Raw genomic sequence first — 60,588 nt, 5'->3', positions numbered from 1 at the left:
ACCCATGAAATCAAAGCATAATCCAGGCTTCAGTAAATTGCATGTTTGGCTGAATAAAAAGTATAATCCCTCATCCTTGTGTTTAGAAACTTCTAGCTGTCAGGGCAATGTCTGCACACTTAACAGGGTCTCCACATCCTTTCAAACTGCAGGGAGAACTTGAAAATATCACTGCTTCAAAGTCTCCACTAATTGGCCTCCATCCACCACCAGTTTTGTAATTTTTCAAATGCTGAGGGTGTAGATGCCCTTTGGTGAGTACTGGGAGGTTAAACTTGAGCCCCAGATTAATGGTTTATCCAATTGCCTTTTTAACACAGCCCATGAGAACATTCCTAACCCTTGGAAGTCAAACAGGAACTCATTTTAGCAATTACCGTGGCATCATCTATTGCTTTGGAGGCCACCTGTAACAATGCTGATATTTAAAATATTTTGATTCAGCAGTGATTCATGCAACAGCTTTCTGCGAGTTTTCCTGCAAGGCCACCCACCTGATTTTCCACTTACCAGTGCTCCAGCTCAGTACGACTCAGAGTGTGGTCCACAAACCAGCAGCTTCAGCTGATGACTGTGAGAAATGCAGGCTCCCAGGCCCTGCCCAGACCTCCAGAACCAGACTGTGTTTTAAGGAGATCCTCGGGTAGTCATCCAGTCAAGTTTGTGAAGTACTGCCCTCATTTTTCTATTCCTGTTTCTAAATAGCAGGGCAACTACAGTTCCAGCTGAACCTTTTTAAGTCCTCAATCAGTTTTCTCGTAAAACTAATTGAATAGTTTTTTTTTTTTTTTTTTTTTGGCCGTGCAGCTTGTGGGATCTTAGTTCCCTGACCAGGGATCAAACCCGTGCCCCCTGTAATGGAAGCACGGAGTCCTAACCACAGGACCTCCAGGGATTTCCCTGAATAGCTTTTTTTTTTTTAATAAATTTATTTATTTATTTATTTATTTTGGGCTGCGTTGGGTCTTTGTTGCTGCGCACAGGCTTTCTCTAGTTGCGTTGAGTGGGGGCCATTCTTCGCTGCGGTGTGTGGGCTACTCAACACGGTGGCTTCTCTTGTTGTGGAGCATGGGCTCTAGGCGTGCAGGCTTCAGTAGTTGTGGCACACAGCCTCAGTAGTTGTGGCACATGGGCTCAGTAGTTGTGGCTCACGGGCTCTAGAGCTCAGTAGTTGTGGCACACGGGCTCAGTAGTTGTGGCTCACGGGCTCTAGAGTGCAGGCTCTGTAGTTGTGGCGCACGGGCTTAGTTGCTCCACGGCACATGGGATCTTCCCAGACCAGGGCTCAAACCCGTGTCCCCTGTGTTGGCAGGCGGATTCTTAACCACTGGGCCACCAGGGAAGTCCCTGAATAGCTTTTTAATGTGACCCTATTTTCAAATTTAAAATTTTAAAAAACCGGTTTTGCCTTAAGTAAAAAGAAGACTTCAGTCCCACTCTCGCTCTCCATTCCTCTCTTCTGCCACATACGTGGGGAAAGAAAAAAAAAAATCAAACCCCTCATGCCCTGCAGTGTATTAGCAGAAGCTCAGGAAGAAACATCTAACAGCAAAGAAACAGTGGGGTCTTTGAAGCAAGATCTTTGCCGGGGGCCTTCTGTCTCTAAGCCAGTGGGAGCCCCAAGAACCCGAGTGCAGACCCAGAGCCCAGTGGTGCGCCCTCCTCTGAGTCTTGCTGGCATCTGCATTTAGCTCCACCGCAGCAGACATCCCGGGCAGAGAACCGCTCCCCTCGGTCTTCGTGATCTCCTGAGGGAGCCCTCACAGGTACGTTTTCTTCTTTGTGTAGCAGTCAGAAAGGCTGAAAGACGTAATTTAGCCACTAGAACTTCTGCTGCCTCACGAACATCACATTTCACCGTCTCCTGTGCTAGATCTTAAAAGCAGCACATGCTTATTTGGGTGCTAGACAGGCCCCTTAAGCCTGGTTCCTCTGAGGTTTCTGATTCTGCATCCAAAAATTTTGCTGTCACATCCCTCAGGCAGACAGGAGACCAACTGTGTCAACAGAATTCCTTTTTTTTTCTTAATGTTTAATGTTTTACTTGGAAATATTTTCAAACTTAGAGGAAAGTTACAATTAGAACTCATCAAGTTAATACAGATACAATACTTTATCAAAACTACCATTCGTATACCAATTTGTCAATTGATGCAATTTTACAGGATTTTTCCTCCAATACGGGATCCAGTGTCGGGTCAAATAACGCATTTATTTGCCTTGTCTCTTTAGCCTCCTTTAATTTGGAAAGCTTTTCACAGTCTTTTCTCTTTTTTGACATTGATACTTTTAAAGAATACAGGCCTTTTGAAAATAGAACATTTCTCATTTGGGATGTAATGTTTCCTAGAGGTTAGATCCAGGCACCTGTTGCCAGACCGGAGACCGCTACTTGCGCTGAGAAGCCTCCTGTGGACTCTCCTTGGGTTGGTTCTTTACCCTCTTTTCCCTACTTTGACTAACCTGTGTTGTGTGCTAATTGTGTACAATAAACCAAGTGATTCGTGAATTGAAAAAAAAAAAAAAAGATCAGCTTCAGGTAATGCATTCTTAGCCTAATGCTGCATAGGTGATGACGGACCCTTCTCACAACACTGGAAGCATAGGATGTCCACCTGCCCCTTGTTGATTTTGATCACCCAGCCAAAGTGTTGTTCAGTTTCTCCACTAAAAAGTTATTTTCTCTAGCAACGTGTGGTAAGCTGAATAATCACCCCCTATGGATGTCAACATCCTAATCCAAGAAACTTATGTTACCTTATATCGCAAAAGGGACTTTGCAGCTGTGGTTGAGCTTCAACTGGGGAAGAGTATCGTGGACCATCCAGATGGGCCCAATGTAATCCCAGTAGGGCCTTACGACAGGGATGAAGCAGGAGTCAGAAAGAGAAGGTAATGTGACTACGGAAGCAGAGAGATTTGAAGGTGCTGTGCTGCTGACTTTGAGACTGAAGGGCCCAGAAGCCAGAGAACGCAGGTGGCCTCTAGAAACTAGAAAAGGCAGGAAACGGATTCTCCCCCTAGAGCCTCCAGAGGGAACCAGCCCTGCCAGTGCCCAGATCCGAGCCCTGTAAGACTCATTTCAGACTTCTGACCTGAAACATTTGTGTTATTTCAAGGAACTAAGTTCTCAGTAGTTTGTTCAAGTGGTAATAGGAAACTGATACACAACTCATAAGCAATCTGTGGGAGACACTTTAAAGCCACATAAATATGCTCCTTGTCAAAATTTTCCCGCAGATTTGACATCAGGGGATGATTCTTGCCTAATTCAGTCTTCATTATGATGATTACACAATGCTGTTTTCAACTCCAGCACTCCCTCCCCCTTAACTAGCTGACACCCAGCTTTCTATAGTAAGTGTCTCATCTATATTTGTGTCCTCCACTTACTTGTATATTTTCCATATACCCTCATGACTTCCAATTTTTTCTGATGGTTTATAATTTATCATTCTGCTTAATTATTTTAAGGCATAAACACTTCTGGATTTATCCAGTGGGAGCCAAGGGTCAGGCTCAAACTAAGCGCAAGTGGCCAGGATCAGGGTCTCGTGCGTGGCCTTGCTGCCTGGTCTCCACCGAAACCCGAGCGACAGTCCCCTGTAGGCTGACCCAGACCGAAGTGGAGGCCTGGAGTAAGAATTTCATCCAATGGGTAGGGAGTCACCAAGGGCAGAGACGTTCAAGGGTGATAAACGGTGGAGCGCAAACAAACAGGAAAGGAAGACTCACAGCAATGGCTGACACCCAAACGGCCGCAGATCCTACACGTCGTTCCGGTTTTCTGGTCTGAGTGCTTGCTCTACACCTTTCTGAGTTTCTGCTCCTCTTCAGTCTTTGGGGGCACCAAGAAGGAAACCAAAAGACGCAAGCCCTGGTGAAAGGACCCTTCACCAACACAGCGCTTTCACCCGCACTGAGACTGCACCCTGCTAGGGCAGGCTGGACGTTCTTCCTCCTTCAGCACGTGAAGGTGGGGGGACTTCTCCCTTTACCATCACGGGCTGCTTTTCTTCTTGAACATGCCCAACCCTCTGTCAACTTCTTCACGCCAGCCTTTTCTTGTACGTTCCACTTGGAAAATGCAATTCTAAGAGTTCCCTTTTACTCTGCACTTTAACTTCATGCACAAAACATTAGACAAGCTGAGCAAGAGGTACCCGGTGACGGCCTTGGAGCTTATATTCTAGCCGTCTGTCAACTGCCCCCACCATGCTTCAGTTAAATGCCTCCAACCCTTACCTGGCAGGGTCAGAAACCACACTCAGGTGTGTTCTTTCCACCAGGACTCACCGTCTCTTCAGACATTAAACATTTAAATGTATGCGGACAATAGATAAGGGATGACGACTGTTGAATAAGACTGAGGAGAAAAAACGGAATCACTGAGTGTGAAGGGACCATGCAATGAATGCACAGGATATGTTGACAGAAGCTCCCCCTTAGCCCTGGGAGGAAGGACAGAGGGGTAATTTCATGTATCAAATTTAACTCAGACAACTGAAAGCAGGCAAAGGCAGAGTTGTCTAGAACGTAGAGGACACGGAATGTCATCCAAGGAGCATTTCTATCTCTCTGAAACAAACTTAGAGCTGTCAGAATCACTTACTGAGAACCTAAGTCACCAACATAATCATCAACCGATATGTAAGACTATTTTAGCCCTAAAACAAGAAAAAAGGATTGCCTAATAGGCAGAACCAGGAATGATCTCTAACAAGTCAACTCCAGTGTCAAAGCCCATATCTACAGAGAACTGCCCCTTGCCCATCTTTACAATCTTGGGCCTTCATCTCTAGGCCCCATGGGGTAGGGCAAACCCCTCCCCCCCAGTCCTCTCTCTGGATACTGGAGGGCTATCAAAACAGATCTGGCTTGTTAAGCTTACTTTACCCGGGAGAACCCCTGACTCATTTATTCTGTTACATTCCCTGCAAAGTTGCCCAAAGAGGGACCCATTCATCTGAATCACTCATTGAAATGACCACCACGTGACTGGTCATTGCCCCGGGATGTGGTCTGCATTAATGAACCGTGGCTGGGACCCCTAGATACAGGAGATAAGCACACCTGTCCAGTCACATTTATCATCTGATTTCCCAGGGAAATCACATCCAAGAGTATTCAAATAGCCTTCCAAAAGCACTGGGCTGTTTCTTCCCATGTTCTACTTCTCATTTTTGAAATAACGAGTAAAGCAGAAATCAGTGGAATGACTGCACTAGGTAATTGAGATTTTAAATGGTTCTGGCCGAGGAGAACTGATCTGCCAGTACTGATTTGACGTTGTGACAGCAGGGTGAAGGGACCCAGCTACCCTTCCCCACCACCTAAATACAATGAAACAATGGAAGCAAAAACTGTGGGTCAGGGGTTCTTAACCTGGCATCTATGGACAGAATTCTTTGTGGCTCTGAACCTGGATGGGAAAACCTTTCTATCTTTATTTTCACTAACCTCTAACTGAAATCTAGCATGTCCTTTAAGCATGAGCATAGGTCACAATCCATGTTAGCACAGACAGTACCTATGACTTTGTCAACAAGAGAAGTCAGATGCGTTCTTAGCACATTTCAGTTGCTGCAGATCTTCTATTTATGCTCATTATGCTTCAAAATTACAATATTTGACCCACAACTAGATCCAGCTATGTAACAAGTTATTAAAGCACAAATATTAAATCAGACGTCTTTGAAAAACATTGTAACCTGTCTCCTTGTAATCATATCTACTTTATGTATTAGAAAACATGCTTCTGAGGAGGGGCTCACAGGTTTCGCCAGGTTGCCAGACTTCATGGTGCCAAAAAGGTTGAGAAAGAACCCCTAATGTGAGCTTTCCGACAGCAAATTCAGAAGGCTGGAACCTAAATTCAGACTGCTACTAGCCACAGGACCCTTGGGCATATTTCAAATTTTGACTGTTGGCCTACTCAGTGATAATCATAATTCACAAAGCTATTTTAAAAGCAAGAGAATGTAAAGGAAAGTTGTGTATTAACCCAAAGCACAGCACCGTAAAAGATTATGTGGTACAAAGACACTCAGCAACAGGGTGATACAGAAGGTTAAGTGTTATTTCAAGGCCACGTAGCAGCTCAAATCAAATAATGCTGCCAGGCTGGCCTCGAGAACAGTGCTACTCACGGTGCTGTTCCAAGACTGGGTGAGGAGCGCGCCCTGCGGTGGAGACCGACGTAATGCTTCGCTCACTGACAAAGGCTTGCTGCGAACAAAACACTTCAGCTGAAGCAAACGAAACAATGTGCTTAGAACACAAAGAGCTGGTTGAAGCACCACACTTTGAATAATACTGCTCTAGAGTCTTGGGTACAGGCCAACGATACATCACACACACACACACAACCTTCACTCTCACCCTCGCCCTCACTCACACACACACAAACACACACACACACACACACCCTTCACCCTCCACCCTATCCCAGAAGTCATGGGAACAGAATAAAACTGATCAATCTACTGAGACAAATGTAAACTCTGATGTCAGCAGTAGTTAAGCAAGAAGGTGTCTAGTCAACGGCACAGGAAGGCGCAGCACAGTTTTCTGTCGCTTTAGTAGCAACACTGTCAGCCCAGCCTTCCTCCAGCCCAGGTGGACCAATCACCATTAATCACATTTTTAAAATATCCAATCACATTTTCAGGAGAGGGCAGCATTACTTTTTTTTTTTTTTTTTTTTTTTAAAAACTTTGGGTTTATTTATTTATTTATTTATTTTATTTATGGCTGTGTTGGGTCTTCGTTTCTGTGCGAGGGCTTTCTCTAGCCGCGGCAAGTGGGGGCCACTCTTCATCGCGGTGCGCGGGCCTCTCACTATCGCGGCCTCACTTGCCACTCTTCATCGCGGTGCGCGGGCCTCTCACTATCGCGGCCTCTCTTGTTGCGGAGCACAAGCTCCAGACGCGCAGGCTCAGTAGTTGTGACTCACGGGCCTAGTTGCTCCGCGGCACGTGGGATCCTCCCAGACCAGGGCTCAAACCCGTGTCCCCTGCATTGGCAGGCAGACTCTCAACCACTGCGCCACCAGGGAAGCCCCAGCATTACTTTTTTTAATAAACGAGTTCTTGACATCTGCTGATGTGTTGACTAGAATTTAAACTACAGCCACATTTGTCTTGTCTTTAATTAAAAAGCAGCTATATATTACAGTATATTCTATTTTAGAATATAAAGGAGACTACAACAGTAAATAACACTACACCCATTAAAGTAACGTAACAGTGCTTGGATCTTATAACATTTCCTTAAAATGCAGCAAAAGTAGAGGTTGTTTTTAGTTATCGAGTTCAGTTTGCATGCTTTTAACAGTTACAAAGATGTTCAAAAAAACCAGGCATCCTTTCTCTACTAGAAAGTAATGATTGTGCTCAGAATTCACCATTATCACCCAGAATAAAAAATTTCTTTCCATTCCCTTCTTCCTCCCATACCGCATCCCCTAGTGTCTCCTGAATGTGTCTTCCACGGCCTGGCCCAACCTGATCCATCTCATTCCTAACTCTCAGCTCTTGGCAGGACCTACCTGTGTGTCATGAAATTCATCAGCAGATTTAGCCTCAGCCTCAAGCTAGTCTTCAAGTATAAAGTTATGCCACATATTAACAATACCATAGCTAGACAGCAGATACACTTGCTTTCTTTTCTAAAGTGAAAAAAAAAGAAAACCCTGGGACTTCCCTGGTGGCGCAGTGGTAAAGAATCTGCCTGCCAATGCAGGCGACACGGGTTCAATCCCTGGTCCAGGAAGATCCCACATGCCTCGGAGCAACTAAGCCCGTGTGCTACAACTACTAAGCCTGTGCTCTAGAGACCGTGAGCCACAACTACTGAAGCCCACGGCACCTAGAGCCCGTGCTCTACAACAAGAGAAGCCACCGCAATGAGAAGCCCGCGCACCGCAACGAAGAGTAGCCCCTGCTCGCCACAACTAGAGAAAGCCCGTGCGCAGCAACAAAGACCCAACGCAGCCATAAACAAAAATTAATTAAAAAAAAGAAAACCCTCTAATTCTATTTACCCCAAACTGTGTTCTAACAGTAGTAGTATCAACATTTTTAATCTTACACAGTATACAGAGACTTTGAAAGCATTATATAAGAGTCAGAGAGCGGGGGTTGAGTAGGATTCTTAGTGTCTATCTACCAATGCTGTTTTTAACCTCTATCACAAGAAAAATATTTGCTGAAAGCCAATCTAGTTCCCCCGTGAGTCTAACTCCTTTATTATTTTTCCCCCATGCCAATCCAACAAAAAAGAAAAAATGGACATATATTCATTTTTAAAGAGTATCTGTTTCATACCATGAACCTATCTCAGGAGGAGGAATGTTCTCGGTTGACACTTACTGTCTCAAAACAGACACTGGATATTTCATTTTTAATGCTTTGCCTACTACAAATTCATCGTAAATGAACTCATTCCATTGATAAAGCATAAAACCTTTTAAAAAACAACAGGGGGACTTCCCTGGTGGCGCAGTGGTTAAGAATCTGCCTGCCAACGCAGGGGACACAGGTTCAATCCCTGGTCCGGGAAGATCCCACATGCCGCGGAGCAACTAAGCCCATGCGCCATAACTACTGAAGCCCACGTGCCCTAGAGCCCACGCACCGCAATTACTGAGCCCACACGCCACACTACTGAAGCCCGCGCGCTCTAGGGCCCGTGTGCCGCAACTACTGAAGCCCGCACGCCTAGAGCCTGTGCTCCGCAACAAGAGAAGCCACTGCAATGAGAAGCCCGCGTGCCGCAACGAAGAGTAGCCCCCACTCGCCACAACTAGAGAAAAGCCCGCAGGCAGCAACAGAGAGCCAACACAGCCAAAAATAAATTTTAAAAATAAAATTTAAAAATTAAAAAATTTGAAAAAAAAAGCAAAACAGGATAACCCAGGGCTTCCCTGGTGGCGCAGTGGTTGAGAGTCTGCTTGCTAGTGCAGGGGACACGGGTTCGAGCCCTGGTCTGGGAGGATCCCACATGGCGCGGAGCAACTGGGCCCGTGAGCCACAACTACTGAGCCTGCGCGTCTGGAGCCTGTGCTCCGCAACAAGAGAGGCCACGATAGTGAGAGGCCCACACACCACGATGAAGAGTGGCCCCCGCTTGCCGCAACTAGAGAAAGCCCTAGCACAGAAACGAAGACCCAACATAGCAATCAATCAATCAATCAATCAATCAATCTTTAAAAAAAAAAAAAAAAAAAACAGGATAACCCAGTGATGTTGAACAATCCAGGTCAATATAACCTCACCTTTGATGTGGATTGTGACCCACAAGTACACTACCACGCTGTTACACGTACTTCCTTAGGTGAGTTTAAGCTGCTCTTGTGGCTGTGGGCCTCTCCACAACTGTCATCTATCTATGCATCAAAAAACTCAGAAAACGTCACAGCAGCATTCCAAAGTGGACTTTATTTTCACATCTAATATACCAATAAGAGTTGGAATAGAAAGAAGCTTCTGACTTTCAACTTTACAGTAAGGCCAAATCTTTTCCTATCCTTAGGTCAATTTTATAATGAAGAACTGGTGAATGTAATAGGTTGTGTGTCATTTACCACGGTGGTAAATGAAGTCATTACTGCTGTTCAAAAAAGGCCCTAAGGCCATCCTATTAGAAAGAGATAAATGGCACCGAGTGATATAACAGAACTAAAAAAAGACCAAGGAGACATCTTTGTTCTGTGAGATCAGAAGTGAGAAAGAGAAGACCTGGCTGAAATAAAACAACAGACACATGAAATTTCTCATTTGTAATTTTAATCGAAGCATTGCTATTCATTTTTTAAAGTCTTTCCTTATAAGCACCAAATTGTAATACCTATGTCAATTTGGGGGGGAAAGAAACTCCCGTCAAGAGCTTCCCTCCAGAAGAAAACAATGATATTCATTCCTCCAAACAACCAAATTCGAAGTCTACCAAAACAGAAACAAAAAAAGCCCACACAGAAAAACAAAAACAAAAACAAAAATCACATTCTAGGGGTTCAGTGCATTTAGCAGCCTTCACTGTGCTGTCTAATCATCCTTCAGCTGACTTTCAAAAAAATAACACCCTAGCTCATCAAAATATACATTTTGCATTTGACTTTTAAATTAAAAAATAATTAAAAAAAGGAAACTTGAAGGAATTCACAATCAATTGCCTGACTCCTTTCGATGTCATGTACAGCATACGAAGGTCAGGAAGGCTATTTGCAGCACACATGATTAGGGGAGATTGATTTTCAAGGTTTAGCTTTCTTCCAAACAGTGTAAAATACCCACCTGGACAAGGAGTCAAGGAATAAGCACAGGTAATTCAAGGAAGAACAGGCATCACTTAAAATCTGTTTACTGGCCTACAAACTGGAAGATGGATGAAAGCTTCAGCGCTTACAGCACTGTGGTAATGAGAATGAAGGCCTCTTAAACAAGGGCACTTTGCAGCCAGGATGCCCACCACCTGTGACGTCGTGGGCGGGGGGGGGGGGGGGGGGGTTGGCGGGTGAGCAAAGAAAAGATTAAAGGGACACAGATATTCTCTCAGGTAACACTTCTGCTTCCAAGGACTCTAAAATGTTTTGGGGAATTAGTACGAGAATGAGGAGGAGAGGAGAGACAAAGACAAGAGGGGGGTGAGAAGTGGGGTGGGGGGATGGGAGGAAGAGAGAAAGGAGGGAGGTGGGAGAAGGAGAGGGAGCTAGGAAGGGGGAAAAAGGTGGAAGGATGGAGAGGAAGAGGAACCAGAGGGGAGCCAGAGGGCGAAAGCCTTTTTTTCTCCAGGTGTCATCAACTGCCTTCTAAATTCTTTCAACGTATAAAGAAGAGCTGGCTTTAACAAATGCTCGCCAGTTCGCCAGGGAGAGGTGTCAAAGCTCTCCACAGGCCAGGAGGAACCTGGCCGCCCCTCCTCCCTGGGGGGCTGTCATGGTCACAGAGCTCAGGCTAGCAGACAGCCATGAAACCTGCTCTCCCAGGAAGCTAGACCCCGCCACCTCCGGTAAGGTAGCTTTGGTCTGCAGACCACAGTCCAGTTTTTAGGAGGAAGAAATGCACTATAAATTTCCAATGATAATGCTTTCATTTGGCTTTTCTCTGGGTTCTTTTCTTATTTCCCTGGACTAACTTTACTAAGTGGAACTAATGGAGAACATCAACATTAACTTTGTGATGCCCACCATTATTTTTAGCTCTATCTCTACTGCAAATCAGAATCAAGTGAAGTGTAGAAACTAATATTAAAGTAGGGTAATTTTAACATAAAAGGACAATGAGCTTCTTCAGTCAGCCTGCTCCAGCTGGGACCGTGTCTAGACTGGGGCTTCTGAAGCTTTAAAGTGCACATCAATCTCCTGGCAGGCTGGTCAAGACAGGTCAGTGGGCTCCACCCTCCAGTGTTTCTGATTGGGCAGCAGGCTGGGGCAGGGCTCGAGAAACTAGTTCCCAGGGGATGCCACAGGTCTGGGGACTGCCTGTGAGAACCAGTGGTGCCAGACCATTAAAACCACCTGAGAAGCTGTGTCAGGCCACACCCCAGCATCTAGGGGGGGTGGAAATCAGGGCCTTACATGTACTATACAACTAATTCTGTTTCTTTAAAATGTTAAACAGGCATGGTATTTACATAGAGGTTCTGATTTGGCAACACAGTGATGTGGTCAAAGGATACAATTCCAAGTATGAAGGGACACAGACGATCTCCTTCGAGAATTCCACAGGACAATACAGGCGCCCCAGTTGTTCTTCATAGAGTGACAGGGCTTCCGTCAAATTGACACAGTTCCCCTAAATCAAAGAGAGAAAAGCAAACAATAGGATTCTTAAGTCCTACTGAGGGTCCCACTCATTTGAAGGTCTCTAATAAATGAGCAATTCTAGCTTTAGATAAAAGTTCATTTCTGAAAATGAGATAAGGCTTCTGTACTTTCACAAATTGCACTGAGTTCTATTTATAGATCCATTAGCTCATTATCCTTCTACCTCATTTACCAAGCCATTTCAAATTATTCGACTATGAAGCAACAGAAAGCAGGAGACCAATTTCTCATTAGTGACACAGTCATTGTATCAACACCATGCAATTAGCAAAGATTCATACACATAACCCATTCAAAATAAGTTTTCCCAATAGTCACCACTGTGTTGAGAATGAAGTATCAAAAAGATAATGTTCTTGATTTCCAGAATAGCTTAAACTACAACCCTCTTAAGAGTCTAAGATGTTGACACAGAACTATATTCACACCTCTGTGCTTTTCCCCAAAATCTGTGATTTAAGGCATTAGAGAACAAAAGTCTATTCAGGATGTATACACTAAGGATATTCCCCAGTTCTACTCTTTATCAAACATTTTCTCTTGACTTCATTGTTCTAATTTTTCTCCCTTTTTTGCCACCCCTTTTCTGTCTCCCCAGCAGGTAGGAGTGCTCAATGAAATATAGTGGAAGTCTGCTGGGAAAGATTTATTTTTTGAAATGTGTTCTTTTTTTTAATTGTTGAAGTATAGTTGATTTACAGTATTATGTTAGTTTCAGCTGTACAGCAAAGGGATTCAGTTATATATACTATATATATTATATATAATATATATTTATCTTTTCAGATTACTTTCCATTATAGGTTATTACAAGATATTGAGTATAGCTCTCTGTGCTATACAGTAGGTCCTTGTTGTTTATCTATTTTATATATAGTAGTTTGTATCTATTAATCCCAAACTCCTAATTTATCCCTCCTCCTCCCCTTTCCCCTTTGGTAACTGTAAGTTTGTTTTCTATGTCTGTGAGTCTGTTTCTGTTTTGTATATAGATTCATTTGTATTATTTTTTAGATTCCACATATAAGTGATATTTGATTCTGGACAATCAAGGATAAATACAGGGATCCGGCTCCTTCAACTTTCTTCCAGCCTCCAACTTAGACGGGATATGTGGAGCTGCAGCAGCCACTCTATGACCATTAAAAAAAAAAAAAAAAGGTGAAGGGAATCAGAGATGCTGGCCAAGACATAGGAGAGCTGCTGAATGGATACAGTACCTGCCTAATTCTAGAGCAGTGATTCTCAATCTTTAATGTATGTATGAATCATAGGGGGACTTACTAAAATGCAGATTTTCATTCAGTAGATCTGGGGTAGGGTTTATCATTTGAGCACAATTTTCCCCCAAGAGCTTTTCATAATGGATTTAGAAAACAAGATGGGTATTTAATACCAACTACTTCCTCTTAACCTCTAAAATTCTTATATTTATTTATTTATTTATTTAATTTGGTTGCGCAGGCCTTGGTTGTGGCCGGCGTGCTCCTTAGTTGCGGTACATGTACTCCTTAGTTGTGGCCAGCAGGCTCCTTAGTTGCGGCTCACCAGCACCTTAGTTGCAGCACATGTACTCTTTAGTTGTGGCTGGTGGGCTCCTTAGTTGTGGCTCGAGGGCTCCTTAGTTGCGGTTTGCTGGCTCCTTAGTTGCAGCTCACAGGCTCCTTAGTTGCAGCATGCGAACTCTTAGTTGTGGCATGCATGTGGGATCTAGTTCCCCGACCAAGGATCAAACCCGGGCCCCCTGCATTGGGAGCGTGTAGTTTTAACCACTGTGCCGCCAGGGAAGTCCCAACCTCTGAAGTTCTTAACATTTGGAAGACAACTGAATATATGCGCTGATCACATTCCTTCATAAGAACTTTGCTATCAATCTGCCTCAAAATAGCCAAGTATAATGTAAGATGAAAATTATTCACAAATAAAGCAGCCTGTGATATAAGCATTCCTGAGGATGGCTTTCAAAACCAAAGAACCAGTCAGTCACGGGCAAGTGGGTAGACAGAACTATTCCAAGGGCTGGCCCGGGCGGTTTTAACCTAGCACATTCGCTCAGCACATCGTCATCTGTCAGTGCCAGCCTGTTTAGTAACCCATCATCTAGGGTCCTGCAGTGGGAACTGGCCAAAGTGCCCTTGGCCAGCATATAATTTGGTTTCAACATCAAGTTCACCATGAGAGTATATAAACACCACAAGTGTAATTTAAGATTCACAAATAGAAAACACTGCCCGGTTGTTTTTAGAACACCTCACTACCGGGGAAGCTATAGAATGGAAATGCCACCAAGGTTCACAGTTCAAGGTTTTCCTTGCCATCTTAAAAATGACACCACGCTCTCTCTTTACAGAGGGTATATGGGAAGTCCTCCTTACAAAGAATGTGGTAAAGAAATAGGATAGTTTCAATTTATGCTTCCCCAAAATTGTCAAAAAGCAGTTTAAAAAAGAAAAAAAAAACCCCACAGATACCTACCCAAAAAAAGTAATGTGATACATTTCACTTTTCTATATATTTAAATGGAACTACACTGTTCTTTTCTTAAGACACATGGGGGATGCATAATAACAATCTAATAGCAAAGAACTAAGAACTTTCTCCTTGCCTCATATTAGCTGTAGGTAACACTTGCTTTATTACTTTATAGATTTTAGTTCTGTTTGTATCTTTTAAACAGCTTGTGTGATTTCTGTAATATAAAAAGGTCTGGACTTCCCTGGTGGTCCAGTGGTTAAGTCTCCGCACTCCCAAAGCAGGGGGCCCGGGTTCGAGCCCTGGTCAGAGAACTTGATCCCACATGCATGCCGCAACTAAGAGTTCGCATGCCGCAACTGAAAAGATCCCACATGCCGCAACTAAAAAAGAAGTCTGGAAGAATACCTCCTTAATGACACCATTTTTATCTAGTTCAAAAGCAAGCAAAAACAATATGATGATTTAGGAGATCACACGTGTGTAAAACATCTATAAAGAAAGCACAAGAGTAACTGAAACAAAAAAATCACACTAAAAATGGGTTACACTTCCAGAAGGCGGGAGGGGATTAGGGAGGAATGCAGACGAGTCAAGCGTACTGGTAACATCCACGACTATGGGGGGACGGGGGAGTTAATATCTTTGTATCATAACCAATATGAATGTCACACACATATTTCTGTACTTTGAAATAACCTACAGTTTTTTTTTTTAATGGGGGAGGGGCGGGGAACCTGCCTCCTAGTCCCACAAAAGCAATTCTCCCCTGGATTCAAATTCCCCTGGCCTGCCAGAGGTGGATCGATGGATCCCCACACATTCCAGGACGCCTTCCCCAGCTTTGTGGCCCACAGACAAGGCTGTCTTCAACCAGCCACAGTGACACTAGTGACATCATGAACTTGCCATTGTGATGCAAGCAGTTTTAGGCAGGAACATTTAGCTTTTGTCAGTCACCAAGTTAACAAGCCAAACGACATTTTTGTCCCATCTTTAACCTTACTCCATTTCTAAGCTACAGGCTCAGGGAAGGGGGGTGGGTGTGAATTAAAGGTATCTCCTGAGCATACCACGTGGTAGTTGAAAAAAGTATTACACTGTGGGAATGACATCAGTACCTACTGAGTCAAACCACACTGCAGCTCTTGACTACTGCTTCTTCAAAGGCCTACGCCCCCTTGGTCCATATGACACATTCAACCACCCAACATACTGTGGGATTCCCGGGTATCATAAAGAGAGATTGCCTTGAGTTTCCAACTATAATGAATGTGGGGGTGGGAAGCATGTCCTAATACATCTTTTGGACAATTGTTAGAAACCAGCACAGCCTTGAGTATTTAAGGTGATTTTTAGTAAAAGTTGGTTGGCAAAGGCCAGGTTATCAAAGCCTGAATCATTAGTATTTAGGAATGGGCGGGGATGATCTGTCAAGTAAGCCTTTCTATTAGTTGTCCATACTGAGAAAGCAGTTCCCCAAGAAAGCAGTCTACCAGGTAAATACAACAAAAGAAAACAGTCGTGCTTTCTTCCTAACTGTACCTATTCTCTACTCAAACTGACTGGTCTGCAGTAGATCCAAATTGTTTTCAGCCACTTTTGATTAAAGATGCCAGAGCCTCACATTCTCCCCAACTTAAGCTCCATGAGACTTCTATTTGCAGAAACATAAAAAGAACCAAATTCTATCAATATATGCTCTGCTTGAGAAATATCCAACTCACTGAATTTGGGTTGCTTTTATAAGAATAAGACCACTTGGTTTGAGCAGGTTTCATTGTAGAGTTCCTGTAAAGCAGGGGTCAGAACCCTTTACAGGGTTCCTGTAAAGGGCCAGACAGAAAATATTTTAGGCTTTGCAGATCATATAGTTTTCACCAAAAGTACTCCAAAGCTGCCGCTGTAGCAAAAGCAGCCGTGGACGCTCTATAATGAATGGGCATGACTGTGTGCCAAGAAAACTGCAAAAACTAGCAGTAGATGAGATCTGGCCCGTGGTTTACGGACCCCTGGACCCCTGGCTTTTAAAAAGTCAATTCTAGAATGTGTTTTAAAAATCATTCTTAAGGATCGGGGTAAAAAAAAGTCCATTCGTAGACAGTTGTCTGTTCCCTTGAAGCTTGCCAACACTTTCACCAAGTGCAAGGTCCAGGATTAATTACCCGTGCAGGGGGAGGAGGAAGAAAACAGGACGGGACGGAAACCAATTCAAGGTGTCTCTTAAGTTGCCAAGCTGTTTTCGGCACTATGAATCTCAGATCCCGTAAACTGTCTGGGGTCTGCTTAAAAATGCCTCCTCGGGAGAATAAAGTTAGGACCTTTCTAGTAGTTCTTGACATTTAACTATAATAATGCTTTTAAAAAGTTGGGGGGGAGGTGGAATTCTCCTGAAAATGCTGAAGAATTAATTACAGGGACCAGAGTACAATACTGTTTATCTTCTGCTTATGAATCAAGGGATTTTTGTACCAAGTAAAAAGACGGATCATCAATTAGCTGCTTTTGCTGTCATTTTCGAAGTGTTAAGGACTTTAGTAGGTTATATATATATGTATTTTTTACATATCAAGAAATACTAACTTCAGACCTTTTAAAATTAAGAATCCTCTAGAAAATGAGGAAAATACAATTTGCTTCCACCTGGTGGCAGCAGCTCATACTACAGCCAGAGCAGTTTATGAAATTAGGTTGATGGCTTTTCCACTAAGAATCTCCTAGAGGATGAGGGGAAAAACCACGGTCTGTGTCTCCATCTAGTGGCAGCAACTCATACTACAGCCAAGCCAAAGCAGTTTATGAAATTATGCTGATGGCTTTTCCACGAAGAATTTCCTAGAGCAGCGGTCCCCAACCTTTTTGGCACCAGGGACCGGTCTTGTGGAAGACAATTTTTCCACGGAAGGGTGGGGGGATGGTTCAGGCTGTAATGCGAGCAACTGGGAGCGGCCGACGAAGCTTCGCTGGCTCACTCGCCACTCCCCTCCTGCTGTGCAGCCCGGTTCCTAACAGGCCACGGGCCGATACCGGCCCTTGGCCCAGGAGTTGGGGACCCCTGTCCTAGAGTCTGGGGATGGGGGGAGAAATCACAGTCTGTGTCTCCATCTGGTGGCAGCAGCTCATACTACAGCCAAAGTCCAAATTTAATAAATCGGAAGGTTGTGGTAACAGGACACAACAGAACTCATTAATTCTCTAAAAATGACAGGCCAGCTATTTACAAACTTACTGCTTGAGAACATAATCCAATTATACTGGTCTGTCCTTGAAATTTTTTTCAGTACAATACGGCTTTATTTATCCACTTCTCTATTACATCTTCAACTACTTCCTTCCATATTGACAATGTTGGGGGTGACAGAATTAAAATATTGCATAATTGCTCAATTGCTTTATGCCACATTACAAATATAACAACCTCAGAATAACAGTACTAATACCATCACCACCAACATGATTACTGAAAATACACAAAAGATTTTTGCATATACTTGTCCCAGTCTCCCCCACTCACCACTATTTTTAGTAGTTGTACTATCCCTACATCGTCAGAGCATACAGCCATTACATACTATACGCACTCCCTTTTAACCTTCATTTAGTCTTAATTTTACAAGTAACTAAATAGTTAGTGCTACCATTAGTCTTTATGTCAATGTCTCCTTAAGTATTCTGGCTGTGTGAAGCACAAAACATAAAATTTGAGAGTTCTGGGGAAAAAACACTTAAGTAAGTCTATACCTGTGTAAAATATTTCCCATCCTGTTTCAATACTTTCATTGAGAGGTCAAGAATCAGTCTGAGAAACTCCCATGTGGAATCTGGATGTAAAAAAAAAAATTAAGTTTTATAAATATGAGTTTACATACATCAGAAACAACATCTAAAGTCAAACATTCACATTAATATCAACAATACAAAAAATAAAAAAAAGAAATAGCCATGAGCTTCTTAAGACCCAATATTTGAGGGCTTATTCATGAATGACAGCATACTGTCACATATTTTGTGTCTTGGACACATGTGCACATTCACGCATACACAAGCAAGATCAAAAGCAAATGTGCATGTACGTAGCAGTGTCCTCACCATACCCATAGAGATTTGACACAAAGGCAGTGGTTGAAATCTGAAAGACAACAGCTTTAAGTAAGGGGGAAAGCAGCAACATCTCAAGAGAGAAACTGCAAGGGTGAGGGTCAGCGAGGGTCATCAGGTGGTGATCCGAGTCTGGAAACTCAGCAGGAAGACAAGGTAATAGAAGAAACATGAACACTGAAATCCTAAGCTAGCAGTGATTTCGAGTTGTGGTCTGAGAAGGGGAACTGTCTCTGTCTGGTGTTGCTTAGAAAGGTCACCATATTGTCCCAGTACAGGTTAAAAAAATCACAGTATGTAAAAATAAGTTATCCAACAAGCTAATGTCTCAATGGTATGATTATGAGTTATTTTATTTCATGCTTATTTCAAACAACTGAATTAATTTTGCTCATTTAATGGCAAAACAGGATTTGACCAAAGCCAAATCTAGCCATCTTTCCACCTCTGGCCTCCATTTAACTACCTTTAATAAATGAAGGAACTTCACTAGACAATCTCTTAAGATCCTTTCATTCTCACATGGTGCCAAGAAAAACATTTCCATGAACATTATCTTGGTTAAAAAGAAAAAACAGAATCTACCTTCTTCCGGAGATGTGGAGATTGGAACAGCTGTCAAATCATTAATCACATAATCAAACTCTCTCCCTTCTTTGGCGTACCTCTTCAGTACTGGAATACAGTCTTCTATTAGAACCTTCCAGAGAGAACAGAAATAGATGCGGGTGAGCCAACACATATGGAAGTAGTTAAACACTTGTAGAAGGAAAGGGGAGACGCATGCGGGGGCTGAGGGCCACAGCACCCTGCCGCACAAGCAAAAATGACTTCCACCCATACCTGCTAAGAGCTAAAATTCAGGACCTACTACTGCATGCTTTACAACTCCTCATAGGTACTATTACCATCCCCATTTTACAAATAGAGACACAAATGAGAGAGGTCACAAAGCCTGCTCAAAGGCACCCAATAAGAAACGGACCCAAGAAGCACACCTAGATCTGAAAACCAAGTTCACACTTTTAACTCTAATCTATACTGCCTCTCCTACTACATGTATTTTCTTCTACTTTTAGTTTTTCTTTTGTACTAAGCACTGAATGACTTTGTTGTCTACTGATTTATTTTTTGCATCTTACCTCTAATACCTCAAGTACTGATGGTAATAAAGCCATGTGATAAATGCCAGCTCTCACAATCACAGAGTTATTAACAAGCAGAGTATAGCAGGTAGGAGCTGGAATTCTCATACAGACCCTTTACAGTAAATACAGGAAATAAGTTTGGGGTTTGCCGTATCTTTGGAGTATTGAAACTATGTGCTTAGGGACCCACCTAGCTGTAGGCAAATTCCTGAACAAGAAAGGGGTTATTCTCCTTGTCTTTTCATTTTTCTACTTACAAAAAACATGTTCGTGTTAAAAAAAAAAAATGACATGTAACAAGTCAGAAATCGAGCTTGCCGCAATTCCCTAAGATAAACTATTCCAGATCTTTTCCTATAAATGTTCTTACACATATCCTCAAAACCACAATTCTTGAAGAAACTGGATCTTCCTGTCCAGTTGTTACATAACTTGTTTCCTTTAATGCATCAAGTGCAACCACGCAAAGATCTAGAAGGCACTAACACCTCAGCTGCCTCCAACTACATATCAGTCTTGTTTGATATGCTCAGTTTTCCCTTGTGCTCAGATGAAGTCTTGTGCACATTCACCCGCACATAAACACAAATGCTTGTTCTCGTTTGTATAACTAGGATTACACACATCGTTCTGAACTTGGCAACTTTTACCTAACACCATTCCAGGTAATGTTTTTTTAAAAATGTAACATACCACTAAAAATGCTATATATTCTTACCATCTTCAAGTCTTGGTCTCTACAAACACAGCCATAACAAACCTCCTGTATAGATGACTGTTGCCTGGATGCCCAAACACTGGGTTGCCAGAACAAAAGGCATGTGTACTTTAATTTTTAATTCTGAAGGCAATTCTTGCTCCAAAAAGCACCTGTGTCCTTGCAGCCTTCCCAGTACTGGATGTTGTCCCTGTTGTTTTATTTTGTTGAGTCCCTTGCTAACTTTTCACAAGAACTTCACGCCACCAATAGGGGTAAGCAGCCTGTCATAAGTTTGCAGGCTAGTTGACTTTCGTCTTCTGAAAAGTACCAATGAAAGCGAGTCTCCCTAAAGCCGAAATCCTCTGCCAATTTTATGATTAACCTCTCTATCCAAAACTTTATTCCCTTTCTTGTCCCACACCTGTTCCCCTCAAGTCTGAGGAGTATCAAAAAAGGTGGGGGTGGGGGGGGTGGGGGGTGTTGAAACTGAGCAGGGCCCTGCGGGCCCTCCCGAGTACAAAACCTTTCTGTATCCCTACACCTAACAATCTGATACTTAACTCTGGGATCTTCGAGACGAACTAAGGCCCCCACCCACGTGGAGGCTGGTAACTTCAGGCTGAGCACAAGCACATGGACCCCAGACTGGATGGAACCAGAAGACTGATGACTGAGAATCCAGTACCACCACCCACCGGGTTACCTCACCACCAACCAATCAGAAGAAAACTACACACCCTGCAGCCCTCCCCTCAAATTTGCCTTAAAAAACTCTTCCCTGAGGGGCTTCCCTGGTGGCGCAGTGGTTGAGAGTCTACCTGCCAATGCAGGGGACACGGGTTCAAGCCCTGGTCTGGGAAGATCCCACATGCCGCGGAGCAACTAGGCCCGTGAGCCACAACTACTGAGCCTGCGCGTCTGGAGCCTGTGCTCCGCAACAAGAGAGGCCGCGATAGTGAGAGGCCCGCGCACCGCGATGAAGAGTGGCCCCCGCTCGCCGCAACTAGAGAAAGCCCTCGCACAGAAACAAAGACCCAACACAGCCATAAATAAATAAATAAATAAATAAATAAATAAAAACTCTTCCCTGAAAACCCATTAGAGCTTGAGCTGCCTGTCCTTGCTTGGCCCTTGCAATAAACCTTTCTTTGCTCCAAACGCTGAAGTTTCAGTTTGTTCGGCCTCACTGTGTATCAGGCACATGAATTTGGTTTCACCAGTTTTGATGAGCCAGCCAAGACCCTGTGTCCCTGAGTCCCCAACAGCCACCAGAGCTCATTTCACTCAGAGGAACTTGGAGGGACTCTCCCTGGCGATGCCAGATGCCAGCCCTTTCGGCACAGGACTGTTTAGAACCAAGAAACATTCTGACCTACGGCCCACCTTAGGTATCAGTTTGGGGTGAGTCTCTCCAGCATGCGTGAGCTAGGAATTCTACCGGCTCCGTCTAGGTTCATTCCCTTTCAGGAAGTGAGCCACTCTGGGCTCATTGTGAGTCAATCTGATTCTCTTTTGGGAGTCAGACGAATCTGTTTGGAGGCCTCCATCAGGGAGTGGGAAAGCAATTTTGAACTATACCTCATCTGATCTCTTGTCTATGCGACCATATTTGTTTTTTATATCTGTGTATCAGTCAGTACTTGCATTGGCTGGTTGAGATATCTCTGGTAATGGAGCTCACACTGACACCAGGGTTATTCTTCCCTATTGCACTGGCTTTGCCTACAGCAAAGAAATCTTCCCTTCTAGTTACAAAAAACATGTTCATGTAAAAAAAAAAAAAATCATATGTAACAAGTCAGAAATCGAGCTTGACACAATTCCCTAAGATAAAGGGACTAGGCTTGGTCATTTGGCTTCACCTCTGATAGGGCATTGGTTGGCTATCTCCCTTTCTGGGGCTAGGGAACTGTGACCCTGAGAGATTGCTCTGCATTGCACTGGTTTGCTCTTTGCTTGGTATTTGACACCACCAGCCATGAATAACTGTGGATGACCACAGCTCTGCACCATCCTGTAGTCCCCTAGAGTACATTTTGCAGAACTGGGAGATCAGCTTTGCTCCCATGAATGAAAGAAAATGATATTTCATCCTAACACTGCCTGGCCTCAGTACGCCTTGGGATCTGGACAACAATGGCCCTCTAAATTATAACAGCATCTTTCAACTAGAACTGTTTTATAAAAGGGAAGTGAAATGAGGTGAAATTCCTTACGTATACGTATAGGCTTTTATGCTATGTTGTATCTAAGTGAGCCTTTTGGAACTGGTTTGGCTTTTATTTTGGGTGTGGGCATGAGTGTCTCGGTACACGAGTCCCAATCCTGTTCTCTCTTCCTGGTTTTAACCCTCATTAAGGGAGTCATGGTGACCTGAACGCTGATTCAAGTTCATCTGGGAAGGGAAGCATGTGAATGTGCGTGAGTGATATGTATTACTGTCTATTACTGTTATTGATTTAAACCGTAATGGCTACTTTAAAACTGAAGGAAATCGCACCCTGAAAATGGCTAAGATGGGGCTCTTTTGACATTCCAAAACTGGTTTCTGTGTGTGCAGTTAGTAGAGGTTAGCTACTACCTTCGAGATGAAAATGATCTACCTGGGCTCTCAGAAACTTTAATTGTCTGTGATCCGAGACTGGGGTGGAGGCGGGGGGGACGACAGGGACAGGGAAGGGGGCTTTTTAACGCAAACAGGAAAACTTTTACATCTGTGTCTATATAGGCATATGTATGTCTATGTGTACATTATAAATATGTGTCTATCTCCAAATGGCATTGCCAAGATTGGTTTGTGGATGAGTTCCATTTAACTGACCTAAAAGAAATTATGTGCTTATTTAAATTCTCAGAAATATAAAAAACTAGTTAGAGTAAATTTCAGGTTCATGTGATCTGGGAAATATTATTAAATTGATATTTGGTATTAAATCTAGCTTAAGCATGTTGGTTTAATATACACATCTTTAGAGTCATCAGTATTAAGTATAATACTTTTATGGCATCTAGGGTTACTGCAAGTCAGTAAGTTCATATTGTTATAAAATTTGTCAACAAGAAAAACAACTTGATGAGACATTTGAGTAAATTAAATGTAAATTAGGTAAGTTTTCTAGGTGAAACTTTCTTTTCAAATGTTTAAAAAATAAGGGAAATATTTCAACATACAAGGAAAGTAGGATGTGTTTACAGTAAAAGAAGGTATGAAGAATGGAAGTGTGTTTTGTTAAAGGGAAAAAGGTAATTTTGTCCGAGAGCTGGTTGTTTCTGAATAGAAAAGAAAATAAAGGACAAAATAACATGGGTACAGAAAGTATTAGAACGTTTGTGAAAAAGAAACACTTAGAAAAGTTTTGTACATGATCAGGATTGGCTAAGATTGGATTAAATTTAAGTAAATAAATTTTGTTATCAAGAATAGGCTGATGCAAGACTGGAGTTTGGTTTTTTGGTTTTCTCTCTCTGCTGGCAAAACAAAGTTTTCTTAGAATGCTAAGCTGCTTTCAATAACAGATTGTGAGTTTTTTTGCCTTTCTGAGGGATCTGACTGTAACTTTCTATATTTGCCTTTGAGATCTTTTATTGTCATTTTGGTTAGGTGAATGGGTATTGTTTCACAATGACCTATGATCTTATTTGACCAGGTGTTTTGAAACTTTTTAATATTTTTGACAAACGTCCCAAATACCAGACTCTAACCGAAGTTAGAGTTTCAAAGTTTTGACCTCCAGCTAACTTTAGGATGCTTCAGAAGAACCCTAAGGCATCTCAGAGATTAAATGAACTAGGATACTTCAGTATGTTAAATTACATGGGAAGCATTGTCAAATGAATGTTAAGCCTTATCAGGTTATACGGTATGGGCAAATGTTTTTATATTCTTAAAATTATATGAAACACAACATTATAAATCAACTATACTCCAATAAATTTTTTTTTAATCATATGGAATTTCTCAAAGTCTGGTGTGTCCTGATAAAATGTTACTCATAATTCTAGTTATTATAACCAAGTTTTTTGTCAATTACATTGGGATCAGGTGTTTAACCGTACCTTTTAAGTCTTGTCACTCAGACAGTTACTGTTTTACTGTTTTTGCAAAAGTGCTTCATCTTCATGAAGATTCATAGAAAGGACTTTTTGACATGTCCAAGTTTCATAAATTTCAGATCATATCGATGAACTGGATAAGCAATTACAGAATCCTAACAGAAAAACCTGGTGGCTTCATAAACACTGTTAACAAAAAGGATTACTGAGTGAACTGGTGAATATGGTTATAATTTTTATGGTTTTTGTCTAAAATACTACTGGTTTTGATCTGTGTTTTCCAGATATAAGGAAACACTTCCCCTCAAGCTAATTATGACTTACAGCAATGAAACAATGATTTTTTTTTCCTACCTGAACCCTCCAAAAATTGGCAACCCAGATTTCCCAGCAACCTTATCAAGGTGAACAAGAAAGGTCACTACCTGACAAGCGCAGGAGTCTCAAGATGTTTTGGAGACCTCTAGAAGAGAGGAATTCACCCAGATCTACAGACATGGCAGGCAGAATCTGTGGCAAGCCCGTGGCATAGCTTTCCTGGCCCTGAGGGGCCTTTTAAAAATTCAGTCTGGGATTCCTTATGAAAAGTTCCAGCACAGCCAATTTAAAGGATCAATTACACGTATGTAAATAATCAGACCAAGTTTGTGAAAGTCTGACTTTAATAATTTGGCTAAAATATTTGGTAAAAAATGAGGGTAATTTTGGAGAAAGATTGTTTCAATAGATATTAAATTCTAGTTCTGTTGGGGTCTGTATTTATTGCCTAAGACTTACTTCCCAGATAGCTCCTTGTTATATAGTTGTAAAGTTTAATCGAATTATTAAAGACACTGAGTTTGTTTCTGAAGCTTATAACAGCAATCTATCTTGAGATGAAGATCAGATGTCCCATGACCTGTGTGTGACAAGGCCCTATCAAAATTGAAAGCTACTGTGTTAACCATACTGTTGCCCCCAATGTTCAGGATAGAAAGAAAACTTTCTAGTGAAGTTGTCAGGGTATAACTAACTACTCATACATGACATATATCACTGCTAGCTTTAAGTCTACTGCTAAAAGCACATACACACTGCTTGTGTTACAATTCGGTATAATTTAACAAAATGTGTAGCCTATGAAATGTTTCCCCATTAGCATACCTCTGAGCCTGCTGACAGTATCTGATTAGTTTTCCCCCAAAGTAGATACCTAGGCAAATTTATATAAACAAAAAGGAGGCCTAGCACAGAGGAACATGAGGGACCCAGGGGGAGGCAGCAACCACCCTGACATCGAGGGACAAGTACTTTGGTCTACTGAAAGATTTGCAATCAAAAGGGGAAATGATAGAAAAATCTTCACATATGGAAGTATGGGGGAGTCATTCTGGCTTCTACAAGGTTTAACTTAAACTTTACTGACCAGAGTGGCCTGGTCATATGGTACACATGCTTTGGCCATTGAGGAGGGGAATGAATTTGTCAAGTCAAAATGGAAGAGCTGTGGTTCAGACATCCAAGGTAGAACTAGGTGGCCTTTGAGGACATGATTTTAGACACATCTGTCTTGTTGAGACCTTGAATTTTCTGAACTGTATCACTCTGGGATACCACCAGCCATTATCAAAGTAGCGCCCGCTGGCAGCTGCAACCTTATCTCAAGGTCTCCTCTTGTAACTATTAAATTTTTTAGACAACAAAATTGCTTTAGATCATACATTAGCAGAAAAAGGAGACATGTAATGGCCAATAGCTCCTTTCATGTATGTTAATATCACATCAAAAGTTATAACCTACTTAGGGGGAGACTTGTAACCAGTTAATCTAATTTTATCTAAGTGCCAGGTCCAGATTGGTTTTCAGGCTCATTCTCCTGAATTTCTCAGGGAATGATATCTATTTTCCAAAGTCTGTTTGGGTTGTCACTACTCCTCCTAACTAGATCTGGCACACCAAAACAGTGGACTAAAGAACTGAGATCTTTTTTTTTTCCAAAGATTTTTTTTGATGTGGACCATTTTTAAAGTTTTTATTGAATTTGTTACAATATTGCTTCTGTTTTATGTTTTATTTTTTTGGCCATGAGGCATGTGGGATCCTAGCTCCCAGACCAGGGATCGAACCTCTACCCCCCTGCATTGGAAGGCAAAGTCTTAACCACTGGACCACCAGGGAAGTCCCAGGAACTGAGATCTTAATCATACAAGACTCTGATTCAAGACTTGGAACTTGGGAGTATTTCCAACTCAGTGTCCATTCCCCACGGTGAGGCAGGACTATGCCCCATTTTAGCAGGAAGTAGCCAGACAGGGCATCACCCCATTCCCTCAAAGATTTGGAGAAGGTTGAAACAGGGGTGGGGGATTAAAACTGAGTCATCTCCCCAGCCCCCAAAAGTGGACTCCCTAGGCGGAGTTTATGATTAACCTCTTTATCCAAAAGTTTATTCCCTTTCTTATCCCACACCTGTTCCCATCAAGACTGAGGAGTATCAAAGAAAAGGGGGAATTTAAAGTGAGTGGGGCACCGCAGGCCCCTCCCAGGTACAAGTCTTTCTGTGTCCCTATAGATAACAATCTGATACATAACTTAGCTCTTAACCAGGAACTAAAGCCACCACCCAGGCAGAGGACAATAACTTCAGGCTGCGCACAAGCACATGGACCCAGCCTGGTTGAAACAAGATGGCTGATGATTGAGATTTCTGGACCACCACCCTGTTACCATCAACCAATCAGAGGAAGGTCACACACCCTGCAGCCCTTCCCCCAAATTTTGCCTGTAAAACCACTTCCCTAGACACCACCAGGGAGTTCGGGTCTTTATAACATGAGCTGCCTGTTCTTTGCTTGCCCTTTGCAATAAACTTTGCTCCCAATTCCATTTCAGTTGGTTTGGCCTCACTGTGCACTGGGCACTCGAACTTGGGGTCTACAACACCAGTTCATATCCTTTACACCTTTAGTTAATATTTTAAAATTTTAGTAGGGGCTCTTTGTATTATTAAAGGGATTAACTCCCTATCATGTTTGTTACCATTATTTTCAGACTTTTGGCTTTGTTTATATAGTATGATGTTATTAGTTACTGGTTTCTTGTCTTTCATTATGAGGTTTCCAAACTCCAAGGTTAGATACTCTAAATTTCTCTAAATGTATTAGTTTTAGTATCTAGAGCTTAAGTCATCTGAAATTATTTTTTCTATGGCTTCTAGGGTTAATTTTGTTCTCATGCAGACGGACAGCCCATTATGTCAACATTTACTAAATCAACTAAATCTTTTCCCAAACTGAAAACACCTTAGTCCATATATTAGCTTTGTGTCTACACATACACCAAGGTGTGGGCAACTCTGTGCCATACTTCTATATTTGTCATCATCATACTTCCTATTTGCTTACTGTACTTCACAGTAAATTAATAAGAGGGCAAATCTCCCTTCACTGTGATCATTTTTAAATTTTTTCTTGGCTAGTCTTAGATAATTATGGTTTCAAGAGAACTTCAAAATCATTTGGTCTAATTCTAAAAACCCCCTTGGGGATTATGGTACTTTTTCATCTAAGAAATAACTTGTCTCTCCACATATTCACACTTCAGTTGCTTGTCTTTCAATAAGATCTTAACATAATTCTATCAGTCTCAAAATCATTCTTGTTAAACTTATTCCTAGTATTAACTGGTCATTATTTTGAAAAGGATTTCTGGCCCACACTCAATTTCCATTCAAACTTTTGCATTTAGAATAAGGAAAAAAGTTTTAGTCTGCCTTTCTCCCATCACTACACCAAATTCTCATGAATTCAACTTGTTTTCTAGATGAGTTTTCTGTATTTTGTGAGCACTCATATACTCTGCAAGTAATGTGATTCTGTCTATGTTTATAATGTTCTCATTTTCCTACCTTACTGCATTAAGGACTCAAAAACAAGCTTAAACAGAGCATCCTCTTCTAGTTCCTAGTTTTAGTGGAAACCGCTTATGTATTTTGCCATTTAATACAGTATCTTTACATTTCTGATCGTTTCTACTATGTTTAGGTAGTTTCCCTTCTCTTGCAATTTTCTTACCAAGTTTTTATTAAGACTGCTAAATATTCTCAAATGGTTTGTCACCTGTTAATACCAAATTATTTTATTATTTTTATAATGGATTGTGTTGATAATATAGATTTATGGATTGTGTTGATAACAGATTTAAGATTCATATCTTTATACTTAACTAAATTTTTTTTGAACATAATTGAAAATTCTTTAAACTGCTAGATTTACTGCTTGTAAATCTATTTTCTCAAAAAGGATAACATTAATTATGTTTTATAAATGATAAACAGTTGCAAGGACCTGGTATTTTTTTAATGGTAGTATCTTAATGGCTAAGGGGCTTGCGTACTGCTGTCCCATAGACCAGGAACCCCCACCCCTTTAGAGCTCCAGGAAAACTCTCAGCCTCAGAAGAATTTTTCAGACTCCCCCTGGTGGCTGTTCTGTTCCCGAAAGGGAACTCCACAGTACTGAAGGTTTAGGTTTGCGGTTCTTGTTATATTTTTTTCTTAATCCATAAGTCAACCTAAGGAGCCACCAGGGAGACATGAATTTGAAACATTCCTCTAAAGTTACCCTATAAATTGCCCTTTAAACTCTCTAAACTTACTGTCTTCATCTACAAAATAGAAACAGTAGCCGCTTGATACAGATGTGAGGATTAACACTTTAGGCAGAGGGTCTGGCTAACAATGCAAACATTTGCAAACAATGGTAATTTTTAGCTCATTGTGAAAAGTCTGTCATGCTCTGAAGAACCTAAATTCCCCCTCTTCTTTTTCATGTGTACAGCATTATATTTTGACTTCCGTGTACACTACAGTATGCTCACTGCCAAAAGCATAGTTTCCATCCATTACCATACAGTTTGATCCCCTTTATCCATTTTACTCTCCCTTACCCCTTCCCCTCTGGGAAGCACTACTCTGTTCTCTGTATCTATGTATTTTTATTTGGTTTGGTTTGTTCCTTTATTCAAAATTTTTTTATATTCCACATGAGTGAAATCAGTATTTTTACAGTATTTTTCTTTCTCCATCTGACTTTATGCTAAGTGGAAATAATACCCTCAAGGTTCATCCATGTTGTCACAAATGTCAAGATTTCATTCTTTTTTTATGGCTGAGTAGGATTCTATTGTGTATATATACACCACATCTTCTTTATCCGTTCATCTGTTGATGGACAGTTAGGGTGCTTCCATATCTTGGCTATTGTAAATAATGCTGCAATAAACATGGAGGTGCACGTATCTTTTCGAATTAGTGTTACCCTTTTCTTCAAATAAAACACCCAGGATTGGAACTGCTGCATCCTCCCTCCCTTTTTAAACTTTCCAACAGTGTAAGTAAAATATGTACTTTCTTTCCCTTTTGCCCATAAAACTATCACAACTGCATTTTAGCATTGATATAATTTCTCTCTGTTGAAAAAATTAACACATATACCATGAAATCAAATTTGGATACGCACATATTAGAGAACATGGGTAGGTGTAGGTAATTTACATAACATATGAAAGCATTCATCTATATGTTTATAAAACTAGAGGTACACATTTAAGATTCTGGTCAAACAAAAATATGCATTTGCTTAGTTATCTTGCTCTACCAAATAATGTAGGTATGGGCACCTAACTTATGAATCCTCAAAATACAATACAAAATGTATCCTACAAACTATAATGATCGGTCAACTTACAAGCACAGTAGAATTTAGGAATTTATTTGCTTAGCAAGAAGCAATTATTCCTACATCAAACATCGTCTACACCCTCTAATTAAATACCTGAATTCCTTCTCAAAGACCCAGACACAGAGAGACTCAGGCTAAAGAGACAAAAGTCAAAAGTGGTGGTTGCCAGGTCATAAAAAGGTACAGGGCATCTTTTATACAAGAATGAATTAATGTTATTAAATTCAAAGAATCTGGAGTTAGCAATTTCTTTCTTTCTTTCTTTTTTTTAAACTATATGTACACACCTTCCCTGAATACAAATGTATATAGAACTCACATAAAGAGAATAAAGGATAGCAGAACAGGCTACCTCAAAATACAGTGCTTTGGCATATTGAACATTTTGAGCTGTAGGCACTTGAAAAACAGCAAATGTAGGGAGAGGCTTTCTCTGAACTCCCCTTTATCTGCCTAAAGACAGATCCTCCAAAAGGAATTCAACTGTCATAGATCCCCTCGCCGAGGAATTCAACCAGAGAAGATGGCCTCTTATCACAGCAGACGAGGCTGACACCACACCCAGACAAACTCTGTCACAAACTCTCTTTTTCTAGTCTTCTAAGGGCCCTGTTCATTTTTCCTAAGTCATCTACTCTCCCTTAAGACACCTACGTCCCTCTGTCCCTACTAGGATCGTATTTAAGCCTCTGAGTTGCTCATTTTTCTGTGCATCTCCCATAAATACATGAGTTTAAAACATTTAATAACTTGTTATTCCTCTTGTTACTCTTTTATTACGGGGGTCTCAGGCAAGTACTAGAAGGGTAGAGGGAAAATTTTTCCTCCCCTACAAGATGACCTATCATCTTGATTATTTATCTTCTTAACCAATTGTACTTACAGCTGTTTTCAGAAGGCACATTTCTGATCAACATATTATCAATTGACATAATAAAAAACATTATCTGGTAAATATAATTACCTGATAGCAGTCTCCTTTAAGATTGTCTAGGACATCACCACATGTTTTTCGCATGTATTTCTTACATCCGTCAATCACCATTTGGTCAATGTTCGAAATATGTTAAGGAGAAATTTCCCCTGGATTTGGATGTATCAAAGAATTCTGAAATACACTTTTTAAAAAGGTTAAGATGAACATAACACTTTTTTAACACTAATTTGGGTATCATAAGTTTAAAAAACGATAAATGAGACAATGACTTCATTTGTGCACCAAGGACACTCAAAAGGAACTCAATTTTCTTCTAATGAAGAAGCCATTTCAGCAACTGCTGAACAGTAAACACAGTACAAAGGTTACTTGCTCTTGAATTCTCAACTCTGCTTCTTTGTTGGTGGCCATATAAAAAGGTACTGGTACTAAGTGGAAATGTTTGTTCAAGGTAGTCTTTACAACAAATTTACCTCGTAACATTAACTTGAGTCTTAAGACAAAAAACGAGGAAGAAAACAAACAAAGCCCACTTAACTTGATCTCTTATACAACAAAGGATATCTCTACCATAGTGACCATCTTTGGTTTCAGTTTGACTATTTCACATAATATGCCCCCATCTCCGCCTCCTAGAATCAGTACATCTTTGCCAGTGTAATCTTCTTTGCCGCTGCCCATGATGGCCCGGGTATACGCCAGATCACTTTCCGCCAAATCTAGGGAGAAGAAACATCCAAAATGGTGACTCTAACCAAAGCCATACACCACCTGACTTATCATACCAGAAAGTGCTAGAATCTACAAAATTCAGAATTTTTCATTTCAATCTTTAAAAACCGCAGTATACAGAGGTGTTGTTTTTTGGTTTTTTTGGACTGTGGACTTTCATCAACCCTACTCATCTAACACCCAACATAAAATGTTCCCTACATAGATTATATACATATATACTTTAGTCAGTAGGAAGAAAATTCAGTCTTCAGCCTGTTCTGATATGATAATTAAAAAGCAATTGCATGTTTCCAGATGAAATATGAAGCAGAGTTGCTTCAAAAGAATATGAGAGGGAGAAAAGTAGACCAGAGTTCAGGGGAAACAAGACTGGCCAGGAGTTGATAATTGTTGGCACTCAATGGTGAGTATATGTGGGTTCATCGTACTGTTTTGTCTACTTTGGTTTGAAATTTCCCATCTAAAAGACTTCTTAAAAAATAAGCAATATAAAATAGATAACCAACAAGGACCTACTGTATAGCACAGGGAACTCTACTCAATATCTTGTAATAACCTATAATGGGAGAGAATATAAATAACGAAAAAATATATTTATATATATAACTGAATCACTTTACTGTACACCTGAAACTAACAACATTGTAAATCAACTATACTTCAATAAAAATTTTTTTTAAAAAAAGGCAATTATATTTTCTTTTGAAATACAATCTAAATACTAATCACTAAGAAAACTAAGGAAAAAAGAGTAACAAGACAAAATTTTCATGGCTCTACTATAAAACATGAAAGCCCAGACAAGCCACAGAGTTAATCCAATGTAAATATTCATCTCAACAAAAAAAAAAAAAAAAAAAAAAAACAACCCAGCAGGGCCACGGACAAATCTGGACAAATCCACAACGGTGGTATCTGTCAGGAAAACACAATCTAACACATTGTCACTTTGTCATGTGATTGGGGTAGGGATGGAATACTTACTAACATCCCCACTGAGGATGAGAATATTTCCAAATTGTTTTGAGTGTAAAATTTTAATGTTCTGGTAAGGTGAGTCTTCATCATATACCACTTCATCTATGTCGTACTCAACCAGGCGGCCATCTGCAGTGGGCCAGTATCTGTCAATGGCCCCTCCTCGAACTATGGGTGGTAATCTGGAAAAAAAGGAAAACAGGAATGAGCCTTAAAAGAAAGGCTGCTTAGGTGAGGCTGCCTTAAAAGAGGACCTGGGAACAAGCATGCACAGAAGCCACATGACCCCAGGCAGACTCTAAACCTTGCGCTTTGAGGTTTATACAAACATGGCCAAATTTCAACACTGCTGTACATTAAGAATTTACTTTTTAAAAAACCTTTCTGGCATACTTTAAATTTTCCCTAAAAAAAGCTGGAGAAAATGGCCATTGCAGACATCATCCTTCACCCCCAAATGCTCCAGCAGGAATCTGTTAAGACTGCCTACATAGCTACTTTGTCACTACCACATCCATTCAAGTCCACATGGATGGAATACCAGCACCTAGTAAGGAATCCATGTTCAAGTATCCCCAACTGCCAATTATCTCCTTCAGAGCTATTCTACTTTTGAATGAAGAATTATATACTGTATTTTGCTCTTGTCCTTTTTTACCCTCATTTAATCGAAAATAGTCCGTTGCAGGAATAGACACAGACAGAGAATGGACTTGAGGACATGAGGAGGGGGAAGGGTAAGCTGGGATGAAGTGAGAGGGTCACATGGACATATATACACGACCAAATGTAAAATAGATAGCTAGTGGGAAGCAGCCGCATAGCACAGGGAGATCAGCTCGGTGCTTTGTGACCACCTGGGAGGGTGGGATGGGGAGGGTGGGAGGGAGGGAGGGAGATGTGGGAGGGAGGAGATATGGGAATGTGTGTATATGTGTAGCTGATTCATTTTGTTATAAAACAGACACTAACACACCATTGTGAAGCAATTATACTCCAATAAAGATGTTAAAAAAGAAGACAGTCTGTTGGCGTCCTCACCCCTTCCCCGTGTGTTTCATGACATTCACATCACAGCAAAGTCCAGACCAGGTGTTCTGCAGGAAATCCCTCAAGTGGGTTTGCCTGAAGATCTCTTCAACAGAGTCAAGTTGGCATATTATGCAAGCATCACATCAGGGGCACGAGGTGTGTTCCTGTCCTATTACTGGTGATGCTAAGTGTGACCACATGGTTAAAGCGGATGCCCACGAGATCCCTCCACTTGCAAAGGTACCTTTTTTCCCTTTGAAATTACTAAGCAGGGTGTGGAGCGGTCCTGTGAAACTGGGTCAAGGTCCTGATCTCTCAACACACCTTCACCAGTGGCTTTGGCATCTAGAAGATTCTTGCCTGAACCAATTATTACGAGAATAGCTGCAAACTGATGATTTTCTCATTCAGTTCTTTTTGTTAATACTGAGTATTTTAGATAGGGTGAATGTACTAGAAACTAACAGCAGAGGACACTACATGACAAGGAAAACCAGACCTGGAAAGGGGGCTTGGCAAATCAAGTGGAACACAAACAAGATGAGAACTCACTGCATACATAACACAACCGTGGGCAAGTCCTGTGTTCTCAAGTACAGTGGGGTTTACAGTAAACAAGCCACAGGTACCTAAAATGCTGGGCTGGGCTACCTCTGACTCACTCTGATAAGTCTTTGCTCTTCCGCTCACCTGTTTCCAAGAATACAGTCTGAACCTGTTAAAGGTTCATTCTATGAGGAAATACTAACATCTGCAAAAAGCACTGACTTTACAAAGCAAATTCCCATAAACTGTCATTTAATCCTAACTCCTCCTAATTTAACCACTTCTTCATCTTCCAGGAGAACAAACTCAGCTGTTGGAATTAGGCAGATCAGAGGTTTTTCTTGTAAAATGTGGCACCCCAAACAGGACAAACCCCGAGAGTAGGCAAACAGGACTTGGGGGAAGCCTCTTCCACCTCTCGCTGATGGGTGGTGGGTGGCATGAGGTGGGAGCATGAGCTTACCTGTGACACTGGATGAAAGTAACAAATAGCAACTCAAGGGCTTTCAGGGGAGGAAACCCACCCCTCGGGGTCGACAGCCAGCCAGCTACAGGCAATTACTGAACTATGCACAAACCCAAAGAAAACAATGTCCATTCTCAATTGTGTCGATGGTGCCTTGGGTGCAGGTAAGAAAGAGCTCTTTCCTCCACAGCAACACAGTGGTTTTTAAAGACATGCAAAGAAGCAAGGATCTTTAAGGATGGGGAAGCCATCCCCTTGATCATACCGAGCAGGACCCTGTGGGGCTCCTGGGCACAAAAGCCTTTCTGTGTCCCCCATTTCTTGATTACAGGAAACCGGGCTTCATTCAGCCTCCAAGACCTTCCCTGAGTGCCAACGGGCAGTTCAAACAGATGCTAATTAGGGAAGGGAGGGGATACAGAGACAAGGGAGGAACAGTCAAGAGAAACAATAGTGTAACTCTGGGGCAGGGTCCTGGTTCCCCCCAAGGGATACACACACTGTAACAGTATCTTTGAGCTGCTTTGCAGATACTGAAGCCCCCACCAGGTGGGAGAAGTTAACGGGTTAATGACAGTATGCTGCCCACAAGCACGTAGACCCCAGACTGGTTGGAACCAGAACGTGGATGATACTGACACCCACTTACCTCCACCAGCCAATCGGAAGAATGTCCATGAGCTGATCACGCTCTCCTTGAAGCATTACTATAACATTTCTCACTACCCCCTCCAAGTTGGGACACACAGTTTTGAGGGCATTAGCCCGCTGTGGCCCCCTTTGCCTGGCAAAACAATAAACCTATTCTTTTCTACTTCACCCAAAACTCTGTCTCCAAGATTTAATTCAGTGTTGGGGTACAGAGGCTGGATTTGGCTTCACTAACATGAAGCGCATCTCCCTGAAATGGGCTTTGGGAGATATTCTGGAGCCCTACATAACTCTCTTTTCAACCTTCACTACAGAAAATTGAAAATAGATGGTAGAGAGAAAGACAGAATATGTCCTGGGCCTCAGGTACACCGTGTAAATTGCAAGAATTTTTCGTTTCAACAAAACATTACTGATGTAACCTTGCTTTTCCTGTTCCTTTTCTTTTGAATAGTAGGATATGAAAATAAAGTTTCTAATAAATCCCATGGCTTCTTAATTCAGATTTAAATCATTGGCCACAGGGGAGTAATCATTTCAGATGTTACTGAGTCATTTGTTAATGATTCAGTCTCTAACAATGTCATTCCCCAGACAGAAAAGTGGCACCGTTCTTGTCCTTTTGAGGCCAAAAACAAAGGGCCTACAACAAAGTATTCCCAACAACTTCCTGCCCCCTCCACCCTGATTTTATGAAAAGATGTAAAAACAGTGACAAGGAAAAACAAGGCCTGTGCTGTGTTTTGAACTGAAAATCGGAAGTATAACTGCATTCTCAATTCAAAAACTCCCATACCAAAACCACGAAGGAACCAGACTTCTCATGAGTGCGGAAGCCCATAAATGCATTCCATCTATTTGCTCACTCCTAGAAGTAATCCCAATAAAAACCAGACCAATTTAAAAAAAAAAAAAAAAAATCAGGCATTTTGATGTTGGCCAATTCATTATCACCGAATTAAAGACACAGTGGGAACCCGTTCAATTCAGATGGACCAGGAAAGATTAGGAAAACTCTGTAAGCAGGAAAAGAGGGAAATTCCAGAAAAGAGCGTAGGTGTGGACAAGTTCTTTAAGGATGGGGAAGGGCCCGAGGACACGTAAGCTGAACTTGGGTGGGGTAAACAAGTCTGGGTGCTCCGACAGATTTCAATCAAGTGGCTGAGTTCTACACTGTGTCCTGCTCTCTTCACATGCAGTTTCCTGCTTTGTGTCCATGTTGGAGGTTAAACAACTTTCCAGTTATCTTACATCTGCCCTGGGGCTTTCCTCTAGGCTGATCAAATTTAGCAGGATGAGCCATTAAGTACTTAAACGTCCTTAAACAGCCAATAAGGACTCCCTCTGGTGGGAAGTGCCCTGAAATGGAGAAGTCTGTATTCTGGATGGTCACTTCCATCGGTGACGCCCCAACCTTACTAAAGTCTCTCTGTTTCTGCATCTGTGTGTTTGCCTTTATGAGCAACGGACAAGCCCACTTTTGAGGGCCTGGTAAGGAGCCGCCCAGGCAGGGCAAGGCCGAACCGCTCAGGATTACCTGCTGTGCAGCCATGATTAATTCCCAGGACCTACCAGACTCTATCCCTCCCAACAAATGTCAAAACTATTACTTCTATCAAAGCTCTTTTAACATCTGACACCACTGACAAATACCTCTGTTCTGTCCAACAGAACATTTCTGTCACCACAGAAATGTTCTTTATCTGTGTTGTCCAATATGGCAGTCACTAGCTAGTGACATGAGGTGAGACTGAGGAACTGAACTCTTTTTTATTAACTTAGTTTTGAATAGTCACATGTGGCATAGTGGCTGCACTCCTCAAGAAAGGTTAATGGTCTTCGTTTTCATCTGAAAAGAACCCACCAGGGGCTGCTCAAGGTGGGTGGCCTCTGAAATTCTTAGTACCTTGCAATATCAATGTCATCTTACCTGAAAGCACTGAGGCAAATTTTCTATCATCCCATGCTGTCAAAATCTCTTAAAACTGCTTAATTCTACTCTGGGGCCCAGAACTCTGAGGAAAGACAAGACAATCTTTTCTCTTTACTGGACAGGGTCGAGGAGGAGTTTTCTAGCTCCCCTTTGAGGTGCCAGCTCCACCTAATTCTCTGCGTTATACAGTTCCAGCCCCTTGGAATCACTGTACACTCCCTTCTGCCTTTGTTCCACTTTGTCTAGCATCTCTCTCTCTCATATACAGTTAGTCTTCTGTTGTAAGGGCCCACTACCTCAGTCTACCAAGTGGCCAGAAGCAGGACTTTGATCTCTTCTACATCTTAGACACTGCTCAGGGATAACACCACCATTCTGATTATTTTATCAATTAACCAAATATAAAAGAACATTCAGGAGTGGACTTACCGCTTCACCCGCTCAGTACTGTCCTGACTCAATTCTTTCATTCTTTCTTCTACTTTGTTCAAAAGCTGCAATTAAAAGAAAAGAAACGGGCTTATCAAATAAGCTGAGTGGAACAGCTAAATTCCAGAACAGACCAGGAGGTTGAGGCCGTGTTGACAGAGCTGTGACACTGGTAGATGCCCAGATACACTTGTCCTCCCCAACCCCTAAAGCAGCCTGCAGGCCTGGCCCAATTCCACACTCCCACGCCAACTAGCCCAACATAGTGCCAACCTCACTTCAGCCTAAGGTACCAACAAAATAATGGCAAAGGAAAGGCTCAAGGATATTGCAGCTGTAACATCCTAGATAAAGGTTTACATTCCCTCCACTGCAAAGTAAAATCATAACTCAGTACTCAAGCAGTCAAGGGAAAGATGACAGCCAGGTTCCTAAAAACTACTGAGGAACAACTATTTTTCTTCTAAAATCACTTATCTGAAGGGAGGCAAGTTTAAAATTAAGTGAATATTTAAGATAAAATAGAAATTTTATTGAAAAAAAATTAAGTGAAAGTCAGCAAATAGGTGAAAATAATTTTTTCATTAAACTGAGCAGTTTTTGTGATCCTCAAATACTTGAGTAAATAAAAGTGGAAAACTGACACTGTCAACTTCTTTGCCTTGCGCATCACCGTCGTAACTCTGAAGGTCCAGCAACACCAATCCATGCGGGTAAATTCTCAAATTGGCAAAGCTACAGAGGAAAGCATAATTTTAAGGTTAGGAATTGTATCACGGCACTCAAAAGAAAAAAGACACCAACCCAGTTAAAAGGCAAAACCACTGCTCTTTTTTTCCCTAAATTACATAATTATCCCTGTTGCTTTCTCATTAGAGCCTCTTCATGGGGGCAGGGAAGCCAATCATTTAGTGTAGATTTTAGAGAGCCATCAAGTGCTAAGGTTTTCAAAACAGGTTCTTGGGTCCAGAAAGTGATTCAGCAGCAAGTTCTATGAATCTGATTTTTAAGAAGGTTCCTCAGCAGTGATTGACTCCTCCTTAAAAGGAAGGGAGGGTGGTGAAGGGCAAACTGGGTTCTCCCAATTACCCTCAGAGTTCAAAACAGAGCCGTGGTTTTTCTTTTGTTTGTTTGTTTGAATAAATTTATTTATTTATTTATTTATGGCTGTGTTGGGTCTTCGTTGCTGTGCGCAGGCTTTCTCTAGTTGCGGTGAGCAGGGGCTACTCTTTGTTGCGGTGCACAGGCTTCTCATTACGGTGGTTTCTCTTGTTGCGGAGCACGGGCTCTAGGCACACAGGCTTTAGTAGTTGTGGCACGCGGGCTCAGTAGTTGTGGCTCGCGGGCTCTAGAGTGCAGGCTCAGTAGTTGTGGCACACGAGCTGAGTTGCTCCGCGGCATGTGGGACCTTTCTGGACCAGGGCTCGAACCCGTGTCCCCTGCACTGGCAGACGGATTCTTCACCACTGCGCCACCAGGGAAGTCCCCAGAGCCATGTTTTTCTGACTGCAAGCAGGTGGTGGCTAAATTCACTGAGCTCGGGGCCTGCAAGCCGGATCCAGCCCCCGGCATGTTTTGTAAAGCCTGCAGATTAAATATGTTTTTTTACATTTTTAAAGAGTTGCTTAAGAAAAAAGAGGGAGTATGTGACAGAGATCTTATGTAGCTCCTCACAGGAAAAGCTTTAACCTCTAATTTAGTGTATCTGACCAGCTTTTTTATGAAATAAAGAGTCTATCACACATGTGTAAGAATTATCTGAAGAAACTTTTCTTTCAATTAGACATGTATATTTGTATATATGCAGATGTGTTATGTGCACATCTGATATAAAATCACTTCTTACTAAAAGGTGTGGTTAAAGAAACGTTTGAATGATACTAAATAAGATGAAGAGTTCTGTTTGGAGAATACGGGCAGTGTGCTTGGATTAAAAAATAAATACAACTGTGGGACTTCCCTGGTGGTCAGTGGTTAAGAATTCACCTTCCAATGCAGGGGACACAGGTTCAATCCCTGTTCGAGGAACTAAGATCCCACACGCTGCAGAGCAACTAAGCCCGTGCGCTCTAGAGCCTGCGCAGTACAACTAGAGAGCCTGTGCTGCAACAAAAGATCCCGCGTGCTGCAATGAAGATCCTGCGTGCCGCAACTAAGACCCGATACAGCCAAATAAATAAAATAAATAAATATTTAAAAAAAAAATACAACTAGTTAATTTTCACCTTCAGCCCTTAAATGGCCTCAAAATCAAGTTCAGGCCCAGGACACCACAAACTCATCTGCACCTGCACGAGCTGACCATCCCCACCCACCACCACCACCAGCCACACAAAGGAGAGGGGCCAGGGGTAAAGGAAGGAGAGAGAAATGCCACCTCTTAACCAGCCAGGTGGTTCTAGCAAAGAATCCCCCACCAGAGAACCTAGGAACACAGAGAATGCCGAAAGGTAGAGTCAAACCTCACCGGATTAAAACCGGAAATAAAGAAAGAGGAAGAGTTGCAAGGGGGAGAAAATGGAGACCAAGAAAAAAGGTGACTGAGGACCAGGACCACACACAAAGGGGTCATTAACCAGAAGTCAGGCCAGAAGCCCGGCTGGGAGCTGCAGTCCCTACCCTGAGCCGACAGGTGCCTGGGCATGGAAGAGAGGAGTGAGGTTTCACGACAGGCCGCATGGGGATGGGTCCCAGCTAACCAACTGAGAGGAGAGGAAGACCAGTGTGGAAAACAAGGTTTTAAACTAAGCATGTTAGGGAACTCCCTAGTAGACTAATGGATAGGACTCCGTGCTTCCACTGCAAGGGGCCAAGTTCCATCCCTGGTTGGGGAACTAAGATCCTGCAAGCTGTGCGGCACGGCCAAAAAAAAAAAAAAGTAAACTAATAAGCATGTTAATTTTTCTCTTTTTTTTGCTTTCAGAACCAACTTCCAACAGCTCTCATTACTCAAAAACTCCCTTCCAGGAAGAATCCTAAGCCTTCTAGAAAACTGGGATTGGTGTCTAGGGCAGAAGATTCAAGAACTGAGGTAAAGAGGTTGGTTGCGCCCAGCTGCAAAGGCCTTTAGGAGGTGGTAAGAGATGCAAGGCTTCACCTGGAGTGGAGGAGGAACCTACCGAGCTGGGAGAGAGGCAAGGTCTGATTGCTGTGTCCCCAAATGACGGACCACAGCTAGGACAGTGAGACATGGGGGCAGGGAGGATGGAAAAGAGAGGCTGGAGGGTGCAAGGCCAGCTGCAGACCTCCGCTTCTATGGGACTCACCATTAACTGGGCCAAAGCCCGAGGACGGAGGCAGTAGAGGGTTTGGGTCACCCTTGAGAAGAAATCATTTTAGATACGTTGGAGGTATCTGCTACAGGCATATATGGACATTTGCTACATAGTCAGAAACAACAATCACCACCACAGGGGTGAACCATGTACCCTTATAAAGAAAATAATGGAAGCGGGGCTGAGCTCAAAAGTACAAGTTTCCCTCACCTCACAGCATTGTCTTCTGGGCCTCTGTAAGATTGGGGGGGGGGGTCTTCTTTTAATTAGAAAAACAAGGGAGAGAATATAGGACATTAATGAAGCCATGTGGAATTCTAGAACTTAGAGAACGGAATGAAAGCCATCAAAAATACCCAGAGTTCACATTTTAAAATTAATAGTGCAAATTACTAAGAATCTTAACGGTTTTACACACAAGACAGTCTAGAAGATACAAACCAAGACTTAGGGAAATGCAAAGAGCTCAATGCACCAGTGTCTTCTGTTATCAGTCATTTCCTTTCCCAGTCTTAGGTTGACTTTCATTTACATATTGATCAGGTAAAAAGTCTAGATCATCTATAAAGTCTTAAGGAGAAAAAAACAAAAAACAAAAACAGCACCTGGATCCCTTCAGCTTCCTGTCAAGCTACTTGCAGACTTTCTCATCCTGAATTTGACTGCGGTCTGCGTTAATTGATAACCACTTATTACAGTGCTTCTCACAGTGGGGTCAGCTGACCGGCAGCATTGACATCCCCTGGGAGCTTGTCAGAAATGCTATTTGGGGTGCTGCCCCAGACCTGCTGCAGCAGAAACTCTGGAAGTGAAGCACGGCCATCTGGATCACTGCCTGCCGGTTCACACTGCTTATGCTGCCCAAGGGTTCTGGGTCTTGGCCCCACAGAATCACCAGGGGGTGTTTGGAGAAACCGCGATGCCCAGTGGCCTCAATCTCTGGGGGGAGTGCCTGGGCATGGATTTTGTGAAGGCATTCCCAGGCAATTCTACTGTGCAGCTAGAGCTGAGAGGCACTGAATTCTAGCCCCCTCCTCAAAGATGCCAAAGGAGGAAAGAAAAAAACCAGGACACCACCCCACCACCGCCCTTTACACACACATCCACCCACACACACAAACACACATCCCCCCCCCCACACACACACTGCTGAAGTGCTCAGACCTGGAGGAGCACTCAAGGCCGCCTCACCTGCCGTTTTTGTTTATGTAGGTCGCTAAATAGCCATGGTCCTGCCAGGTGTGCACCGACTCCGTCATCCCCCGCTCCTGGAAAATGGACTGGAGGCCTTTCAGAATGGTCTCACCATCAGCTGGAGAACAGGGGGAGAAGGCAAGATGGTCAGAGTGAAACATTCAGAAGCAAAGCCAGCGAGGCACAGTTTGATGAATGAACTTTTAAGAAAACCTGAACAGAGCTGCCAGCGTCGTTTATTGCCTTTGTCATGAACGTTCTGAACCCTACAAGGAGAGGCTTCAGATTACCAGGGAACAAAATAAGAATGGCAACACCAACCACAAAATAGCTGTGCCAAAAATGCAGACAGATATTCAGCAAACTAGAAATAGCCTAACAAAATATTCAGGCTAGCCAGAAACCAGAAATACAAACACAATAAAAGACATTCCACTTTAGCTTAAGTAAGTTAATGAGAATACAAAGTACTAGAAAAAGAATTCCATCCACTGTTGATGGGTATCATAAACGACTTCAAAACTTTTGGCTTTGTGTTCCAGGTGTTCTACAATAAGGATGGCTTGCTTTTATTATTGGAAAAAATAAATGGCGCCACTCAGTAACCTATCTCTAACTGGTAGAAACTGAACAACAATTCAATATGGTACAAGCTGCTAGCCGTTGTGACCCCATCTCCCATCCCACCCCCTGCTACCAAAGTGGAGCTCAGGTCAAGGACTGAGGTCAAGGTTACAGAAATTGCATTAACCGCTGTAGGTTCACTTGAAGCCACAATCTTCAAGAACATCCATCATTATGATATTTAGGTAAAAACAAAATGCAATTTATTCTTATCTAGTTGTATGTGCAAAAGTACTCACTCCTTGAGAAGGGTAAGATAAAGAACCAAGATGAGACAAAAGGAATTAGTGAGTACTGTCTCAGGAGCCCTCCACAGGCTGGTGCTTTTTCCACATGAAGGAAAAGAGTAGGGGCTGCAAAGCATCAAAACAAAGCATCCCTGTGACCTGAACCGAGGGCAAAAGAAAAAAAAACAAGATCCACAGCTGACCACAGTGTGGTTTCACAAGAAAATTACACTAGAATTCCTTCCATAAACTAAGGAGTGTCAAAACAGACTGGAAGGATTTCCTCAATCTACGCAGGAGTCCATCTCCAATGACATCTGAACTATGCTCCCAACACCTTCTGGTGCACGATAAGAACGAAGGCCACAAACCGGGTTCAGAGGCCAAACTGGGCAGCACATGTGTCTTATTCTGGCCTACGCAGACATTTTTAAAAATGTAAATTGCCACTTAAAAAGCAGATGATTTCATCCACCCCAACTGTCGTTGGTGGAATAGTGGCCCCCAAAAGATACGTCCACACCCTAAGCCCCAGAACTTGGGAGTGCGACCTGATTTGGAAAAGGGTTTTTGCAGATGTAGTTAATTTAAGGATCTAGAGATGGATCATCCTGGAGCATCCAGGTGGGTCCTAATTCCAGTTAAGTCCTTATTAGAGACTGAGGCCTAGAAGACACAGGGGGGAGGGGGAGGGGGGAGGGGGGAGGAGGAGGGGGGAGGGGAGGAGGGGGAGGGGGGAGGAGGGGGAGGGGGGAGGAGGGGGAGGGGGAGGAGACAACACGACAACAAAGGTAGAGACTGGCGTGAAAATGGCCACAAGCCAAGAACACGTGGAGCCAACAGAAGCTGGAAGAGGGAAGCAAGGACTCTCCCCTAGAGCCCTTAGAGGGAGTAAGTGTGGCCCTGCTGATACTCTGTTTTCAGACTCTAGCCTCCAAAACTGGGAGAGAACACGTTTCTGTAGTTTTACGTCACCCAGTTTACAGTACTTTGTTACAACAGCCCTGGCCGACTAATATACCCACCAAAAGTCCTATTTTAACTCTGCTTAACAAACAAAAGCAAATGGAGTAGCAAAAATGGCAGTGAAGGAGTAGTGATTTTTTTAATCTTCTCAACCTCCAAACACGGAGCAATTAGGATAGCACAACCAAACCTCACAGACAACATTTAGAACAAAACTAAATGACAGACTGCATCCCCAAACAGCACACCAGGAGTAGGTAGAGACAAGTAGCCCCGGCCCAGAGACCTGGTGGGGTACCAGCAAGTGTGAGAGAAGTGAGCAGAGCGAAGGGAATGCAACCCCCCATAAAAATACCAACAGGGGTTCACCCAAGAGGGAGGCAGCGAGCGTCCAGCAGGCCGCGGGGGCCTGGGCAGGGTCGAAGAGCGTGGGGGGAGCCACGCCCTGTGCCCGGCCAAAATGACCTGAGGCCCCTTCAGGAAGAAGCCCCGCATCGGGAAGGGACCACCGGAGCAGCGCCCACACCGCCGCCCCACCCGAGCACAAGCACCGCCCAGCACAAGCAGCGGCCTCCTGTCTCATTTGGGTCTCCCTCGTTCCCAGCAAAACTGTGCCTTTGGGAAACTCATTTGGCAAAGAATAATCTAGCTGGCTTTGCTACTCTGGAACTGGTTTCAGGAAGTTAAAAGGGGGAGGCCTGAATTATATCCCCCAGAACTGTGGTTTTAAGACTGAATTCAGCCCCTGAAAAAAATTTCAATTTCAAACTTGATACAAAGAACTGACCTCGTTCCATTTGTGTTTGTCAACGAAGCCTGGTGGGGTCGGGCCACCGTGGAAGTGACTGAGCTGCGGGGCGGTGGACACAAGTGCGCCCAGCAGTACTTGAATTGTGACTAGGAAAGCCACTATGCAATTATTCAATCCCTCCCTGGCCAGAACAGATGTTTTCTGTTTTGAAAGTGTATAAAACAAATCATCACTCCCGGTAAACGGCCTCAAGACCAGGTTCAGCTGGCACATCACAAAACAGGACACAAAACCCCCATGCTGGTGAAGAGGGCTGTGCAGGCAGGGCCACCCTGCGGATCGCTGGCCAGGCTGTGCACCGAATGAGGGCCCTGGAGCTGAGCTGGAGCAAACTCTGTCCCCTGGGCAGGAAAAGGGGGTGTCTTTGTCTGATACACGCAAAGCCCTTGACTGCTGGCCAAGCCCAGCGTGGCGACCATCCCCGTTTTCAAACTGGCACAATTAGCAGAAAGGCACTGAGTGGGCTAATGGAGGCCCTCCAGCCAGGTTTCAAACTGAAGGAAAACACATTACAAAAGAGATCCAGTTTAGTGTTCCCTTATTCCTATACTGTGGGCTTACACCCCCAGTTCAGTACAAACAGCCCGGGTCTGAATGATCCTGCTGGCTGTCGCCACCGCTCAGTCCCTGTGGCCAGAGTGTGCCGGCCCTGCCAGGGACATGGGGACCATGCCGTTCTGCCCACTGTTCACCTCACTTCATATTCACCTTCCTCCTGACCTGGGGGCTCCCCTGTCACCCAAGCTGCTCCCAGCCCTTGGAGAGGACTCCAGAAAGCAGAGCTGGAGCTGAAACAACTACCTAGCATCTCTTTTCCAGAACCAAGGTTTTAAGATGAAAACTGGAAGAAACCAAAGAAATGAGATCCACTAGCCTTAACAAGGTAGCTTCCTTGGTCATCTTGATCTCAAGTGTTCAACAAATGTTTTGTGGGTAAATGAAAATCTCATCTAGCTAAATTAATCATCCTTATTCCTGTATCTCTGCAGAGCCTCTGGAACACCTAGACCAGTGGTTTTCAATCCTAGCTGTGCATTATAACCACCTGGAGAGTTATAAAACTTCTGATGCCACATCCTAGACCAATTAAAGAAAAATCTGCGGGTGGAACCCAGGCAACACTTTTTTAAAGCTCCCTGGGAAATTCTAATGTGCAGCCACGTGTGAGAACCACTGATCTAAACCACTAGATAAAAAAAGAAAAATAAACCCCCACTAACTCCAAGCTAACTACACTCCAGTCACCAAAAGGTTATAGAAAATATTCAACACAACAGGAGGCCTGAAAAAAGTCCAAACTCCCTGCCAGCTATAGCCACAGGTAACCCATGACAGGCCCCCAGAAAATGCTCTGAAATTAATTATCCAATTTCAACCTTTATGCCTGTCTAGTAAGGAGCACGTAACACGACCAAACAAAATGGGCTTGCTCTATCAGGGTTCCTCGACGCGGGTTGAAAATACAGTGTAAATGACTTTCCTGTTCCTTACGGGACTTTTGATAATCCCAGCCATACCCACTAAATACAAGAAGAGCCTGCCTTTGTTAAAATAAAAAAAAAAAGACCCCACACCCCAATTTCCCAGGGGCAGAAGGGAGGCGGGCAATGCAGTCCCTTGAGAACTACTAGATGCTCTACACATGCGTGAGCAGGAGCCTGGGGTCAGAGCGCACCCAAATTTGGGAACACAAAATAGAGATGCCTAAGTGCCTATGAATCAGAAAATATGAAAATAGATTCAATGCTAAAAGAGATATAAGCACACTGCTTTCAGGTAGACATGGTAATCTAAACTAGGCTAATAAAATGTTGCTTGGCACAACTTCTTAGAAAACTCTGCCCAGGCAAGAATGATGTGCAACTAGTGAAGCACTCAGAGCCTTCCAAAGTGCTCAGAAACACAGAGACCTGTCCCAGGGCGAATGTGTCCTTTGTCCAATGGGCAACTCAGTGTCCTCGTTTCCAGACCACTGCCCACTTTGTGTGTGTTTATTCAACAATAACTTAAGAAGAATCAACTTGGAGGTCTATTGGAGGTCTAGTCCAAATTAAATATACCACTGTCAAAAGAAGACAAGGGAAGACAAGGTTTCATCTCCCTGCCTCATTTTGTCCCAGGGATCCATTTATAGGGCTCTCTTGGAGAATGAACCTCATTCCTCTGACCCTGGCCATCAGCTCCAGACAGCCGAATCCCAAACCTGTACATCCAGCTGCAACCTGCCTCTCACCCAAATGCTCACCACACTGTCCAGACTTCCCCACTCCTTCCCACCAATGGTTAATACCCCTCTGCCACTTAAGATCCCCCTTAACGGTCCCCTGAAGCTTCTCCCACAAGTCCCCCACCACAGCCTCTCTGCACCACTCAAACTCACTGGCCTCACTTACAGACCTCATTTCATCAAACATAAAATGGAGGCACCACTTCACAGGGTTCCTATAAGGAAGCCAGCACCAATGTTCGAGCTCTCCGTCCCTCACAGTCAGGCACTGCCATTTAATCATTACCCATCAGGTGGGCAGCCCTGTGGACATAAGTAGATTAGCTGTGCCCCCCAACCTTACTAGCCCAAGTAGAAAAGAGAGTCCCACCCAATAAAAATCTATACCAGGCGCCCTGCTTCAGTTAGATTCCCTCTTCCTCAGCTTCAAGAGGTTAAAATACTGTAACCTCCTTAACTAAGTGAATTCCACTAGAGAGGCTGCCCTCAGGAAATAAGCAATTCTCACACTTCCAGAAAAACTCTGGGACTCTCCACCCCGTGACCATGACTTGTGCCTTTAAGTCTTTTCCAACTTCAAACACTTCAACTAAGAAAACTCTGGACATAAAGTATGAGGGCTTTAAGCTACACAATGCCAAGTCTCTGCCGCTGCAGGGTCATCACCCTGCACCAGCTGCGGGCCAGAGCCACACTAGTCCCCTCTGCAAAATTAGGTGGCTGCATTCCTCTCTGCTCTCTCACATTTAAGCAGCACCTGGCTTATAAAATTAGAAGATGAATTTCTATTCTTGCTAAACGTTATCTTTATATGCGCTGGAAATGCCACACTTCACACCATCAAGGACCACCTCCCCCCCAGTTGTACTGTCTCCTAGGTCTCTCTCTCCCACAAAGCTCGGGCAATTTAAGCTCCAACAGGTGGTTAATTATTCCCATGGTTGCACCATGCCCAAGTGGTGAGGCCCAAAACCCAGCCTCCTTCCATCCCACCTCCCACTCCCCAGACCCTGGAATTTCCAGAGCCCCCTGATGTGCCTCCTCCATGCACACTTCCCATTTACCATCCAGGTCAGAGGCCCCACCCCTCCTCCCGCCTCCCCCTCTCAGAGATCTGCGCTCAGTGGGAAGATGGCCCCGAAGCTGTTGGCAGATCCGTTTGCAGCTCCCTGCAAGGGGAAACATAAATGCAGGTATCCTTTCCCAAAAACCCCAGACTCTCATGTCACAGAACCTATGAGCCAGGCTTGGGTTGTGCAGTTTACCAGCTTTCTGGTCTTCTCAACAGACCCCTAAACCTAAAAGAGGAAGATAAGGAAAATGGACTCCAAATACAGTTTGAACTCATTCAAGTATCTGCTTTAAAAATCCTCTCAGATATTCTCATCTTCACAGTGGTGTGTTCACAGGACAGTATGCATTGGTCAAAACTCAGAACTGTACACTGGGGACTTCCCTGGTGGCGCAGTGGATAAGAATCCACCTCCCAATGCAGGGGACACGGGTTCGAGCCCTGGTCCGGGAAGATCCCACATGCCGTGGAGCAACCAAGCCCGTGCGCCACAACTACTGAGCCTGCGCTCTAGAGCCCGCGAGCCACAACTACTGAAGCGCACGCACCTAGAGCTTGTGCTCCGCAACAAGAAAAGCCACCGCAATGAGAATCCCGCGCACCACACGGAAGAGTAGCCCCCGCTCGCCACAACTAGAGAAAGCCCGCGCGCAGCAACAAAGACCCAACGCAGCCAAAAATAAATGAATAAATAAATAAAAATTAAAAAAAAAAAACGTACAACCAGCATCCTACTTAATGGTAATAGACTGAATGCTATCAGTAAGGAGGCAAGGATGTCTCAATAAGGCCTAGAGGTCAAGATGTGCCCAAGGTTACATACACATTTAAGGCCTGTAAGTGGTAGAGCTAAGAGCTAGGATCCAAACTCAAGCAGCCGGGCTCCAAAGATCCAGTGCTTTTAATCATGACACTGTGTTGCCCCCTGATTAGTTAAATATGGGACAATAAGCCATTTGTCCCAGACACCAAAACATCAACAGGTTATCTACTTGTGATAAGATGAGAGATCTGGGTTTCCCCCTTTCTATTTCCCTACACCCTGCAGGTAGTCTAAAATGAGCACATAACTTAAACAAAAACATGTAAAAAGACAAATGCATAAACCATTATTTGAACAGCTTCTGGAGTTTCTTCAAGCAAAGCCATATCCTTCATCAAAAGAAAAAAATATACATGGGAACTCTTAAACAAAAACCATTCACAAAATGCCTTTTTTTTTTTTTTTAAGACCTATCATATTCCAAAGGGAATAAACTGATAGTAAGCTCTTTTTCTCTCCAACCTAGACAAACCCCACTTAGGAACACTTGGACTGACAGGCCCATGATCCCCTTCCTCACAATCCCAGAACAACTGGGCCACTTAGCTGCAGCATTAAACAGTTCAAAAATTCAGTGTTAAACCATTTATAAAACCTACACCACTACTGTTTCCCCAAGTGTGATCCATGGCACTGGTTCTAAGAAAAAGGGTCCCAAGAGTAAGTCATAGGATGTAATGTACAGCATGGTGACTATAGTTTTAATACCGTACTGCATATGTGAAAGTTACTAAGAGTAGGTGTTAAAAGTTCTCATCACAGGAAAAAATAATTTTCAACCTATGTATGGTGACAGATGTTAACTAGACTTATTGTGGTGATCATTTCACAACACATACAAGTATCGAATTACGATGCTGTAATTAGTTGTAGCCTGCAACTAATACAATATTATGTGTCAGTAACACCTCAATAAAAAAAAGAGAAAGGGCCCCATGTTGAACCCAGTTTGAGAAATCTTCTAATATTTTCTAGAAATTCAGAATGCCCATTATCCTATCGGTCTTGCTTGACCACTGTGATCTGCAGTCCTTCAGAAGAGACAATTTGGTGCTAAATGTAACAGTATCCTAGAAGTTGCTCAGGATTCTCACAGGAGAAATTTCCATTCCAGGGAAAACAGTCATGCAACACAAACCCATGGAAGTGTTATCTTAAAAATCAAAATGTCTTCATAAAATTCTGCTTTAGTAACTTAGAGAGGTCCTTTAAGTAGACCAACCTTCAAATCACATGCCAACCCTTTATTTTCTGCCTCTTCTTCTGCCAGCAGAACTTGCCTTATCTTTCAGTAAGTGAAATTCACACCTCTTTATAACAGATCATCTTTACCCACTGGCACAATTTCAAAGTACTCAGCGCTAAGTACTGCAATTAGTGTTAAGTGTTTCATGTATCATTTGACACTCTTCCAAACATTTTATTGGACATCCCACCCAACAACACAGTGTGTGGGATATTGGTATCACTGGTGCCTTCACGCAAAGGGCGAAATTAAGGTACATGGGAAACTACCCAGAGGGTCAAGTCAGCTCAGGAACCCAGAACATGCTCCTGGCTCTTACCAGCTCCTTTTGACTTTGCCACTTAGCCCATGAATGCCTTTGATCACAAGTGCGGCCACTAACTCAGGGGCTCATTCCAGAACACAGGTGACATCATCAGTTTAACGAACTGCAGGCCCACCACAACTTTGGGCTCCAGAGTTGCCTTTTTCCTGGGGTCTGGAAAAATGCCCAGTCGTAAGGGTTTAAAAGAGCATTTGTGCAATGGTTTACATACTTGGCTGGCAGAATTCAACTGAGGAGGTTTCCTGACTTTTCAAAAGAACTGAGCCTGTAATTAAACTACCATGAAATGGTGGTTGGAGCCGCAGCACACACCAGCAGGCTTAGGTTACAACTGCAGTGAAATGGTGGATTAAAACGCGCAGAGCATGCGTGACTCCAAAAACTAAACTCAATAATAGCTTTCTTGAACACGTTTTTAAACAGAGGCCCAACCACAATCCAGTAACTTTCGAGCTAATCCTTACGTGCCAAGGGTTAGTATAAACACGGTGGTCTCAATTCAAATTATAAAGCCCGTAATGCCAAATCTTACCCAGGGTCCCAAGTCCAACACCAAAAGCTCTAACTTTTCAAAGCTATGAGAGACCACAGCACTTCAGTCTACCTCCCAAGAAGGTAGGGAAGGCCTTTGAATGCTGATTCAAATATGGCCAATTTCATTATACAATTAAGAGGATACAAAGATTCCAGGACTTCCCTGGTGGTCCAGTGGTTAAGAATCAGCGCGTCCACTGCAGGGGGCACAGGTTTGATTCCCTGGTGGGGGAACTAAGATCCCACATGCCAGGCAGGGAGGCCAAAAAAAAAAAAAAAAAAAAAAAAGAGGATACAAAGACTCCAAATTGGTAACTCCTCCAGTGCAAAACAAAACTGGCTTTCCCCCACAAAAACAAAACAGACAAAACACCCTAAAGACAAATCATCTACCAGTTGCTTATTAAATTGGAAAACACTCTTTTTAAGAAACATCACCTGCAGAGCTTCAGATTACTTGAAAAAATACCTCCCTTGTTAGCTGGGGTGGGGTGATTGTTCCTAAATGCCTGGATTATGGAATCAATTTCTAAAACAGCTGTTATCCCTTCCAAAGCATTTAAAACAATAGAGAACTACCAAGTAGGAACTAGATGAGGCTTTTTGATATAAAGCACAAACTAATTTTACCATATACCACCTCTACAGGTTTAAAGACAGAGGTATAACTGCGGAACTATATTCTAAAAAACCATTAAGGTTTACACAATTTTTTAATGGCAAGCTCACAAAATGAATTCCCAGCAATGTGCAATTATTCAGCCTGGGGTCAAATAGAGCATGATCAGTGCAATTAAGAATCTTGCAGAGTTGGGGAAAAGGGAGTTTTTTTTTAAATCCCAACAAAGCAAAGGAGCATGCCAAATGTAGGCAGACTCTAACAAGGGACCTCCCCCAAGCAATCCAGAAAACATTTTCAAAGACAATTAAGGTATGAGAGAACACCTACGTCACACAGAAAAATACCTTCCCCAGAGCTGTTAGAAAATTCTGAGTCCAGGTTCTACTTGGAAGCACAAGGAGTGTGAGACTCAAGTGTGTGTTGGGTGAGGATGGAGAATCGGGTAGAAATGGACCTTCATGGACCTTGGAAGTGCTGATAAGGAGTTTCAACTTCATCTGTAGAGTAATGAGGACTCACAGGAGGGCTTTTAAATGGGAAAAGGGACAGGGATCTGTTGCGTTTCTGTTGACTGAGCCCTTCCCAAACAAGGGAGGGAGACAAGTAGGGAGACTGTGGCCAAGGGCTGTAGCCAGGAAAAAGGTGAGCAAGGAATCTGAGAGGGCAGCAGGTAGAATCCATAGGACTTAATGACGTGGATGGGTGCCTCGAAGGTTTCTGATACACGGGGCTTTTTTGTTTTTAATGAGGATCCTATTATACTGGTTCTCATATAATCAGCATCAGAATTGCTGGGAGGAAAGCTGGTTAAAAATGTAAATTCCAGGTACTACCCTCCCCTCAAAGACTGTGATTCAAGTCAGTCTAGAGTGGGGCCCACGCATGCATTTTCCCATTCATCAGCCGCCCAAGGTTTCATCGTTAAAGCGGGTGTGGGTGTTCTCTATCACAGTGGTGGATAAAGTGTGATGGGACAATCATAATGCTGAGGGCGTAGGGAGAAAGCTTTTTCTACTCTTGAACAAAAGAACAAAAAAGCTAGATGCAATCAAAACTTGTTTAGGTTTTATGCTTATAGTTATAGCTATTTAAAATACACGAAGGTGGGCTTCCCTGGTGCTGCAGTGGTTGGGAATCCGCCTCCCAGTGCAGGGCACACGGGTTCAAACCCTGGTCCAGGAAGATCCCACATGCCGCAGAGCAGCTGGGCCCGTGCGCCACAACTACTGAGCCTGCGCTCTAGATCCCGCGAGCCACAACTACTGAGCCCACGTGGCACAACTACTGAAGCCGGCGCGCCTGGAGCCCGTGCTCCACAGCAAAATAGGCCACTGCAATGAGAGGCCTGCGCACCTCAACGAAGAGTGGCCCCTGCTCACCGCAGCTGGAAAGGGCCCGCGCGCAGCAACAAAGACCCAATGCAGCCAAAATAAATAAATAAAATAAATTTAAAATACACGAAGACAGTGGGAGGGAGACGCAAGAGGGAGGGGATATGGGGATATATGTATACATATAGCTGATTCACTTTGTTATACAGCAGAAACTAACACAACATTGTAAAGCAATTATACTCCAATAAAGATGTTAAATTAATTAATTAAGTAAGTACATGAAGATGATATGCTTCCGCCAGAAAGGAGCTCAATAAATACATGGAAGAGCGGGAGCTTGGTGGAGAGGTCCAAGATGGTTCAGGAAATGGGGGGGGGGGGGTCACCTGAAGCCACAGGCTTTGCTCGGTAGGAAGTGCTAACTGGCCCCAGTGCAAACCTCAGGGGAAGGTAAGGCCCATCCTCCTTCCCTGCACCACGGACACTTCCAAAAAGAACCAGGGAAATTTTGCTGATGATTTGTCATCCAGATCACTGCAACAACCTGGCTAGAACTTACACCAGGGATTCTCTACCCCAGCACCACAGATATGTTGGCTTGTCAATGCTGTGCACTGTAGGATGTTTAAAATCACCCCTGGCCTACTAGATGCTGGTAGCACCTCCCAAGGTGAAGAGACAAAAAAGGTCTCCATATAGTGATAAACTGGGGGGGGGGGGGGGGGGGGGACACGCAGCCATTGCCTTAACTAAGAGGCTTCATGGTTGTGGAATTAACAAAGGACTTGGAATCAAATAGACAGGGCTTTGAATCACAGGTAGCCCACTTAAAAGGAGAAAAACTTCAATGGGCCTATTTATTCATCTTTAAAATGGGGATAAAACCCACCATAGGGCTGTTGTGAGGATTACATAAAATAATGTGTTATGCGCTTAGGGCAATGCGTAGCCCAGGAAGCAATTAGTAAACACTGGCTTTTTTGTTTTCAAAAAGATGTTTTGAAGAAGTGGGGACATTTGCTTACAGCTTTGGCCTGAGTGGAAACCTCCTCCCAAAAGGAACAATATAGAGAAATGACAGTCCCAGTTCTCTCTCCAGCTCCTGGGGGGCCTGAACCTGGGGTCTATGGACTCCCAAGGGCCAGGGGACACAATTCAGGGGCTCTGTGAACATGGATGGCAAAAAGTATACATCCTTATTTTCACTAATTGAAACTTAGCATTTTTTTCAATTATGCTTGTAAAACCACACATTATCAACTACCTGGCCATTGTCACAACAGAAGCACAGCTTTTCCTGATCAAATGACAGCTGAAGTACTGATTTTCTCGGCTCTACTCCGAAATTACGGAAATTTGGAAATTATGAGGCCTGCAGCTAGACTGTATTTTAATGTGTTATGAAAGAAGCACATATTACTATTTACTATGTCACATATTAGGGGTTTTATTTTGAGAATGTTATTTTAAATAAATGGGTTATTTTATGCATTTAAAATTCTTATTCTGAGAAGCGCTCCACAGGCTTCCCCAATGAGGGCCAAAGGCACACAACTTAAGAACCCTTACCCTCAACATTTTTCAGCTAAGCCCATAATTCCCAAGCAGGCTTATGGTTTTTTTGTTGTTGTTTTGTTTTGGGTTTTTTTTTTTTTTTTTTTGGCAGCGCCGCGCACTTGTGGGGTCTCAGTTCCCCGACCAGGGACTGAACCTGGGCCATGGCAGTGAAAGCCCAGAATCCTAACCACTAGGCCACCAGGGAACTCCCGTGTCCTTAATTTACTAAATAAATTTCTGTTATAAAACTAATTTGTTAATTTGAATGACACAAGTCACTCTGTTTCCCTACGTAAACTATAACTCAGTGATCCAAAGGACAGACACAACAGCATCAGTCACATCTCCTCACTCAGGACCCATCCTCTTAATTCTAAAGGTAAACGTGTGCCTTGTTTTCCCCTAGTGGACTTGAACTAGCTTTCCACCTTTATCATAACATCAATCAGGTCCATTTAACCAGTACTTCTCAAACATCTATGATGTATCAGAACTGTGTCCAGGATACAGACCCTGGAGGTCACCCTTCAAAGACACTCCCAGCCCGGGGAAGAAATGGACATGGAAAGGAAGACTGCAACCCTACCCTTCCAGGGTGGGCAGAGGTCGTGCGTACCTCACTCGGTCTACGCAGAACACTCGCTGGCTGCCTAGCATAAACAAACCACGTGTCCTCCACCTGCCCAGAGATGCTCAAGCTATACTAATGTGGGACATGTTTATTCTTGCTAGCCTCAGGCTGAGAAGTCACAAAATGTTTTCTGGGCTCAAGAGCCTTCACAGTCCAATACTTCACTTATGAGAGGATCAAAGGTGAGATTTTTTTTCAGCAGAAATTAAAATTTCCTGAGTTACCTCATCAGCCAGAACTAAACAGGCACCGCCAGGCCCAACCTATAATTGCCCTCAGTGGCCCAGTGGCTGCTGGGTACTAGCTGGCTTGCACTGGTAACCAAGTTATACAGAATCGCAACATAACATAACTAAGTGGTTCAAGTTTAATTCCATTAAAATCACATCATGGAACTGGAGCATGAGGAAGGATTACTGACAAATGAGAAAAAGAACATAATTCCAGGCTCCACAGGCATTTGACTCACCCTTGAGTCACATCCAATACTCACATGCCAAGAGTAATGCCTTTTGACTCATTATTATCAATTAAAATAAATGTTTTTGAAGACCTCACAGGTGGTAGACTTCTCACCAAGTGCCCCTTAATGAAAACCAAAAACAGATCCTAGTTTAGCCAGATCCCCTTATTCTACAAGGGTGGATACCTACAGACAGCAAGGGCATCATGCCTCCCCCCAAAATCAAGTGATGGGGGGAATACAATAAGAATCAGGGTCCTCTTACTCCCAAAACAGTTCTGTAGGGACTCAAGATCTAATACAGATGCATACATACATGTCCCCTTAGGATCTCTTTCTAGAATGTTCACCTTGTCATCAAAACTTTCTCATCTTTGAAAACAAAAAACAAAAAACTTTCTCATCTTGAAGATCAACAATCTGGGAATTAAGAGTAACTGGCTGGGGGACTTCCCTGGTGGCGCAGTGGTTAAGAATCCGCCTGCCAATGCAGGGGACATGGGTTCGATTCCTGGTCCGGGAGGATCCCACATGCCACCGTGCGCCACAACTACTGAAGCCCGCGCGCCTAGAGCCCGTGCTCCGCAACAAGAGAAGCCACCGCAATGAGAAGCCCGCGCACCACAACAAAGAGTAGCCCCCGCTCACCTCAACTAGAGAAAGCCCGCGCGCAGCAACGACGACCCAACGCAGGCAAAAAAAAAAAAAAAAAATAGTGACTGGGAATTCTCAATTTTTTTATTTTTTACTTTCTCTTCACACGACTAAATTATTTAGATGCCACTTCCACACCTCGCCAACTTCGAGCCCGCCAGCTTCTCCTGCTCCCTTCCAAACTGCACGTCCATGGTTCTCTCTCCCTCCCTAGCCAGTGCCTGCCCAAAACGTTCAAGTTCTCTCACTTTTTCTTCATACAATTAAGGGAAGGTTTTCCCGGCTTCTACAACAGAATACAGAAGTCCATTGGGAGCAACCATTTCAACAGACAACACCTGAATTTAGCTGAAAGCTGTTTAAGGCTTCAGGCAAGGACACTCAGGCTGAGGGAAGGGCCAGAATCTTCCGGCCTCATCGATACCCTCCTTAGAGCCTGGAAAACCCACACTCAATAAGCACAGGTGAGCGCTCACACAAGACTGCCACCAGAAACTCAACTCAGCAGCTGAGTGGCCTTGAACCACTATTTCTTCCTCAAGCCTCACCCTCCCAGTGAAACTGGCAGGCTAATTACTCAAGAAAACCTTTTAGCCGGCTCCAATCACCATTTTATCTCCTGATTCTCCCCAGCCGCCTCCCTTCCCTCCAGCCTCACCTAAGAAAGGAGGGAACTAAGAAATGCTTTTTTCTCCTAGTCACTTCCCCACCACCCAAATACACTGATATTACTTCACAACCCTGTAGAGTTTTCCAGCAACTCCATTAACATTAAAAGCCCTGGGGGATGGGGGTGCCCAACGAAGTGCGCCCTACCCTTCCCCCTTTTTACCACAGGGAAGAAGCAGCTCAGACAGGTTGAGAAATAAAGCCAAAGTCACAAGCAGAGCCAATCAACACAGGACACAAAACTAGGTCTTGTCCAAATCCCTGAGGTCTTTTTTTTTTCCCCCTCATCTTATGCCTTCGAAAATCCTTTAAACTGGAGGAGAAAATGCAAAGTGATTACTCAGAAGTTTAAAAAAAGGGGCAGGGGAGAAAGAAAGTGTGAAAGTAATGTTTTCAATGGTAACAGAAAAGGTGGCTCCAGCCAACTGGAGGAAGACAGTGAAAAAGCAAGACCTGGGTGAGACGCTCCAAGTGGGACAAACCGGAAGCGCAGATTCAAGTCTGCGGCACTCACAGGTTTAAAAGCCACCAGAGGGACTTCCCTGGCGGTCCAGGGGTTAAGACTCCGCACGCCCAATGCAGGGGGCACGTGTTCGATCCCTGGTCGGGGAACTAAGATCCCGCATGCCGCTGGGCCCGGCAAAAAAAAAAAAAAAAATCCACCAGAAAAAAGACCAGCAGTCCTACCCCTCCCCCCTCCCCCCCTCCGCTTTAGACGCACCCAGGAAAAAAGGATGCAAAATACCCTTCCTCTCCACAATTTCTGCAGTCGGTCCGGACTTTTCCAGCCCTCTGTTCTGGCCGGCTCGCAGTCTCCCGAGCCTCCCCGATTCGGAGACTTAGAGTTCCCGCGCTGGGACTTCACCCCCCACCCCCCCAATAATAATATAATCATCGTTTCCTTTTCCCGTGCCCCGTCCCTTTCCGGGGGAATCTGTCTCCTACGCAGTCGGCTGAGAATTCTGCGAGCGCGGCGCGGTCCTGCCCCAGCCCCGGCTCGCACGAGGGGAGCCCCCACCCCCGGGGGAATTTACCCGCCTCGGGGAACGGGGAAAGCCCCAGGGGGGGCCGCGGCCACCCGGACTCTTCCTCCTGCGCCCAGGGCGCGAGGGGACCCCCGGCGGGGGCGGCCGAGCCCGAGTAGGGCGCGGGTGGGCGACCCGGGCCCCGGACGGCGGCCCGGTCGGGGTCGAGGAGGGAGCCGGCGCGGCCCCCCCGGGCCCCGTGCTGCCGCCGGGACGGAGCGCGGCGGGAGCAGGAGCGCGGCCTCCACGCGAGCGCCGGTGCAAGCGGCAGCCCGGGAGACGCCAGCGCCGGGGCCGGGGCCGCGCGGCCGTCCGCATTGTTCGGCCCGCGGCGCGCGCCCCGCCCGGCCCCGCCAGCCCCAACCCGCCCGGCGGCGGGAGCGACGGGGCAGGTGGCGGGCGCGCGCCCTCACCTTTGGCGCCGAGCATGAAGTCAAGGGTGCTGTGTCGTGCTGCTGCCATAGTGAGGCGAGGCCCTGGGCCATGCCTGGGGGAGGCGGCCGGGGAGACTGGGGGGCCGCGCGGCGTGTCAGGCTGCGGCCGGCGGGGAGTGCGCCGCGCCGGGGAGGCCGAGGGTAGGAGGTAGGAGGGACCGCCGGGAGCCACCCGGGGCGCGGGGGCGGGGTCGGGCCCGCCTCCGGGAGGGAGGAAGCGAGGACGCCCGCAGCCCCGGACTCCGAGCGCCGGGTGTGAGGCCGCGCTAAGGCAATGGTGGAAACGTGGGCGCCGTGCTCCCCGGCGTGCGTCACCAATGGCCGCGCCCCGCGCTGAGGATCGGGCGGGCGCTCCCGCCATCCGTTAGGTCACCTTAGGTTTAAACCACGCAGCACGACTTCCGGGGGGCCCACCCCCTGCACTTCCCCCAGACCGGCCCCCCGAGCCCAGGCCCCTCTGATTTCCTGGCCAAGCCAAGAAAATAAAATGCTGGGATCCACCCTGGAGTCTGAAAGTACTGCCGCCTTTTCCTTAACTCTTCAAATGCTACAACTTAATCTATTAGAATTGTCATTTCCATCATCTATAGCCAGGGCCGGCTCTGCGTTTCGGCACAGAACAGAAAGCTCTTGGGTATTCAAGTTAGTTGCCTACGTTTTTGCGAAAAATGGGAATGGGGAAGAAGCAAGTGAGAGGAAAACGTTGTTAATGTTGACTTGAGAAATTACAGCTTCTAGAGTTGCTCGTCCACCACTGATGTCTACATTCGTGGCAGTGAACCTTTTCGCTGTGAGCTTGTCTTTGACTTCGGGGTTGTAGCTGGTGATCAACAAGATGTGACAAAGGAGAGAACATCAGTGTCTGGGCACTAAAGCCCTCTTTATGACACTGACAGTATCACTGGGCAAATGCCTCCATCATCCCATCAGTCCTCTGTGCCTCTCTAGGCGTTCCCAGGCTCCTCAGGAATTGCTGTAATGGCTGGACAAAGTCTAGATCAGTGAACTCTTGTACCTCCACAAGGGCAGGAGGAACCTAGATATTAAGCTTAATCTCTCCTGCAAACAGTCCCTAGTGGCTGTTTTGCTGAGTCCTTCACCTTTCCACAGGAACTGGGCAGTGTCTTCAGAAGTGTCCTTTAATAGACCATCCTGTTAAGAACCGGGGCCCCTTTTCAGCCCCCACATTGATTTTCTCCAGCCCAGGCCACCTGTTTGTTGCCCTGCATGTTTTCCTTTCTTCTGTGGATCCCAGGGTCCTCAATTTCCATAGCTCTTCTGCTATCTCAGCCTTCAGTCTCTATTCTTCAGACTGCAGCTCTTGCTTGCTTCCTGGGACGCTCTCCAGTTCTGGCCATTCCTCCGGAGTCAGGTCCCCGGGAGCCCAGTCGTCCTTGTCTGCCACACTGCAGGGGCAGCAAGGCCCCACAGGCCTCCTCAGGCTCAGAACGACCCTGCACTTGGTTTAACTTTCTGCTCTCGCTGTCTTGAAATTGTGAATAATTTTTGAACAAGGGGCCCCGTGTTTTCATTTTGTACTGGGCCTGCAAATTATGTAGCCGGTCCTGCTCAGCAGCTTGTGTCCTCCAGGGCAGGTGGCAGTGGCCAGCGATAGTGCCCCGCCTTGCTTCTGCAGGTGCAAAATAGACGGAGATAAAAGTCCCTGAGATACTCTGCCATTAACTAATCAGAAAGCCACAACAAAACCCTAACGCTTCATAATGTTAGCATAGCATCAGAGATAAATGGGCCTTGAAATGGAGCCGGCATTGTTGGGTAATTTTAAGCATGTTCACAGTGCCTGTATTACCTACCAATGACACAATCCTGGCGAGACTGTTACAGGTAGGACATGGACAGGAATCAAGGGCTTGAGGCCTTTTTAAATACCTCCAACTGGGCTGTGGGTACCTATTTGGATTCTGTAACGTGTTCTCTTTGCCTGGGTTTTATAATCTAGGCCCCTGGCTTCAAGGCCTGTTAGAGGACAAATAATCACTTTGTTTGTGGGAACTGCTTGTGTTAGAGTTGAGCAGTGTATCCTGTGCAACTGTTACCACATCAGAGAATTCAGCAACTTATCCTGCAACAAAAAAGCAGGAGAGACTTACCCAACGCCAGCCTGCATTTCCTCATCAACAAAATCCTGG

The 60,588-nt window shown here is 43.9% G+C and overlaps 1 protein-coding gene across 1 annotated transcript; it reads right to left on the bottom strand.

The window, feature by feature from the left end:
* Window positions 1-9,771: 9,771 nt before the first annotated feature.
* SMS (spermine synthase) lies at window positions 9,772-58,796 on the bottom strand. Its single transcript, XM_059910177.1, has 11 exons — window positions 58,418-58,796; window positions 42,192-42,312; window positions 38,370-38,460; window positions 37,726-37,790; window positions 32,675-32,850; window positions 31,520-31,674; window positions 30,983-31,072; window positions 18,983-19,097; window positions 18,041-18,120; window positions 11,680-11,795; window positions 9,772-10,295 (listed from the first exon to the last, which is right to left on the bottom strand). The coding sequence occupies exons 1-11, from the start codon at window positions 58,464-58,466 to the stop codon at window positions 10,256-10,258; spliced, it is 1,098 nt and encodes a 365-aa protein (XP_059766160.1). The 5' UTR covers window positions 58,467-58,796; the 3' UTR covers window positions 9,772-10,255.
* Between the last annotated feature and the right edge of the window lie 1,792 nt (window positions 58,797-60,588).

Source organism: Balaenoptera ricei, chromosome X (assembly GCF_028023285.1).
Source record: "Balaenoptera ricei isolate mBalRic1 chromosome X, mBalRic1.hap2, whole genome shotgun sequence".
NCBI classification, from domain to species: Eukaryota; Metazoa; Chordata; class Mammalia; order Artiodactyla; family Balaenopteridae; genus Balaenoptera; species Balaenoptera ricei.
The sequence above is the reverse complement of the archived record's forward strand: the minus strand, read 5'-3'. Positions and strand labels throughout refer to the sequence as shown.

Bases quoted from the DNA above. Each gene is read 5' to 3' on its own strand.
- SMS (XM_059910177.1), bottom strand. From the start codon at position 58,466: ATGGCAGCAGCACGACACAGCACCCTTGACTTCATGCTCGGCGCCAAA. The intron at 42,313-58,417 runs GTGAGGGCGCGC...CCTGTTCTCCAG, and splicing joins CTTCATGCTCGGCGCCAAAG to CTGATGGTGAGACCATTCTG. The intron at 31,675-32,674 runs GTAAGTATTCCA...TCTTCTCCCTAG, and splicing joins CATCCTCAGTGGGGATGTTA to ATTTGGCGGAAAGTGATCTG.